General features: G+C 36.6%; 1 long non-coding RNA gene across 1 annotated transcript; it reads left to right on the forward strand.

Moving 5' to 3' along the window:
• Window positions 1–3,631: 3,631 nt before the first annotated feature.
• LOC122119414 lies at window positions 3,632–16,689 on the forward strand. Its single transcript, XR_006149563.1, has 3 exons — window positions 3,632–3,715; window positions 8,588–8,590; window positions 16,679–16,689. It is a non-coding gene; the product is annotated as an uncharacterized LOC122119414 (long non-coding RNA).
• The last annotated feature ends 55,400 nt before the right edge of the window (window positions 16,690–72,089 follow it).

Consider the following 72,089-nt stretch of genomic DNA (forward strand, 5'->3'; position numbering starts at 1 on the left):
GATGGGAGGGAAGCGATGGTAGGGGAAAAACAAAGGAGGAGGTAATGGTAACAATGCTTGATGGGAAATGTACTTATTACCTTGCTCATGTGACTGTAACCCCTCTCTCTGTACAGTATTTTTACAATAAAAATCATATTTTTAAAGAATAAAAAGGTAAAAGCAATTATAATTCAGTGTAAACAAATCCTGCATGTGCAATTTACATGGTACACAGGTTCAAATGTGTCCCACGATCACTTCCTACAACACTGTGTTTTTCTGCATTTTAATGTTGTATGGTCCACACCATTTATTGTATTCTTACAATAGCTTTTATGGTTCTTCCCATGGTTTGAAAACAGTTCTACCTAACCAGAAGGAAAAAAGTCAGATTCATTGTTACTCATCTAACAAGCCTTGTTAGCTGAGCACTTACTCACCAAGGGAAAAGAAGTAAGAATAATCTCAAGAATTATGTGTAGATACGGATCTACAGGTAGTTCAGTATTATAGACCTGGGCACTACAAGCTATTCCTTAGCATGTATTTATTTTCCATATACCACTTAAAGTCTCATATCTTGATCAGGCAAGTAAGATAGTGATATATTTATCCCACCCATGTCAGCTCAAATAAAGAACTCACAGTTATTTGAGAAAATATACATAAACTAGTAATTCACTTGAAAGCTCTTTCTCAGCTCCATTAAAATGCCTTTGTCAAATATCCATTCAATTTTTTCTTCAGTATCCACAGCTCCCTTCCCAGATTGATCCAGAGATCACAGGTCCTTACAGAACACTAAAATCAAGCCGACAGCAGCCACCCACCTTTTCCTCCATCGCTTAGCCAGTTAAATGACTATACATTTCCTTCTTGCACATCCCAGCATGTAATTAAATCAACATTTTAAACTGGCAGCTTTAACTTTTATAGGATAAAAGGCTGACGTAGCTTCAGATTTGTGGAAAGGAAAAATCAAATGTGCAAGAATAATGTTTACAAATTTCCAAAACAAGGCTTGTCAGCAGAATGAAGTTGCTAATTCAGGCCATTTTGGACGGAATGGTTTCTCTCTGTTTATAATAACTAGGATTTGTCTCCTGTTGAAATGTCACATGGATAAAGGAATAAATTCTAACAGCTGTGACAGGATTATCATTGCTAAGAAACTCCAATATGGGGGATTAATGTGTCAGAAACATCTACTTTACTGTCTTTCATTTGGAATAAACCAAACATTCTTCTCCATACATAGGAATGACTATCAACAAGACAAGGATAAAACACCCTGATGCTGATATTTTATCCTCTAAATTTGTTGTTAAATGAGAGATAGCTGGCATGAAAATAGAATTTTTTTTTTTTGGAGAAAGTTAGTAGCATATGTCATGATGACCACTGATCTTTCCTTGGCTGAGTGGGATTAATGACAAACATCAGCAGGAATGTATCAGCAATTGTAATTTTAACTGTAATACAGAATAATAGAAAATGGGAATGTTAGACCATCTGTAGAAATTTGTATGGAGGGAACAAATGAGAAAAATGATCCAAAACCTCCTAAGAAAATAATAGGAGATTACATTTGAAAATCTGTTTAACGTTATAGGAAGCACATATAACTAACCCTCATTATTTTATTCATTCATTCACTACTTCATTTAATAAGTATATGCTAAGCATTAGAATTAATATTGGCAATAACAAGGTAAATTCATCATAGATTGCTCTTTAAATAAAACATGATTTTCTGTGCAGTTTTCATTCAACTAATACCTGGTATTGAGTGTTACAGTGGAACTGGTTTTAATAAACAACTGGCATACTGGGCACTGTTGGCTTATACCTGTAATCCTAGCTACTTAGGAGGCTGAGATTTGAGCTTCACAGTTCAAAGCCAGCCCAGACAAGAAAGGCTGTGAGCCTCTTATTTCTAATTAATCACCCAAAAGCTGGAAGAGGAGCTATGGCTGATGGTAAAGCACTCCCTTTGAGCACTAGAGTTCAGTGACAGTGCCCAGGTCTTGTTCAAGTGCCAAGACTGACACAAAAACCAACAAAAAACCAGTGGCTTTGTCCTCTTTTAAAGTGCTGGGAGTCTGTCACTCAAGCTTGTAGTGTTAGCTACTCAGGAGACTGAAATCTGGAGGATGGATGTAGAAAGCTAGCTGTAAAGAAAAGTTTGTGACATCCCACCTCCAAAATAACTAGCAAAACACTGGGCTGCAGGTGTGGCTCAAATGGTAGTACCTTAGCCAAGCAGGAAGACCCAGATTTCAAACCCCAGTATCACCAAAAAAAAGTAATAAGAAGAGCTAAGCCAAATCTAGCAAGGTTTTGAGAACAAATTAAAGACTGACTCGGTTTGTAGAAAATATATTTGAGCCCCATTTTGGAAAACAAGTAAGAATTAGAAGGTGGACGAAGCAGAGATGATCTTTCAGGTCTCCGATGAGACCAGCCTTAACATCAGTTAAAATGATAATAATATTCTTAGAGCTGCACCTGTGAATGCATGATTAACCAGTCCAAGGGAATTGTCCTTGGGATTGGTAAATAAAATGAATGCCAAACAGGTTTTTTTGATTATTATTGTCATTATTACTAATGTTTAATTTAGAAGGCACACCTCTCTGAAGCCATCTAGCTGCATTGCAGCCCCTCAGTGAGTTTCTCATAGGAACTCAGTATAGAGAAACAGTGACTGAGTGGGCCCCATGTTCAGCTTTCCCTGCTGTCCCTAGCAGTGGGGCAGTCCTCTGTACTCAATACTTGCCTCCATCTGAGGTTATCACACTGTGATTGAGAAGTTCAAGGTGGGCATATGTGGTACTTGTCATTTCGTCTCAAACGCTGAATTTTTAGGTATATATATATATATATCTGTTCAGGTACACTTCTGAATAGGTAGATTGGTTAGAGAACATGTTCTGGTGTAGGTTCCAAGCTGATGAGTACATTTTTTCTTCTGGTTTATTTATTAGTTATTAGTATTAAGTTTTTATTGTAAAGATGATGTACAGAGGGGTTACAGTTACATCAGTAAGGTAATGAGTACATTTCTTGTCGAGCATTTGTTGTTCTCCTACTATCCCTTCCCTATCCCACCTCTCACTCCTCCTCCCCGCCCCCCAAAGTTGTAAAGTTCATTTCCAATACACTGTCTTTTGAGTATCATTGTTGCAATAGGCCATCCTGTGACATGTTTCAGCATTTTGTTACTCCTTTTCCCTCCCCAAATTAGGTAAATGTAAATGTATATACAAGCTGCAGGGTACCAAAATTCAATTCAGTAACAACAGGGGATATACCAGAGGGAGAAGAACATAAAAAGGAAACAAAAAAATCACCTAGTATGTTAAAAACAACAACAACACAGAAAGACCACTTGTGTCCATGTCTTGGGGTTCATTTCATTTAGCATTGTAAGGTCCACTCCTGGATGGCGAGCAGACCCCGCCCAGTACCTGCATTACCTAGGCAACTGACACGCCTGGAAGAGGTCACATCTGCATCTGCTGAGGTCACATCTGGATCTGATGTGGCCACACCTTTCTCCCACCTGGTCCCACCTCCCTTTACCTGGCCACACCTTTCCCCGCCCCTACCCTAGATAAGGCCTAGCCCAGGGCCAGGCACCCTCTTTGCCAGCCCTGTGGAGTGCCAGCCTGGCCTGGTGCCAGCCAGTCTACTGAATAAACCTGCCCCTTACCTGAATACAACGTGCGTGGTATGGTTTTTATTTGGCCACCTCTTCTTTAAAAACCTAACAAGCATCATCTTATATGGTCATATGTACATAGCTTTTGAGTTTTTCTGCTCATTTGATAAGATTATCCTAGACATATACTAATTATTGCAAATGAGGGAAACCATGGGGCCTATATGTCTTTGGGTCTGTCTTAATTCACTTAATATGATTTTTTCCAAATCTTTCCATTTCCTTATAAATAGGGTGGTGTCATTCTTTCTGATGGAAGCATAGAATTCATATCTATATCTATATCTATCTCACATTTTCTTGATCCATTCATCTACTGAGGGGCATCTGGGTTGGTTCCATATCTTAGCTATGGTGAATAATGCTGCGATAAACATAGTTGTGCTAGTAGGTTTAGTATAGCTTTGTTTGTGATTATTTGGGTACATGCTCAGAAGTAGGATTGCTAGGTCATAGGGGAGCTCTATGTGTAGTCTTTTGAGGAACCTCCATACTTCTTTCCAGAATGGTTGAACAAGTTTACACTCACACCAACAGTGCAGTAAGGTTCCCTTCTGGCCACATTCCTTCTAGCACCTGTTGTTATTAGATTTCGTGATTATAGCCATTTAACTGGGATGAAGTGGAATCTCAATGTTGTTTTGATTTGCATTTATGGCTAGAGAATTTGAGCATTTCTTCATGTGTCTATTGGCCATTCTTATTTCCTCTTCAGGGAAGTTTCTCTTTTAGTCTTTAGCTCACTTATTACTGGTGGTTGTTTCTTTGAGGTTTGTTTTTGGAGTTTGAATTCTGGGTCTTGTACTTGCTTGACTGGCTCCCTACCACTTACACTAAGCCTCCAGCCTAGCTGTTTGCTGATTATTTTGAAGATGGATTCTCACAGACTTTTTTTTTTTTTAACTTGAGCTGATCTTAAACCTCCTCCTTCAGATCTCAACTTCCTGAGTAGCTAGGATTGTGGGCATAAGCCATGGTACCAGGCTGGGAGAAGTTTTTTATTTTATTTATTTTTCCTCAAGATAAATAAATGCTTTCAAAGTAAGTGTAGAGATAAGAAATGCCTAGAAAGCTAAAAAATGAGTTAATTAAATGCAACAGAAGTCAGTAGTCAGTGGAGAATGCTTTAGAGATGGGAAGGAGACTGTAAGTCCTATTGCAAAGGACCCTAAATACTGTGCTGATGAGACTAGATTGTAATCTAGTAAATAGGAAGACTTTAGAGAAGTTTCCACATAAGAATTGATGTAGCCAGGGCACGTGCACACACACACACACACACACACACACACACACACACACACACACACACACACACACACACACACTTTGTCTTTCTCTATTGCTCTCTCATTCTCTTGCTCTAGCTCTGATTCTTGCTCTCAATTCAGGGTGTTTACATAGCCCTACATAATAAAGAAATAATAGGCTAAATAAATTAATGAAGCAAAGTTTCCTGTTCTTGAAAATTAAAGGTTTAGTAAGAGATGGATTTTCCAAGAAAGTAGTGGTTAACTTTGAGTTTATTTGCAGAGACATTGTCTAAATAAACATTCAGACTGTTATTTTTGTATTTTATTTATTTATTTATTTATTTATTTATTTTGGGTCCGGTCGTAGGGCCTGAACTCTGGACCTGGGCGCTGTCCCTCAGCTCTTCAGCTCAAGGTTAGCCCTCTACTACTTGAGCCACAGTGCCACTTCTGGCTTTTTTCTTTTTGCTTATGTGGTGCTGAGGAATCGAACCCAGGGTCTCAGGCATGCAAGGCAAGCGCTCTACCACTGAGCCATCTTCCCAGCCCCTATTTTTGTATTTTAAAGAAGAGTGTTGTTGATGTGATGAAGTAGAAATTATCAAAATGCCATTAGGGTTCTTGAACAAAAAGGGGTAACTTGTTCTGATGAGTTTGTAACAATTGTGAATAAGGGTGGGCTTCTGAATCCCCAAGCCCACAACATTTTGAGTCCTACACTCTTTTTTTGGGGGGGGGTCCGGTTGTGGGACCTGAACTCTGGGCCTGGGCGCTGTCCCTCAGCTCTTCAGCTCAAGGCTAGCACTGTACCACTGGAGCCACAGCGCCACTTCTGGATTTTTCTGCTTATGTGGTGCTAAGGAATTGAACCCAGGGCCTCATGCATGCAAGGCAAGCGCTCTACCACTGAGCCGCCTTCCCAGCCCCCTGCACTCTTGACCTTAAGGACAGTTTTACCTTTTGCCTCACTGTTGTTTGGTTATGTGAGTGAATGAATGTACCTTTTGTTTAAGCTAGTTTGAATGAATTATTCTGTCACTAGCAATCGAAAGTACCTGGTTGTTACTAGTATTTAAATTGTCCTTTACAGATGGGAAAGCTAGGCCCCACAAAGCTTAAGGAATGTGCCCTAGGCCATCAAGCTAGTAAAGCAGATGTATAGATTGAAATGAAGATCAATCTATTTCCAGAGTGCAAATCTTTATTGGTGCAAAGGCTTCTCAGTATTTTAATACTAAAGAAAAATCACTGAGATAACAAATGACTGTACCTAAATCACTACTACGTCACATAATAGACACTTTAGTCAACATACTTATGGAATACTTCTATCAATAATCCATATTTACTGTCTTTTTATTACCATGAAATAGATAAGTAGTAATATCTCATCATTCATATTGCAAACATTTCTTCTTGCTTATTCTTACGTTAAAATATCGTTTGTGTCTCCACACAGTATAGAGAAAAATGTCTTCTTGCCATTTTTGTCTTTTGTTCTTCCACGTTTTTGTCCTCCCATCACTTTTATCAGCAAAATTGTCCACAAATGAGGGAAACAATGAACATTTTATAAGTCTGGCTTGGACTGTAAAATATACAAATGCCTTTAATAGTGACAGAGTATCTTTGGAAATTCCTCCAGAGTAGAGTCTACTTCAGACTTTTGCATTTAATAGGCAAACATAACAATGTTGAAGAGCACAGTATTATAAATTCATGGACATTTGGGTACTGAGGATACTTTATAGTCCACACATCCATACTTCTCAATGTAATTTTTATGGCCATAGCTCAAATTACCCCAGATGGATAAAGGCAGCATTTTCATTATTAACTTTATTTGAGGGGTTTGTAACAACTGCTCCAGGAAAGCTCTTTATGATTTGAAGCTCACGTAAGAAGTTTCAGGCCAAATTACATGCTTTCTGCTTTAGGGTAGGAATTTGTCACCTCTTGATGTAAATCTCCCAAAGTTGATTAGCCTTAGAAGTATTCATTTTGCACAACATCCTAAAAAACTCTTGCTTTAAAATTGAAAAATTGCAAGTGATTATTTTACAGCCTGTTTAATTGCACTTGGAGATTTTCTGCCCCTAAAAAGTCTCATGGATAGCCATATTAATACTCTCCCCAAACACACTTTTGAACTGAATTTTATTATGGGTAGCACCTGACCTTTCAACATAATTGCATGTGGTCCAAATTAATTGTTCTGTTCTATTGTGCATTGAATAATAGGTAGTCTAAGATGAGACTAATTATGGAGATACTTGATAGTGAGAAGATTCATGGAGAAAGCTCTTTGGGGTGCCTGGAATTTAGAAAATAAGGTATAAAATGACACTTAATTAACTAATAAACTAACTGACAAGGCTGACTCCACAGGAGACTTCCAGTCAACACAATTGAGAAAATTAGAAGTCTTTCTCTTAACCAAAATATAATAAGATATACATGCCACATTAAGTATTGCCATAAATCAGCATGCTAGTAAGGGAGTCATTAAATATGTGTCTGCTTAGAAAAAATATAAAATTAGTACTTAACTATTTCCATTGCTTATTTAATTCACACTCTACTCATTTAGTTTAACACTGTCGATATCCTTTCAGAATATTTCTATGGATGTCCTTGTGGTTGTTGTTTAAAACATATCAGGGTACATATTTTTAACCCAAGTTTGATGCTAGTTTGCAGTGTAATTAAGTGATCTAGTAATATAAGTAATGTTCAACCCTATTCATAGCTATAAAAATACTTAATGCTAAATAAAATATAACCAAAGGAGGTGCAGGGAATGGTATTGAATCTGAGACAAGTTGCCAGAAAGACCCAAGGGAAGAGGCCAGTCTTGCTCATTTATAACAATTTCTCCTAGAAAGCAAATAACTAGGGTCCCCTGAGCACTATGTTAACCCCATAAGCAGCACCTCCAATGACTTGAACTAGGCTGTACTCTTAAACATCTCCACATTGGAATGGGTAAAATCATAGCAATAGCTAATTAAAGGTCCTCAGATTATGATCTCCTTGTTTTAAGAGACATGTTCGATCTTCTTGGCACTTGATCATTAGAAGGACCTCTTATGGGAATGAGAAGAAGAGAACATGTAGTGCTGTGAGGTGCAGGTTGGGAAAAGGGGAAGATGGAAGAGCAATGACTCATCACCCATCTCTCTTTCATGGCTCTTATTCTGACTGAGAAATCTTGAATGTTCCCCTTTGCCTGCCTAAACTTTTGACAGTGTTCTTCTTAACTCTAAGCTCTAATTTCCTTTTTCTTTCTTTAAAAAATACTCATTGTTATTGTAAAAGTGATGTACAAAGGGGTTACAGTTATGTAAGTCAGGTAATGAGTCCATTTCTTTTTGAACAATGTCACCCTCTCTCTTTATTCCAATTTTTCCATCCTAACCCCCTAAAGTTTTTTTTTTTTTTAATTTAATTTTATTTTATTTGAGAACATACTGTACAGAGGGGTTACAATTACATGGGCAGGAAAATGCATACTTTTCTTACCAAGCATTGCAGCCTCCTCCTTTGTTTACCCTTCACCTCCCTTCCCAGCCTCCCCCCTCCCCCCCCCCAATCATACCCCCCCCCCCCCGCCCCCGACATTGTAAAGCTGGTTTTGACATGACATTTTGTACTTCTCATTGTTGCAACAGGTCCACCTGAATCCTTAAACGACTTGTTTGTCCCCGTCTCCTCCACATGTTATACTGACATCAAATATAGTGAAAGCGGGGCTAACCCCCTAAAGTTTTATAGCTCATTTTCAACATGTCTAGTAAGTATCCCTGCTGAATTTGTTCATCCTTATTCCCACCATTTCTTTGTTCCCCTTTACACTCCCCAAAACGGATAAACTTACAAACAAGACAAAAGGTACAGAAGGCAAAAACAGTAATGAAGGAGGGGAAAAAAACCCAAAACAATAACAAAAACTCTCTGTTTCCATTTCTTGGAGTTCATTTCAATGAATATCATATTATCTGATCATATACACACAGTTATTGAGCTTTTGTGATCCTGTCTTAAGAATATCCTCCTTTGGCTCACTGTGTGAATGTTTAGAGTCCTATTAAATTGATTATGTCCAAGTGCAATATTTTGTCCTTTACCAGCTGTTGTGTTTACTTGTAGATTTATAGGCACATTCTAGTTACCACAAATGAGGGAAATCATGCAACTGTGTTTCTTTGAGTCTGGCTTACTTTACTTAATATAATTTTTTCCAGGTCTTTCCATTTTCTTATGAATGATACAATCTTGGTTTTTTTTCTGCTGGAACAGTAGAAATCCATTGTGTATATATGCCACATTTTCTTGATCCATTTGTCCATTGAAGGGCATCTGGGTTGATTCCCTGTCTTGGAAGACAATGCTTCAGTGAACATGGTTGTGCTGGTAGCTTTAGTGTGGCCTGGTTTGTGTTCTATTGGATAAATGCCCAGGAGTGGGATTGATGGGTCATAGGGAAGCTCTGTGTTTAGTGGTTTGAGGAACCTCCATACTGCTTTCCAGAGTGGTTTAACAAGTTTACAGTCACCAACAGTGTAGTAGAGTTCCTTTTTGGCCAGATCATGGACAGCATTTGTTACTGTTAATCTTTATTGATAATGGCCACTGGGGTGAAGTGGAATCTCAATGTTGCTTTGACTTGAATTTCTTCTATGGCCAGAGATGTTGAACATTTCTTCATGTGTCTATTGTCCATTCTTACTTCTTCTTCTGAAAAGTCTCTCTTTAAGTGTTTAGCCCATTTATGAGTTGGGTAGCTGTTTCCCAGATAGGGACCCATCAAAGAAAGAGATCTGTAGACCCATCTCTTTGATGAACATCCATGTAAAACTTCTCAATAAAATTCTGGCAGTAGGAATTCAACAACTAATCCCTCCAAATCATACACTATGATTAAATGGGATTAATTCTAGGGATACAAATCTGGTTCAATATACATGAGTCAATTGATGTAATTTAACACATCAACAGAAGCAAGGACAAGAACCACATGATGATCCCAATACAGAAAAAGCATTTGACAAGATTCAACACCCCCTTATGATAAAAGCTCTGGAGAAGATAGGAATCCATGAAACATTCCTCAATATAATAAAGACTGCATATGACAAACCTATAGCCAGAATTATATTTAATGGTGAAAAGTTAAAACTATTTACTCTAAAATCAAGAATGAGACAATGATGTTCACTTTCTCTATTCCTCTTCAATATAGTACTGAAATTCCTAGCAAGAGCCATAAGGCAAGAAATAAATGTAAAGGGTATCTAAATAGAGAAAGAAGAAGCAAAACTATCTCTTTGCAGATGACATGATCCTGTATTTAAAGATCCCCATAGATTCCTCCCTCAAGTTACTTGCATTTTTCTGAAACTGACAAAGTAGCAGGGTATAAAATTAACCCACAAAAATCAATAGCTTTTACCAGAACAACTATGTTCATTGTGTTTGATAGATTCTTGTTAACTGTTTTTTTCATTTTTAAATCATTTTGGCCTTGAGCTCTGATGCTCCTGTCCCTACCTCCTGAGTAGCTGGGATTATGGACATATCCTCTTTAATGTAAATCATTTCTCTACCTCTTTGGAATGTGTTTAAATCTTTAATAGAAACCCTTTCAGGTTTGACAACTCAGAAATATCTTTTTCAAGGTCATAGATGCCATCTCTTCAAAACAAAGTCATTAAGGAAAATTGTATCCTTATCTCCTAGGTCTCTGGGATCCTGGCTTTCTTGGTTCTCTTGATCCAAGCTGTCTTCCTCGGGCATGTCAGTATGGTTTGTTGACTGTTTTTAGATGGCACATCATAATTGTTCTTCATACAGTGGTATATCATGACAAACAGGAGATACTGGCACTGAGGGGTTAGAAAAACTGTTGAGTCATGAGAGCAATAGACCACCTCTGTAGAGAGCCAACAGTGGCCAAAGGGTGTCAGAGAAGCAAAAAGGCTTCCAGAAATGCAGAAAATAATCACCCTTTAGGGTTTGTTGAATTAGTGTGTGTGTGTGCGCGCTTATGCATGTGTGTACCAGTGCTGGGACTTGAACTTGGGGCCTGGAGGCTCGCCCTGAGTTATTGTGTCAAATATTAGCACTCTGCTACTTGAACCACACTTCTTCCCCCATCTTTTTGATGGTTAATTATAGATTAGACTATCATGGATCTTCCCTGGCTGCCTTCAAACTGTGACCCTCAGATCTATGAGTAGCTAGGATTACAAGAGTGATCTGCTGGTGCCTGACTTGAAGGAGGTTTTCAGAGTGATCCTGAACCTGTTTCTGTGGAGCCAAATTCCAGAGTGAGACAATTTATTATAAGATTTTTATATTTGCCGGGAGCTGGTGGCTCACACCTATAATCCTAGCTACTCAGGAGGCTGAGATCTGAGGATCATCGTTCAAAGCCAGTCCGGGCAGGAAAGACCCTGAGACTCTTGTCTCCAATAAACCACCAGAAAACCAGAAATGGTGCTGTAGCTCAAGTGGTAGAGCGCTTGCCTTGAGCTGAAGAGTTGAGGGACAGTGCCCAAGCCCAGAGTTCAAGCCCCATTATTGACAGAAAAAATAAAAGAAAAAGATTTTTATATTTTCAAATACAAAAACAATACCATTCTTTATGTTAAAGGGGTCAGAAATAATGTTTGCTTTAATTCATAGTTAAAAATGACTCCAATGTTAATTTAATCCATTTTAATATGTAAGTAACTTTTAATGATGAATTTTGGGGGCATATTTTGGGATTAACAGTCAAAAATTAGCTTAATTTCAACAATTAACTAATGACTAGATGGCAATTTAAAAGGCATTCAAAGAATCTAGAATATGTCAGTGTATGACATATTAATTTTTCCCTTTATAACAATTTCTTATGAGTAGGCTAATTAATTCTTTTCACATAATAAACAAATTATATGTATGTTATGATATTTTAGGAAATGGACTCAATTCACATAATTGTTCCTAATTGTCTCACTTTGTCTGTTTTTGGAACTATGTAATTTCTTCTTATTAGGGCAAAGAATAAAATATTAGAAAAGGAAAATAAGAAATTCAAAGTATCAACAGAGCCTGAGAATTTTGTTAATCATTATATGTACAGTTATAACTACATATAACTATATATATGTAATTGTTTTTAGTAATTGCTCTGCTAAAATAATCATGCAATACCTAAGAGAACAAAAGGATGGGAATTGCTTCTTTATTTCTGCACAGAAAACCTTTTGTGATTCACAAAGACAGAAATGTCCACATCAACTATCATTGTATTGAGAAACAATAATGTCACATATATTGAATATGGAGATTGAACTTTTTGGCTTTTGGAGAGTTACTAAAATGTACATCTTTAAACTTTAATTCTGATGTTGAAGTTGTGTGAATGTATCTTCCTAGGACATTTGATTGAACTGGATTGCTGTGAAATGCATGCATTTACTCAAAGGTCAATTGCGATATAGGTAATCCGTTTTAGTGTAAGCTTTCTTGCACGTTTGGAAATGATTCCTTCTACAGCTAAGTGAAAAAATCTTATGGAATACAAAAATTAAAGAAAAAAATCAAGCACTACAGTCTTCGTATTGTTTTTTCCGAAGTCTCCCCAGTAGAGGCCATCATCTTTTTTTTTTTTCCCCAGCAAAGACGGTGAATTGCTGAGCCTAGAATGCATTAAGCAATCACAGAGAAAAGCTCAGAGGGGTCTGGCTGTCTTGAAGAGAGCAGGAGAGAAAGAAAAAGCTGAATTACCAGTGGAGAGGGGATGCGTGTGCTGAAACAGTTTTAAGAGAAAAACTAGAAAAGCAGGGTAGAAAAGAATACAATGCTTTATTTTTTCCCCCAGGGGGAGGGGATTCTGAGGCTTGAACTCAGGGCCTGGGCACTGAATTCAAAAACATAAAATATCTTGGTACTGGCACAAGAACAGACCTGAGGACCAATGGAATAGAAGTGAAGACCCAGAAATGAACCCACAGACTTACAGACACCTAATCTTTGATAAGGGAGCTAAAGAAGAAAGACAGCCTTTTCAGTAAATGGTGCCGGCAAAACTCGTTAACTACTTGTAGAAAACTAAAGTTAGATCTGTATAAATAAAACTGCACCAGAATCAACTCCAAATGGATCAAAGACCTCGAGGTCAAAGCAGACACCCTGAAATAATTACAGGAAGGAATAGAAGAAACTCTAGGGCTCCTTGGCACAGGCCAAAATTTTCTTAATAGAGACCCAGAAACACAACAAATCAAAGAAAGGTTGGACAAATGGGATTGCACGAAACTGCAGAGCTTCTGCATGGCAAAGAACATAGCTAGCAAGATCAATAGAAATCCTATGGACTGGAAGAAGATCTTCATTAGCCATACAATGGACAAGGGTCTCATATCTAAAATATACTTAGAACTGAAAAAATTAAATCCTCAAAGAAACAAATGCCTGATAAATAAGTGGGCTAAAGACTTAGAGAGAGTCTTCTCTGAAGATGAAATAAGAATGGCCGATAGACACATGAAGAAATGCTTAACTTCTCCAGCCATAAAAGAAATGCAAATAAGACAACATTGAGATTCCACCTCACCCCAGTTAGAATGGCTAGAATCAAGATATCTAATAACAACAAATGCTGGAGGGGAGGTGGACAAAAGGGAACCCTATTGCATTGTTGGTAGGAGTGTAAACTTGTTCAACCACTTTGGAAAGCAGTATGGAGGTTCCTCAAAAGACTCCACATAGAGCTCCCCTATGACCCAGCAATTCCACTTTGGGGCATTTATCCAAATGATCACAAACAAGGTCATACCAAAGCTACCATCACAACCATGTTTATCACAGCATTATTCACCATAGCTAAGATATGGAACCAACCCCAATGTCCCTCAGTAGATGAATGGATGAAGAAAATGTGGAATACACACACACACACACACACACACACACACACACACACACAATGAATTCTATGCCTCCATCATAAAGAATGACATTGTCCCATTTGTTAGGAAATGGAAAGACTTGTAAATTATATTAAGTGAAGTAAGCCAAGCCCAAAGAAACATAGGTCCCATAGTTTCCTTTGTTTTCAATGTCTAGTACATATCTATGACAAACAGAGGTCAAAGGTATGTACATATGACCATGAATTGTACTCCAAGACAGGAACACAAGGTTTTTTTTCTTTCTTGCTATTGTTTTTAATGTATGTATATTGCAGTATATGATTCTTTTGTTTCTTTTGTAAGTTCTTCCCCCACAGTATAACCCCTGTTTTTACTGTATTTACTTCCAGTGTTCCACATCTTGTATATACAGTTTTATAATTTGGGGAGTGTCAGGAGTATAGCAGAATGATTAAATGGGGATGCAGGTTGACCTATTGTGATGATGAGATATACAGGACACTATGTTGAAAATGAACTTTACAATGTCAGAGTGGGAAGGGAGGAGTTGGGGAGGTGGGGAGAGAAGTGATGGTGGGGGAAATCAAAGGAGGGGGTAACAATGATTGATAGGAAATGTACTCATTACCCTACTCATGTAACTGTTACCACTTTGTGCAGTATCTTTACAATAAAAAAATAAAAAATAAATAGCAATGCTTTAAGTTTCAGCAGAACATAAAGGCATAAAAGACTTATCTAACAAAAACTTCTAGCCAAGATTTTAAGGAGAATGGTGAAATAAAGATAAAAAGATGTAAGTTTTATATTTTCTTTTTCTTTTTGACAGTGCTGGGGTTTGAACTCAGGGCCTTAGCCTGCTAGGCAAGTATTCTTCAGCCACTTGAGCCACACTCATAGTCCTTTTTGCATTTGTTATTTTATTTTTAAATTTTGTTTTCTTGTAAAGATGCTTTACAGAAGGTTTGCAGTTATATCAATAAGGTAATGAGTATATATTTTTGTTGAGCATTGTTAGCCCCTCCTTTGTTGTTCTCCTACTATCCCTTCCCTCCTCACCAACTTTACTCCTCCTCTCCCCCAAGTTGTAAAGTTAATTTCCAACATAGTGTCTTGTGAGTATCATTGTTGCAGTGGGTCATCCTGTGTCCTTGTTTCAGCATTTTTCCCTTCCTCAGATTATAAAATGTATATACAAGATGCAGGGCGCCAAAATCAAATACAGTGACAACAGTGAATATATTGTAGGGAGAAGAACATAAAAAAGAAACAAAAAAATCACATAGTACATTAACAACAACAACAACAACAACAAAGAAAGACCTCTTGTGTCCATATCTTGGGGAGGTTCATTTTGCTTAGCATCATCTTATATGTTCATATGTACATAGTTTTCTAAAAATCTTTTCTGCTCATTTGATAAGATTATCCGAGACATATACTAATTATTTCAAGTAAGGGAAACCATGGAACCTATATTTCTTTGGGTCTGGCCTAGTTCACTTAATATGATTTTTTTTTCCAAGTCTTTCCATTTCCTAAGAAATGAGTGATGCCATTCTTTCTGATGGAAGCACAGAATTCCATCATATATATGTATATGTATATATATATATATATACACACATATATATATATACATATATATTATACCACATTTTCTTGATCCATTCATCTACTGAGGGGCATCTGGGTTGGTTCCATATCCTAGCTATGGTAAATAATGCTGCAATAAACATAGTTGTGTCTGGTAGCTTTAGTATGGTCTTGTTTTTGATCATTTGGGTAAATGCCCAAAAGTGGGATTGCTGGGTCATAGGGGAGCTATTTGTGAAGTCTTTTGAGGAACCTCCATACTGCTTTCCAGAGTGGTTGAACAAGTTTACATTCCCACCAACAATGGAGTAGGGTTCCCTTTTGGCCACCTCCCCTCCAGCATCTTTGTTATTAGATTTCTTGATTCTAGCCATTCTAACTGGGGTGATGTGGAATCTCAATGTTATTTTGATTTGCATTTCTTTTGTGGCTAGATAATTTGAGCATTTCTTCATGTGTCTATTGACCAATCTTATTTCCTTTTTAGAGAAGCCTCTCTAAGTCTTTAGCCCATTTATTACTGGGGTGGTTGGTTCTTTGAGGATTTGTTGTTGGGGGATTTAATTTTTTGAGTTCTAAGTATATTTTAGATATGAGGCCCTTGTCGGTTATGTGGCTACCCAATATCTTCTTCCAATCTGTGAGTTTGTTATTGAACTTGCTAGCTATGTCCTTTGCCATGCAGAAGCTCTGCAGTTTCATGCAATCCCATTTGTCCAACCTTTCTTTGATTTGTTGCGTTTCCTGGTCAATCATTTGTTATTTTTTAAATGGAGTCTTTCTTTTGACAACAATCCTACTTTTGGTTCCCATAACCAAAAGTCCACTCAGCTTTTTATTGTTTGAAATGACTTCTCCTGAACTTTTTGACTATGGTAGCCTCAAATCCTGAACCTCCGGATCTCAGCCACTGAGCAGTTAGAACTATAAGCATGAATCACCACGATCATGTGCTGTACACGTGGTGTATATTACCACTTAAATATTCTTTCACTTTATAGCTAAATTATTTTTGTAACATTAGGAATTGAATTCTGGGATTCAATCTTGCTAGGTAGGTACTTTACCTCTTGAACATGCCTCTACGTCTGTTTTTACATTGGTTATTTTCAAAGTACGGTCTCATCTCATTCCTGGGACAGCTTCCGCTATGATCATTTTCTTTTTTGTCGGTTGTTCGGCTTGAACTCTGGTCCTAGGTGCTGTCCTTGAGCTCTTCAACTCAAGGCTAAACTTCTGCCACTTGAGCTACAATACCACTTCTGGTTTTTTTGTGGTTAATTGGAGATAAGCCCTGGGCTGGCTTTCAACTGTGATCCTTAGATCTCAGCTTCCTGAGTAGTTACGATTACAGGTGTAAGCCACCAGCGCTCGGCTTGGGTATGATAATCTTACTTGTGTTTCCCCTTATCACTGGGGATAACAGGTGCACGTGCCCAAACATTGTTCTACTACCATGCTGGAATTACAAATGCATGTGACTACACCCAGTTCTTGGTTGAGATGGTGTTATGAAAACTTTTTGTCCAGACTGGCCTGAACTGTGATATTCTGATGTCTATCTCCCAAGTAGCTACAATTATAGGCTTAAGCTGCTGTGCTTGGCTTTAGTGTGGAGATTGTACTGTTTTAAATGGCCCAGTACTGAAGTGCTAACTAGTGCCAACTTGTGATACAGGAAGGCCGAGAGGTGCCTTGCAGAGGAACTCTCTTATTGCTGCTGGTTGTGAATTTACTGTGAATAAATCAATAATGTATATTAAATAAAGTGTCTTTAAACAGACATACAAATAAAATTGGTTTATGCATTGATCAGTTGTTGAAAATATTGTGACAAGAAGCACATAGAAACCAAACTTGAATTTCCCCTAGGAGCCATGATTTGGTATTTGCTAATTCAGTGTTTATGGTGACTGTTCAGCACAAATTTACCTCAAATAACAAAACCCATGTACAATCTGTATACACAAGTTTTGGCAAGTTTTCACATTAATCTAATTCACACCCATCTGTGCATTCATTTCCTCTCAGGTTTTCCTATTGAGATACAATATAGTAGCTTGCATTTGATTACTCAACAGGTGAATATTGAAAGGTGAATGCAGAATGAAGACTTTTCTTTTTTAATTTTTCTTTAAAAATGTATTGTAAAAGTGATGAACACGTTTCAGTTACATAAGTAAGGTAATGAGTACATTTCTTTTTTTTGTAGTTTATTTATTTATATCACCATGGTGTCTTTCTTTTTATACAATTTTTATTGTAAAAATACTGTACAGAGGGGTTACAGTTACATGGGTAAGGTAATCAGTGCATTTCCTATGGAGCATTGTTACTTCCTCCTATGTTTTTCCCCTACCATCCCTTCCTACTTCACCTCCCCAACTCCCAAAGAAACATAGGTCCCATGGTTTCCCTTATTTGCAATAACTAGTCTATGTCTAGGACAAGCAGAAAAGACCAAAAGCTATGTACATATGACCATACAAGATGATATTAAGTTAAATGAATCCCAAGATAGGAACACAAGTGGTTTATTTTGTTCTTGCTATTTTTAACATATTTATAATGTACTATGTAATTTTTTTGTTTCTTTGGTATGTTCTTCCCCACAATATAACCCATTTTCACTGTATTTGATTCTGATACCCTGCATCTTGTATATACATTTTTCTAATTTGGGGAGGGGAAGGGAAATAACAAAATGCTGAAATAAGGATACAGGTTGACCCATTGTAACAATGAGATGTACAAAATACTATGTTGAATACATTTCTTTTTAAACATTGTTACCCCTCCCTCATTTTCTCCTACTTATCACTCCCCATTTGTTGACCTCCAAGTTATTAAATTACTTCCAACATAGTGTCTAGTGAGTATCCTTGTTGCATTAGTTTATCCTTTGTCTTGCTGTTTGTGATTCCCTTTCCCTTCCATGGATCAGTTAAGCTATATACAGGACAAAGGGTACAGAAAACTAAAACAGAAAGAAAAGAAAGAGAAATAGGTGTATACATGACATAATAAAAACCTCTTGTTTCCAACTCTTGGAGTCCATTTTGATATGCTTCATTAAATATGGTCCTATGCACTTAGTGATTGGGCTATTGTAATCTCTTGCTAAGTATATTACAGACATATTCTAGTTATTACAAATGAGGGAAACCATAAAACCTATATTTCCTTGGACCAGGCTTGCTTCACTTAATGTAATTTCTTAATTTTTCCAGGTCTCTCCATTTCCTTATGAATGGGGCAATATCATTCTTTCTGATGGAAGCATAGGACTCCATTGTGTATATATAGCATATCATCTTGATCCATTCCTCTACTGAGGGGCATCTGGGTTGGTACTATATTTTTGCTATGGTAAATAACACTGCAATGAATGTGGTTGTGCTGATAGCTTTAGTATGGCTGTCTTTGGTCATTTGGGTAGGTGCTTGGGAGTGGGATTGCTGGGAGCTTTATGTTTAGTTTTTTGAGGAGCCTAGAATGGAGACTTTTCATCTGCAAATGCTGCAGAAGATTGTCCTTTTAAAAAATTGGAACTGAAGGGTTGAGAAGGTGGCTCAGTGGTAGAGTGCTTGCCTTGCATGCATGGGGCCTCAAGTTCAATTCCTCAGCACACAAGCAGAAAAAGCCAGAAGTGGTACTGTGGTCTAAGTGGTAGAGCACTAGCCTTGAGCTGAAGAGCTGAGGGACAGTGCCCAGGCTCACAGTTCAGACCCCATGACTGGCAAAAAAAAAGTGGAACTGAAGAAATAGCCAAAGCAATGTTGAAATGACAACAACACTTATTTGTTTTTTAGTATTTTCAATTTTTCATGAAGTGTTACTTCTTTTACATTCTAGGCGATGTGCCAGTGATTAACTGTAGAGCTCAACATCCTATTTTTAAATGACCAGTCTTTTTAAAAAATTAATTTAATTTTATTTTAAGGGTGATGTATAGAGGGGTTATAGTTATATAAGTAGAGTAATAAGTACATTTTTTTGTTGAATAGTAGCCTCTCCTTGTTTTCTCCCACTTTCCCTCCCCTCAAGTTGTACAGTTCATTTCTAACAGTGTCTTGTGAGTATTGCTGTTGTGTTGGTTCACCCTTTGTCCTTTGTCCTGCATTTTGTTATTCCCCTTCCCTTCCCCCAATCACATAAACATATATACAAGACACAGGGTACCAAAATAAAAACCAGTGACGACCGAGGATAAAGCAAAGGACAAAAAGAAAGAAAAAAGAAATAACTTCACACAGCACATTAAAAAACAAAAACAAAAACCAAACTCAAAGAAAACCCTCTTGTTTCCATATGTTGGGGTTCATTTCGATTAGCATCATTTTATATGGTCATATGAAAATAGCTATTGAGCTATTGTGATCCTCTGCCAGGACTATCTTAGACATATTCTAATTATTACAAATGGGAGAAACATGGAACCTATGTTTTTCTGGGTCTGGCTTACTTCACTCAATATGACTTTTTCCAAGTCTTTCCATTTCTTTACAAATGGGACACTGTCATTCTTTCTGATAGAAGCATAGAGTTCCATTGTCTATTAAAACCACATTTTCTTGATCCATTCATCTGCTGAAGGGCATTTGGGTTGATTCCATGTCTTAGCTATGTCAATAATGCTTCAGTGAAAATAGTTGTATTGGCAGCTTCAGTGTGGCCTTGTTTTTATTTTTTCTTTTCTTTTTTTGCCAGTTCTAGGACTGGAACTCAGGGCCTGGGCACTGTCCCTGAGCTTCATTTGCTATAGGCTAGCACTCTAACACTTGAGCCAACAGTGAGTGTGGCCTTGTTAACAACATATTTCTTTTTTTTCTGATTATAAGTGAATCTATACTGCTTAGAAGTTAGTTCTCATTTATATTGTAACTATCCAATAGAGTTGACTAAGTTGAACAACACATTTCTATGCTTAGATTTTTGTATGTGTATTGACTTGGAGGCTGGCAATCTCCAGACAGGTAATTCTAGTGCAAGATGCACTGAATGGCTTCAGAACTTCATGGAAAGCTTAATAATTAAACAGGGAAATTGATAACACTGAATAATAATGTAGAAAATGCCATCTCAGCTGATAACCAAAGAAGCTAGAATAAAGGTTCTATTCTTGGATATGAATTTTCCGATACCTCTTTTTTTGGAGATCAACTGCTTAAGTCTCAGTACAGTACAGGTACAGTCAGGGTTTTCATGTAAGTGACATGAAAATACTCATGATGAAGAAGAAAAAAACAGCTGGTCTGCAAGCCACACATTAGAACAAATATCTACATGCTGCATTTCATTCTGAATTTGATGTGCTTTCAAAAGAAGTTTAGCAACTTCTTTTGCATGGTCTAGGCAAATGAACATGCAGAACAATTTGCAGAGCCACAGATAAACGTGAGTAGAACATACTTGGAGCTGCAAATCCCTCACCCAGTGCATCTATGCATCTAACATACTGATCTTGAGCTGATGAAGAAGCTGTGAAAGAACTGTGCAGCCCAACAAAATAGGTCCATCAAGATGTTTCTGCCACAAGCCTTGTTCTTAATGCAGAGCACTTTTGCCAAGCTCTAAACAAGCAAGCTTGATGAGATTACTGTTGCACACACCCAGCAACCATGTAGAACAAGCAGGTACAGAGACCACTTGAGTCAATTTCAGAATCAGCTAGGAGTAGATATTAGCTTTGATGATCCCCATGCCCATGTACTTCTGTTTCCTGCACCTGTCCACACTTCATAAGTCCCCTTCTACCCCTCTGTCCATTTGTGTAAGCTCTTTCCAATTCAGTTATCATGGTTCTTGAGGTCTCTGCTATCCTCTCAAAGAAACTTTCACAGGATGAGCAGAAATGTTCTAAGCTCACTTTTCATCATTTCAAGGCCAAATTACTGAATCTTTTTGTAGATAAAGTGGAATATACAGTATTTATGTTCTTTATAAATCTAGTCAATAAATAGTTCATTCCTAATATGCACCAAATACTGAATTAAGTAATGGATGAGCAGTTGACACAATGTGGAAATATCCTACTCTTTATTGCAAGTTTTGTTCTGGAAGGGAAACAAACAGGGGCTGGGAAGGTGGCTCAGTGGTGGAGCGCTTGTCTTGCATGCATGAGGCCCTGGATTCGATTCCTCAGCACCACTTAAGCAGAAAAAGCTGAAAGTAGTGCTGTGGCTCAAGTGGTAGAGCGCTAGCCTTGAGCTGAAGAGCCGAGGGACAGTTCCCAGGCCCAGAGTTCAGGCCCCATGACTGACAAAACAAAACAAAACAGGATGGTGATTTGATTACAAATAAAGGAGATGCTTTTTTCTAAACTCCGGGGTCAGAATTGTACTCTCTGAAAGAGGATGCTCAAGCACGAGTGACAGGATGAACAAAAACGCAGAATTGAGAACCTTTGGGGAAAAAAGGCTCTAAGTGAGGTAAGGAGTACATAAAACATCAATATCTTCTTCAGTTTAGAATATACTTATTGTCCTATCTTTCTTTATAATATCATTTTAACATTTTAGAATATTTACTCTATTATAGTCTACATCAAAATTACTGTATTCAGCTGGGTGCTGGTGGCTCATGAGATCTGAGGATCACAGTTCAAAGCCAGCCCGGCTTACTTTACTTATTATAATTTTTTTCTAAGTCTTCCCATTTCCTAACAAATGGGGCGATGTCATTCTTTCTGATGGAGACATAGAATTCCATTGTGTATATATACCACATTTTCTTCATCCATTCATCTACTGAGGGGCATCTGGGTTGATTCCGTATCCTAGCTATGGTAAATAATGCTGCAATAAACATAGTTGTGCTGGTAGCTTTAGTATAGTCTTATTTGTGATCATTTGGGTAAATGCCCAAAAGTGGGATTGCTGGGCCATAAGGAAGATCCATGTGGAGTCTTTAGAGGAACCTCCATACTGCTTTCCAGAGTGGTTGAACAAGTTTACATTCCCACCAACAATGAAGTAGGGTAACCTTTTGGCCACATCCCCTCCAGCATCTGTTGTTATTAGAGTTCTTGATTCTAGCCATTCTAACTGGGGTGATGTGGAATCTCAATGTTGTTTTGATTTGCATTTCTTTTGTGGCTAGATAATTTGAGCATTTCTTCATGTGTCTATTGGCCATTCTTATTTCCTCTTCAGAGAAGTTTCTCTTTAACTCTTTAGCCCACTTATTTATCAGGCAGTTGTTTCTTTGAGCGTAGGTCCCATGGTTTCCTTTATTTGCAATAACTAGTATATGTCTGGGACAAGTAGAAAACATCAAAAGCTATGTACATATGACTAGATAGGATGAAGCTAAGAGAAATGAACCCCAAGATAAGGACACAAATAGTTTTTTCTTTCTTACTATTGTTTACAACGTATTTATAAGGTACCGTGTGATTTTTTTGTTGCCTTGTATCTTCCTCCCCCACCATATAACCTGTTTCCACTGTATTTGATGTCGGTATAAGTTGGGGAGGGGAAGGTAATAAACAAAATGTTTAAATAGGGATACAGGTGCATCCATTATAACAATGAGATGTACAAGACACTATGTTGAAAACGAACTTTACAGTTTAGGTGGGGGGTGGGAGCTGAGGGAGTAAGATTGGGGGAGGGGGAGTGGGATTGTAGTTGTAGAGGTGGAATGGAAGGGATGATAGGGGAAAAACAAAGGAGGCAACAATGTTTGATAAGAAATGTACTCATTACCTTGCTCGTGTAACTGTAACCCTTCTGTACAGTATTTTCACAATAAAAAACTCATTAAAAAAAAGCCAGCCTGGGCAGGAAAGTCCATGAGACTCTAATCTCCAATAAACCACTAGAAAACCGGAAGTGGCTCAGTGACTCAAGCGGTAGAGCACTTGCCTTGAGCTGAAGAGTTGAGGGACAGCGCCCAAGCCCAGAGTTCAAGCCCCAGGACTGACCCCCCCCAAAAAATTACTGTATTCTTAACTAGAAAAAGGTAAAAGCCTGATGTTTAAATAGATGAATTATGTATGGTGACAAAATAGTTTTCTGATTTTGTGTGATTGTATACATGTATGATCATATTATCAGGGTTGGAGGTGACTTCATGGAAGTAGTAATAGCAGCCATGTATGGCACTGTGTGCACAACTACATTAACACACTATATTAACTCATTTCATCCCCTGCAATTTAATAATCATCCCCATGTTCTGACGGATTCCAAGATAAATTATGTAATTTGTCAAGGTCACAGAGTATTAAATGTCAGTCCTCAATGAATTCCAGGGAGTTCCTCTGGATCAAACAGCAAACATTTCCTATGCATGCAACTACATATGAAATTTCAGCCATTCTGCCACAGAAGAAAAATGTCTCCATCATTACAGAAAGACAATCAATCTAGTGAGTGAAATTCCCTCACTTGTGTTATTTCTTCTTTTATATTTTTCTTTCACATTGAATGTATGATATCTTAATATTGAGCCAATAGATATCGATAGCCAGGTATTGTGGTAAACACTTCCCATGACTAAGTCTTAACAACCACTCTTTGACAGAGTTGCTATTGGTGTTTCCTGGCCTTGAATTTTGGCTTTGCCACTTAATAACTGTATTACCTTGTGTAAGGAGTTTAATGTCTGTATGTCTCTGTTTCTCCATTTGTCAAATTCAGTCTTAACCCAGAGCTTAGGACTTTGACCATAGTACTATAAGTGCATACTAGCTCCTGTTAATCTAAGATGGTATGACTTACATAAAAATATTGTTTTTAAGTAGTGTAGATTTAATATTTTATGACATGGTATTCTGTAGAGCATCATACTTTCCATGGGCTTTTTTTTTTTTGGGGGTCCGAACGTGGGGCCTGAATTCTGGGCCTGGGCGCTGTCCCTCAGCTCTTCAGCTCAAGGCTAGTGCTCTACCACTTGAGCCACAGCGCCACTTCCAGCTTTTTTCTTTTTGCTTATGTGGTGCTGAGGAATCGAACCCAGGGCCTCATGCATGCATGGTAAGCACTCTACCACTGAGCCACCTTCCCAGCCCTGACTTTCCATGTGCTTTTTAAACAGAAACATTAGAGATACTGATCCATATCTCTTGTGGAAATGGATTCCTCAAATGTAGGACTTGGGTCACTGAGAAGCAGTGAACCTTTACACTGAGTTATTTACAATTTTAAAAACTTGTAATTACTATCACAGGTGTACTGGGTATAAGCTGAACCACAAAAAATAATATATTTTCATCTTTTAGCATTTTAAATTGAAAAACAGATATGTTCATTTGTCCATAATACCAATCTCAAACCTATAGCAAAACGATTGAAATGTAAAATGCTAAATCCAATTATATAATTCAGAATTTTCCCATTTGTTTACTTGATCTATATCTGTGCAATTTGAGTAACCATACCATGGTATTTTAATGGTTGATTTGGTTTTACCAATGGCTATGTCAATGAACTGCAGAATATTGACTCTTTATTATAAATGGTGCCAGAAACCAAGTTGACCCTGAATATAAATAGACAATTTCTCTTTTGGCTCTAGAGTAAAAATCAAATATTTCTCATATATGCAGATGCTGGCTTACCATATTATGTTTAATTTGCATATACATCTATAGACCACTAGGTAAAATTATTTTTTGTTCTAACTAGTATATGTTTTATTGCTTCATTTAGTGTGTTCAGTTAACCATACCTAAAGAATGGAAATAGCATTTATTGAATTCTAGTTATGTAATTGGTAGTATGTGAATTGATTCTAGTTTTTCTAACTACAACAACATTTAATTTTTACAGCCATTTTCTCAGAAGTTTTTTTAATAGAGGAGGAAACTGAGTCTCAGGAAAATGACTTAACTTCAACAGATTGTACATGTATTAAATTTGAGGAGTCATGTTAGGGCCCAGCATCTTTCATTATTTTTAATTCTAAAGTATCTACTGAAAAGATATTTTTCAAGAATTATATTATTGATTAGATGGATTATTATTTTCAATTTTGACCTCTGGAGAAGCTATTCCATAAGGATTATCACCATTTTTAAAAAAGTGTGTTTGTGGGTTTTTTTTGTTTGAGATCCTTTGTGCATCTAGTTAGCTATAAATCCAGTAATCCTGTGGAATTTTCTGCAGAGATATGTACAGGCAATGATGATTTAGAAATTATGTGACAACTGATAGTAACCAAGAGCATAGGATTTCATCTTTTGTTCTGAAGTTAGCCATTTTTTAGTTCTACTGTGCACATTTTCTTTGGGTTTTCTGGATTACTCCTTGATTTTGACTTAATGTCTACTGGCAAGTGATTTCAAATCATATTTCCTTTCAGATCTCTGTAGCAAGTTCTGTATATGTGCTTCTAGCTGACTAGTAAGTGTGTAGCCACCTGAATACAGAAATGCCTACAAACAAAACATACCAACTACTGAGCACAACTGTTCCCAGACTACTTTTGCCTATCATGGTGGACGACCTAGTCATCTTCTGTACACTCAGGATTCCTGGGCCTTGCCTTTAACACCTTACTATCCAAATTGAGTTATCTCCTTTCTAGTTCCTATATCTTATCACATCTTTTTTTTTTTTTCATCTGCACAGGAATATAATTCTTGCAAATCACCATCCATGTTTTTCTTGTGTTCATTAGCCTTCAAGCTCATACATGTGTCTTTTAAGATTTGCCTTTCACTTCCAGTCCAACAAGAAAGTTCTTTTGAAAATTAAAAATGATCATAACTCCTTTGAATGGCTCATCATTACCTTCAGAGTAATGTCCAGACTATTGAACATGGTTTGCTGGTCTCTTCATAGTTGAATGCTTGCTTTTCTCATTCATCTTTTGCCCTTTTTAAAATTGCTATACTCCTCTGATCCATCCACAATACCATTCTTTTTCAAAGATACTTTATTCATGTTAACTCTTAGACTTTTGCATATGTGTGAAAATAATCTATGCTTCTTTCCTCCTTTCTGGTTAAGGTTCTAGTACAACTTTTACATTTTAGCTTCTGTGTCAGTTTCTCTTCAGACCTAGCCAAAATCATCTTGTCTTGATAAGCTGTTAGTTTGTGTGCTTTTATATCACCCAAATTTCCTCTGTTGGCATTCTTAGGACATTACATTACAGTCAAAATTATTCTTGTTTTATGTTCACATTGGTTATAAGCTTCTTCAAGGCTGGGACTTGCTTGGTATATAGCTCTCTGTGTTTTGTGTCTGTCTTTCTCTCTGTTTTTTTTTTTTTGTTGTTGTTGTTCCATCTTCCCTAATTTCTGCTCTCCCTCCTATGAATATATACAAATAATTTGCCTTCTTCGTTCAGTTACTTTCCTCTGTTATAACACTGCCTGTATTCAAAGCATGAGATTTTACAAAGGACCTTCACATTCAGTGTGATTTATCTGCATTACAGGTAATTCTTTCATTTGTTTTCTATATAAACTTAAGGCATGTCATTTGCTTCTGGAAATTTAGGGCCAATGGTTTTATTAATTTAAATTTTATTGTAAAGGTGATGTATAGAGGGATTATATATGTAAAGTAAGTCCCTCTAGATTCTGTTCTCCCATTGTCTCATATTCCAGGTTACTTTAGAAGTGGCATGAAATCATTCATATGCTTTCAGCATATGTAAAAAAATTAAAATAAAACACAAAAGAAAGAAAAATATATGATATTGAGTTTACAGGAAATAGGCTTATGTGATCTTTAAAAAAAAGCCTGAAATAAAAATATCAGATTTCAAACACTGAAGACTAGTCTTACGTTGTAAGGCGTGGTTAATAAGTAGTGTTGAGTAAGCACATAGACAAGATGGTTTTGCAGACACAGAGAATGTTTTAAAGTATGAACACTTTTTTTAAAGTGAGATTTTTCTGGAAAAACATCTGTTTCTCTTTTGTGGTGCAGAGAACAGTATTTTTATTCACTATTAACCTTTAATATATCAAGAGAAATCTCAAATATGCCTTTTCCAATTATACTAGCAATTGATGAAAGAGAATTACTATTTTCTAGCACATTATAATAAATAGAGTCCTGGGATAATTGACCCCTAAATTTTTCTCCTAAATCAAACAACCCAATCCTCCAAATACAAAATTAATCATTTCATTGATATTAGCCTTCAATTCTTACTCCATTAAATCTCTAAGTTCATACTGGAGATGGCATAGGAAGCAAATTAAAATGGGATTCTTATAAGATAAGAAAGATAAAATTGTGTTTTCTGAAGAAGCAATTTAATCTTAATAAATTATTTTAATATTCTTTCTTCAATGAGGCATCACATTGACCATAAAATGAAATGCATAAAGGGCACTGGTTGAGGAAACTGAGTTACAAAGAGATCACTGCACCCTTGAACAGTTATACCTGCAATAATTTGCTTCATAAATTTTTATGTTGCATTTTACATTTTTTAAGAAAGCAAGTATTCCCAACAGGGTCATAACTAGAATTGTGGCTGTGTGAGAGCAACTAAAGGGAAATTATGTTTGATCTCTGGAGTATTTAGCTAAATAGTTTTAAATAGGACTTTGTTGCTTTGTTGAAGATAGATTAGCATCCACAGAAAAGATGTTCCTTGAATGTAAGTCCCTGTTCTCAGGTGATCTACACATGCAAATGCAACATCACAAGGAGTCAAGTGTCAATTAAAAAGAGCTGGAGTTGGTTGCCAGTGGCTCACGCCTGTAATCCTAGCTACTTAGGAGGCTGAGATCTGAGGATCGCAATTCAAAGCCAGTCTAGGAAGGTAAGTCTGTGAGTCTCTCATCTCCAATTAACCACCAGAAAACCAGAAGTGGCGTTGTGGCTCAAGTGGTAGAGCACTAGCCTTGAGCTGAAGAGCTGAGGGACAGCGACTGAGACCAGAGTTCAAACCCCATGATGGAAAAGAAAAAAAAAGCTGGAAAATGGGTTGATTTATCCATATTTATAGAGTATTGAAACAATGAGTCCCAATGTTGAAATGTCAAACATTACTATGTACTATATGCTAACCTTGTGTTCTAAAATTGTTTTAGAACACATGTTCTGGGCAAAATCACTTTCTCTACTATAGACACGAGAATATTTTCTGGAAGATATGATAATAGAACTGAGTTATTTGTCAAGATCCAAGACATGTCATTTGTGACTTGATGATGATGCAGGCAGTCTCAATTGCCTCTTGATTTTTTTTTTGTTGTTGTTGTAGTTGTTGATCGTGGGGCCTGAACCCAGGATCTGGGTACTGTCCCTGAGCATTTTCACTCAAGGCTAAAGCTCTACCACTTTGAGCGACAGCATCAACTTCTTGTTTTCTGGTAGTTAATTGGAGATAAATGTTTCAAGGACTTTCCTGCTTCATCTGGCTTTGAACTCTACTCTTGATCCTCAGCCTCCTGAGTAGCTAGGATTATAGGCGTGCTTTTGGATTGTTGTTGTACAGCACATAACAGTTATTCATTTAGTGGCAGTTTTGTTTCTCTAGTTGCTTTCTGCACATGTTGTATGATGTGGCCTTGGCTATAAGGGAGTGGCATGATTAAATAGTCTGTTTAGGAGTCCATGGTCTTCCATAGCCAGAAAATCTGTTGACAATAAAAGTAGGCTGATTAAACAAACAGAAACTTGGTGTGTAGGTCTTTCTTCTGCCCAGCCTATTACTGAAGGAAAAACATCTTGAAATGGTATCTTGGTCTATGTCAGTTTGTAGAAACTTATACTATTTTTTCCTTTTAGGAGTCAGTCTACTCTTTCTTAGTGATAAAAATAGTAATTTAAAGAGTACTTGTCATAGGTCATAGAACTATAGTGTAACTAGAACTTTGCTGACCTCACCTGAGTATGACTTTCTGTGATCTGACATAGGCTAAAGTGTGAATGAGCTCTGTGGACTTGGTGGACTTTGAAGAAGTAAGAGCTTGAAGCTCACCTTCTTCTGTCTTGGGTTCACTGTAAGTCATTGTCTCAACCAAGGTTATTAACAAGGAGGAAGACATTAATCAGGAGATCATAGGATGCATGGATAGGATCTCTTGGAACAGCTCAAGGACCTTGTGCTCCTGGAATAGGGAAATTTTAACCCAATATGAGGTTGATTGGGATAATTTCTTTGATAATAAGCCATCTTGAAATCTCACTGATTTTTAGCAATTTTTAACCTAAAAAGTATTTTTTGCTCCTATATCTCCACAATTACTGCTGCAGGGCAGTCCTTTTTAGATTCTAGCTTAGACTATTTCAATAATTGTCAGCCTGATATATGCTATTCTATTGTAGACTTTGCTACTAGATAATCACATGCTTTTCTTTATGTTTATGTAGATGTGACCATATGGCTTTTTTAGTAGCCTAACAATTCTTGCAGCATGAAGTCCAAAATCCATAACATAGTACACAATTCCTTCAATGAGCTGAACTTCATCTGCTTCTACCACTAGACTAGATTCTTGTAAGAAGGACCAATTTATCCATTTAAAAATTTCCCAGGACCTAGTATGGTATTTTGTATATAGTAGTAAATACTCAAGTACATTTTAAATTGCATTGAATTAATTTGTGTGGAAACAATACTTGGAAAGTTGAAGTTCAAGTTCATTGTGTAATAATTGTCTTTGATGGCATTTGTGGCCTGTGAGGTAATTTTTGTTACCCTGGAGAAATTCTCCTCATGTTTCCTTTCACTCTGTTGGTGAAGATTATACCCGCTGCTACTTTATTCCTGAAACTGGATAACCTTCTGCCTTGTTTTTGTGTAGAGTGACCCTTTTGACAGACCCTGTGGCTCTGACCCTTTAAATAGTAGAAGTTTCCTGGTGATTTTACTCGGCAGTGGATCATGATATTTAGAAAACCCTTCATTGGGCACCTTTGATTCTCCAGGGATGCCCATAATAAATATTTGCATTATTAAAAGAGTTATGAGCACAGTATAAAAATGAGTACACAAGGAAGTTACCATTTGGCTTTTGATTATATCTGCCCAAATGAAAAATGAATGAATGTGCAATTAATAATAAATGTCCTTGTGCTCTTGTTTTAATTTTACCTCATCAGAGAATGTTAGAATTAAAGTGCAGCCAACTTTTGCTTTGCTGCTCTATTAAAGACAAAATGTGGCCCTTGTTAAGTTGCTTCATGCAACTTCATAAGACCTAGAATTCTAATACCTGTTTTAGTACTTATCAGCTCTGAATTTCATGCACAGTGTTCTCTATTACTTTTATTGTCCTTATTTATAAATGAAAATCATCATGTGTATGTTACATATTTCCTGATGCCATGAAATTAAATATTCACATGATAAATATTTATTAAATATGCATACTGTTGTGCTAGCTAGTGTTTTTTTCACTGTAGATATGAAGCAATATTTTCCTTTAACAAAATTGAAATAATTTGTCAGAAAACACTAGCTCTTCTAAATCCCACTATAATTTTTTTCTATTTGAGAAGATAAAAAAATTCTTGGGAATAAAAAAATCTTACTCTATTGTCTAGCCTTCAGAGAAAGGAGAATGAGTATTATGATAGGTATAGGAGTGGAATTTCACAATCTCCCTTTGGATTTTCTTTCATCTCTTGATTGGCATGACTGTAACTTTATTTTTCATCAGTAATACATTTTCTACACCTATCTGGATTTCCACATATCAACAACTTGACCATTGGCTCTCTTTAACACAACAGAACTTCCAGTTCTTCCATTCAAAGCCATTCTTTACTAAAAGATTATGCTAAAGTCAGTATCTCATTGACACACAAAACTCTTTCCTTCTAAGACTTTCAACATGCTCCCACAGAAATGATCCAGATTCCAGAGAAGTCATTACTAGTTTAGTTAAGTATAAAAACTCATGAGTACTATCTAATGTGGTTCCCTGGGAAAGATTGGAAGTCTTTCTTGCTTAAAGTTGATGGCTGCCAACAAGCAACAGAAGAGTTTATTTTCCAAATCAGGAGAAACTACTATGAGAAGGTTCATTAAGAGAGCCTAATTCAGCTGCCTGCATCCCTGCCACTATGATTTTAGTCTCCAGAAGGCTTTGAAATGTTTGAGAGGTTTTGAAAGTGAAATCCTTGTCTCAACTGTGTTATCTCTGAGTCTTTAACATTTAGTGATACCTGGACCACAAAGGATACTTTGATGATTGAGCACTTTGAATTCTGTTGTTATTTTGAATTTAGGTTCACATGCTATACCTTTGCACTGTATTCCTAACAGGACCTTCGGAAAGATGAACTGAGGATTGACAGGTGCTAGGCTCTCCACTCATGACCCTCCATACAGCTCAAGCCCATTATGTCCCCACATTATAACACATGTATATGTGCAAAGAATGGCATATCTACCTCTCCTAATATAGATTTGCTTGGAAGATATACAAATAACATTGTTCAGCTTTTAAAATATTTGTTATAGGTCAATATACCTTAGATTATTGAAATGAGGTTTGATTTTACATCAGTGTGGAGATCATAAACAGGAATGAGGTATTTACATACTCTGGATAGAATGGGTAGAGTCTATCTCATAGGAAAAAAACCAAATAAATCACTGTGATAATAATGAATATAAAGACAAAGGCATCCTCTGTGTGTGTGTGTGTGTGTGTGTGTGTGTGTGTGTGTGTGTGTGTGTGTGTAATTCTTAATTTAATTGGGAGCTAATAAAAGGGTGTGAATATTAAAGAAATTAATGCAACATGCTGGAAAAGGTTTGGATTTACTCTTTCCTCCTCCCAGGCCCCTTAAATATTAGGAGAAACAAACCCAAGAAACTTTTATATAGTAACATTGATCATCTTATTACATTTGTAAATAGTCTGTAATCTGAGGTGTATGTGTGTGTGTGCGTGTGCCTGTGCGTGTGTGTGTATGTGTGTGTGTGTGTGTGTGTGTGTGTATTAGGTCTTGAACTCAGGAACTTGTGCTTGCCTGGCTTGCTCATTTGACTTATATGCTTGACTAATTCACTAACACACAAATCATACCTCCAGCCATTTTCTGGCTATTATATAGATGGAGTCTTTGGAGTTTTCTTCCTAGGCTAGTCTTAAACTCTGACCCTCTAGATTTCAGCCTCCCAATTAGCTAGATTACAGGCATGAGATACCAGGGCTTGGCTTATCTGAGGTTTTAATAGCTCTGCTAGAGAATAGTGTTAATGTCAAGGCACACAAAGAATCAAAGATCAGATAGGTGAAAACAATACCTTGTCTTATCGAAATACAAAGTATAGTACCTAGAAAAGTAAAGCTACTGTCAGAAGGGTAGTAACAATATAATTTGAGAAGGAATACACCTAAGACTTTCTATATATGAAATCTCTTACTTCTTAGGAATAATTTGACCGTTTCTCAGATGAAAATTGAAGTACTACAATCATTTTCTCAAAAGGGTCACAAGACCACAGTCCTCTAGCAAACAGTCACAACATCAGAGTTAGGTGGGTAAGGTCTGAAAGGAAAGAATTAATCATCTTTAAATTAGTCATCTTTAAAGGTTGGTGGAATGGGAGAGAAAGGAAAGAGTGAAGAATGTGGAGGAAAAAAGACAGAGCTGAGGGAGAATGATGGGAAAGAAAAGAAAATAGAAGGAGAAAGAGAAACTTTCTCTTTTGAGAAAGAACAGAAGGAATTTGAGAAAGCATGGAAGAGAAAAGAGAGAAAGAGTGAGAAAGAGGAAGAAAAGAACAGAAATATTGAAGAAGGAAAGGACAAAGGAAAAAAAGCTAGTCATAAAGCACAGGACTTTTTGTAGAGAAAATCACCAGGAAAATAATGCTATCTTGCCTCTAATTAGTGTGAAATTTCTTTTGACAAAATGAACATCCCCTCTCCCCTCTTTTAAAAGGCACTATCATTTGAAATTGGAACTGTTTACAAGGCAGACTAAGTTACATGTGAACAACGCTATCAATGTTCCAACACACAGTCTTGCACTGTATTGTGTATCCACTTAAGAAAAACTGGCTCCAATTAGGGATCTCCTGTCGAGCATCTTATTTATCAGCTCCCAGAACAGCTGTGAGCCATTCAGAATGCCACCAGTTTTTCCTCATTACACTCTCCTTAGAATTACAGATGTGTTTGCTCATCCCTAGGGAGCCAAGATCGAGTAAACACATCCTCTATGTTTCAGGGGCTTCTCTGAAGAAAGCCTGTGAACATGGATGCCATGGTCAGTTGAAGTTGGCTTAAGGGATTTAAAGCTGTAAATACCCCCTGTAATTTCTTGGGAAAGGCGAGCTTGATAATGAAAGGGATTTAGGATGTGGGGATGAAAGGAGGGAGCAGGTTAAAATGACACATTTTTGTTTTCAATCAGCTTTACCAAACAAGTTGTAGTGAGAATTTGTGACTGCTGGAAGTATGCACTTCATTGTAGCAAGTTTATTCAGTTAACAGATAAGGAAGCTGCGGAAGCAAGTGAAATGGAGGGAGGAGAGCAACGTATTTAAGCTAATATTCATATTTTTACTTTGATAGGACAAACAATTGCTTCTTAAAATCTTGTACAATGAATTGTTCCCACACTTCATGAATGACTTAGTAGGGACCCTGGGCACCAGTGGCTCACACCTACTGTGATTTTGGCTAATTAGGAGGCTCAGATACGAGGATTGCAGTTCAAAGCTAGGCAGTGAAGGAAAGACCATGAGATGTTTATCTCCAATTAACTTCCAAAAAGCCAGAAGTATTTACTTGTAGATTTATAAGCACATTCTCGTCACTACAAATGAGGGAAATCATGAAACCTATGTTTCTTTGGCTCACTTCGCTTAGTATAATTTTTTCTCAAGTCTTTCCATTTCCTTATGAATGGTACAATATTCTTCTTTCTGGTGGATTAGTAGAATTCCATTATGTATATATGCCACATTTTCTTAATCCATTCATCTACTTAGGGGTATCTGGATTGATTCCATATCTTGGCTACAGTAAACCATGCTGCAACGAACATGGTTCTTCTGGTGGCTTTAGTGTGGCCTTGTTTGTGTTCTCTTGGATAAGTGTCCAGGAGTGGGATTGTTGGATCATAAGGAATCTCTACGTTTAGTCTTTTGAGGAACCTCCATACTGCTTCCCGGAGTGGTTGAACAAATTTACATTCCTACCAACAGTGTAATAGAGTTCCTTTTTTGGCCACATCCCCGCCAGCATATGTTACTATTAATTTTTTGGATAATGGCCATTCTAACTGGGGTGATGTGGAATCTCAATGTTGTTTTGGTTTGCATTTATTTTATGGCCAGGGATGTTGAACATTTCTTCATGTATCTATTGGCCAATCTTACTTCTTCTTCTAAGAATGAGAAGTCTCGCTTTAAGTCTTTTGCCCATTTATTGATTGGGTTGTTGAGGTTTTGAGGGTTTATTTTTGAGGGATTTATTTTTGTGAGCTCTAAGTATATTTTAAGTATATGAAATCTTTATCTGATGCATAACTAGTAAAGATCTTCTCCCCTTCTATGGGCTTTCTATTTATCTTGCTAGCTATGTCCTTTGTCATGTAGAAGTTCTTCAGTCTAATACAATCCCACTTATCCAGTCTTTCTTTGTTTTGTTGTGATTCTGGACCTTTACTTAGGAAATTTCAACCTGTGCTTGGAAGGCCCAGTGTTACCCCTATCTCTTCCTGTAATATTTTCACAGTACCCGACCTTACATTGAGGTCTTTGATTTATTTATAATTGATCTAGTGCAGGGTGATATATGAGTATCGAGATTCACTTTTCTGCACATAGATAGCAAATCAAGAAAAGGAAACAACAGATACTTTTTAGTTGCTGTTTTTGTTTTCTTTTTGTCTTATTTATTAGTTTGCTTGTATTTGGGAGGGTAGGAGGACTAGAAAAGGTGGAACAGAGGGTGAACAAATACAACATAAACTAGACACCATGTGGAAAATGAACTGTATATCTGATGGATGGGGACAAGAGGGAGAAACTGGGCGTGAGGGAAGGGTAGGTATGATTAAAAAAGAATTTTACTCATTACCTGATTCATCTAACTGTAACCCCTCTGTATATCACTCCAATAATTATAAAAATAAAAATTTTAAAAGCCTGAAGTAGAGCTATGACTCAAGTAGTAGAACACTAGCTTTGAGCATGAAAGTATAAGGACAGTGCCCTGGTCCTGAGATCAAGACACAGGACCACAGCCCTCTGCCCTTCCCTTCCAAAAGAATGACTTAGTAGGCACTGAGTAATGCATTTAATGATTTACTCTCAGAAATAATTTAAGTATTAATGAGCCAAGTCATAGTTTTATTTATTATTGCTAAAGAACAGAAGGCTCTTGTCAGACATGGGGTATTTGGAGAAAAGAAACATACCATCAGAGTCATAGAATTACTTATAAGATCTATTGAGAAGCCCAATGTGGCAGTTGTGGAGTGCTGGTCTTTGGTTTATTCACTTCTCAGTGTAACTGGCTCTGGGTAGATTTCACACTGTTTGGTCTTTGTCATGTATAGAAGCCTAGGCTTCTATACATTTGAGGTTCTAACAGAGATTAACAGAGTTAACCCAGACCATCCTGACTACTCAGAAGAATGACCAGTAGGTCTAAAGGATCTTATTCTAAATAGCAAAAGCTAACAAATGTGAAAAGCCAAAAAATGAAGTGGCTTAGGAGGTGTATTGGAATCACATATCATCAGTATCTATCACTTTCTAGACATTGTACAAAATCCTGGAGGGCAAACTATCTTCCCTCCCTAGTTTGTATTGGGAATCAGTATTACCAGCAATAAAACAAGGTTATAAACATGGTCATAGATTGCTTAATGATGTGGATATGTTATGTACCACATAGGATTATGTAATTTGACCTAATGCCATAGGACAAATTTACACAAACCTAGATGTTTAGGTTCTTCAACATGACCTGATATATTCAAGAAATAGGACAAATGATAATTTGGACAAGGCTAATGAAGGTGTAACAATATGGTGCAGTATTTTACAGTAAACCTTTTTTTAATAGGTAGAAGGAGTACACTGTAAATAACAACAAAAGTGTAATATAATAACTATACAAACAAAGTACATAATCATTTATCATCATGGAGTATTATCTTGTATATATAATTTCACAATATACTTTATTTGAATGCCAGCACATGTTTGCACACCAGCTTCATAAGTGAGAAATGTGTTGTGACAGCTATAGTATTACTATGCCATGGATTTTTTTCAGTTCCATTAAGATCTTATGGAACTACTCCTGTATATATGGTCAGTCATTGACTGAAACATTGTTATGCAAAAAAATAACTGCATCACAAAAATAGAAGAAACTAGAATACTGAAGTAGGGCATTTAACCCTAGTCTGGGAATATGCATCAAAGTGACAAGAAGCAGAGCCTTGATGTTTGGCTGTTGAAGTGCAGGTGAAGGGTAAAGGTAAGGGGTGCAGAATAAGGGTTGGATGAGGTCCCTTACAGAGTGAATAACACGTAGAGAAGCCTGGAGGTTAAGATTGTCTGCTGGAAATAAAAATATTTCAGGGCCAGGACTGAATAGAACATATTTGCTATCATCATAGCTTCAATGACCTTCCCTTGAGTTTCACTCGGGGACCTCCATGCTTTGTTTCTAAAGGTCTGGAAGACTTGCTTAAAATTTCCTTGAGGTTTATGAAAGCAGTGCCAGTAAGATGATTAGAGACCTGTAGACAAGTGAATGCAGCCTATTGTGTGAGGAGATTTGTTACATCACTTTAGATAAGTACCCTGGGGCAGGCATAACCATGTTTGAATGTCCTTGCTCATTCAGTGGCAATTGTAGAGGGAAATGTGGCGCAGAGCAGTGCAAATGTCAGATGTGTGCTCCCTGATGTATGTTAACTATCAATAAGCACTGATGTACTGGCAGTTAAATTGCCTTGAGTACTTCACAGAATTATTTTAAGGATAAAGAAATAGCATTAAGGCATAAGGCATTAAATTAAACTCATCAATTGTAAGGTGGTCATATAGCTATAAATTATTTGCATTTGATGAGTATCATTATATCACTAACATGATGGGCCACACACATTGTATTAACATATTTCTAGATCAGAAAAGAAATAATGGAAATATCTCATAGAGGCCATCTGGATTTAGGAATATCAGCCTTTCACCATTACTGCACCCTTTTGGAGATTTGCTAACTAATGTAATTGGCATCTTTCAATGTCTAGTTATCTATTCTATATTTTTCAACATCCTTATTTATTTGAAAAGGATACTATTGAAGAGCAGCTACTTAATTTTGGACATTTGATGCCAACACAGATTTACCTGGAACACAGACAAAAACTCACTAATTTTTAAAATACAGTATTTGTATATACTCAATCAAATTGTATTTTTACGTGAACTCCTAGCTTTGGAGTTAAAAATGCCTCTAATGGAAAGTAAAAATGATGATAAAAATAACAATAAAAAGTATTTGTAATACTTTGATGTACTTAATACTTGATATTCATTTAGTGCTTCAAAATTTAAACAAGGACTGTATACCTAAACACAATGAAGGCCATATCTAGCAAACCCATAGCCAATATTAGACTAACTAGGAAAACACTGAAGTAATTTACTTTGATGTCAGGAGCAAGACAAGGATGTCTCCAGTTCTCATGTAATATAGTACTAGCATTTCTAGTTTTTTAAATGCAAAATATTTATTTTTCCAGTGCTTTAATAAATCTTTTTTTTGTGATGTACTAGCATTTCTAGCCAGAGCAAAAAAGCAAGAGAAAGAAACACAAAAGATTCAAATGGAATAAAGTCAACCTATCCCTATTTTCAGATGGCATTATTCTGTACTCATAAGATCCTAAAGATTGTACAAAAATTCACGTCTTATAAACAGTTTTCCCAATGTAGCAGTATATAAAATTAACAAACTAAATCAGTAGCTTTCCTATATATCAGTAATGAAGAGACTGTGAAAAAAATCAGGAAAACAAATTCATTAACAATAGCCTCAAAAAAACCCACTTGAGTATAGCTTAGCCAAGGAGGTGAAAGATTTGTGTAATGAAAACTATAAAATTTAGAAGAAGCTAGAAGTATTTATGTTGAAGTAAATACTTTAGGTGGTATTGTTTTGACTGAAATACGGTAGAGTCAAGGGAAAACTCAAATAGTATAATTTCTTAGAAAAGCAAAGTCAAAGTTCAACGAATATTTGAAAGAGGTGGAATGGGGCCAAGGGGAGAAGGGTAGACAAATGAAGAGAAGGGGGGAGAATGCAGTTAAAAATTCAGTGCATATCCTATAAAGTTAAGAAAAGTGAGGGAGGGGAGTAGATTGGGAGGGATGGGTGAGAATGTTGAAAGAGGCAACATTGATCAAGACATATTATAATCATAAACTGCTGTGTTAGATGGCAGCTCCTTTGTACAGCTACTTAAATACAATGAAAAATAAATGATTGGGAAAAACAAAAGCAAACAAAAAAGAAACTGAAGACACTGAAAGACCCAGAGACCCCTCCCAATGTTTTAGATCGCCATAATTAATATGAAAATGGCCATACTACCCACAGCAATCTACAGATTCAGTTTAATGTGCACCCAAGTCCCAAAGTTATCCTTTGCCTGAATAGAAAACAAATCAGTCCCAAAAGTCATATGAAAACATTAAAGATCCTGAATAGCAAAAACAATCAAGAAAACCCAGAAACACTTGAGGTATTACACTGCTGGACTTCAAGTTATGCTATAGATCCACAGTAAATAAAACATCATGGAACAGTCACAGAAGCAGACATAAAGACCCATGGATAGGAGATACAGAAGCAAAATCACATAGCGATAACTGTCTAATCTTTGATAAAAGGGCCCAAAACATACACTAGAGAAAAGACATCCTCTTTTCGGTGGTGGGAAAACTGGTTATCTACAAAATATTAAAATGAGTCCTGTAACTCTAACGCTGTACAAAAATCAACTCTAACTGGATCAAAGATCGTAATGTAAGAACCAAAACTCTGAACCTCCTACAGGAAAGAAAAATCTAGATAACATCAATGTAGGTAATCGTTTTCTAAATAGGAATCCAGTTGATTACCCAGGAAATGAAAGAAAGAATAGATAAATAAAACTGAATCAAAATAAAAACTTTCAGTATTTCAAAAGAAACAATGACTAGAATGAAGAGAATTACAGACTGGGAGAAAATCTTGTACAAGAATATACAGAGGGGCTGGGAAGGTGGCTCAGTGGTAGAGTGCTTGCCTTGTATGCCTGAGGCCCTGGGTTCGATTCCTCAGCACCACATAAGCAAAAAAGAAAAAAGCCGAGTGGTGCTGTGGCTCAAGTGGTAGAGCGCTAGTCTTGAGCTGAAGAGCTGAGGGACAGCACCCAGGCCCAGAGTTCAGGCCCCAGGACTGGACTTCCCCCTCCCCCCCCAAAAAAAAGAATATACAGAGCTCAAAAATTAAATAGTAGAAGAATAAGTAAAACAACAACACATTCTGGCAAGGATATGATGGGGTGAGGGGAAGTAAGTCATATATTGTTTGTAGGAATGTAAACTAGTGAAGCTACTATAGAAATCAGTATGGAGGTTCTGCTAAACACTAAAATTCGATCTATCTTATGACCTACTTGTAGGCACTGAATGAGTGTCTAACAACATACATGAAAGATGCCCTCAAACCCATGCTTAAAATGCAGTTCTGTTCCTAACAACCAAACTGTGGTATCAGATGAGGTAACCAGGGGCTCGTTAGTGTGTGTGTAATATTCTCAGCCATAAAGAAAAGTGACATTATGTCATTTGTAGGAAAATAGATGAAATTGGATAGCATCATTCATGTTAAGGTAGCTAGCTACCCAAGTAAACATTGCGTGTTCTCGCTCTCTTTCTCCCTCCTGCCCCCTGTGTGTGTGAGTGTGTGTGTGTGTGTGTGTGTGTGTGTGTGTGTGTGTGTGGTCCTGAGGATTGAATTCAAGGCCTGGGCACTGTCTCTGGACTTCTTTTTACTCAAGGCTAGCACTCTACCACTTGAGCCACAGTGCCACTTCTGGCTGTTTCTGGGTAGTTTGTTGGAGATAAGAGTCTCATGGACTTTCCTGCCCAAGCTGGCTTCAAACCATAATCCTCAGATCCCAGCCTCTTGAGTAGCTAGGATTACAGGTGCGAGACACCAGCACCTGGCTATGATGATGATAATGATGGTAACAGTAGGGGTAACGGGAGGACTGACTAGGGTGGGAACTAGACCAGGCAGAGGTGGGAAGAGGGGATACCGAGGATGGAGGGGGTCAAAGGGCACACACACATATATGAAATACAGCATCTATTGAGTACATACACATATACATGATACATAGATTGAATAAAGCCTAATGAAACCCACCAAACTCTATTTGTAAAGACAGTCTTTCTTCATTCTTGATCAAAATCATTTAAATCACATTGAAGCAAATTCCTTCAGTAGCACTCTGTGCTGAGGAAGTGCTTGTCAAGGCCTCTTTCTATCACCAGAATGTCAAGTACCTGTTGCCTTCTTGGATAGGGATGAGTCCTAAAATAAGACCAGCAGTACATTTTATTTTTGATAGATATATAAACATTTGCATTTCATTTGACATGACACTTCAACGTACACAATGCATTATAATAATTTCTGAGTAATTCACATATTCATCACTTAAAACATCTATCATTTCTTTGTAGTGAGATCATCCAAAATACTCCCTTCTAGTTTTGTTGAATAGAAGCTATATTCCTATTAGCTTTAGCCACCCCATTGTACAATAAAACACCAAAATGTGTTCTTTCTTCCTAACTGTAACATTGCACCTCCTAACAAACTCTCCTTTGCCCTCCCCAGCCTCTGGCAACCATTATTTTATACTCACCTTCTACTTTTACTCTTTTTAGGCTGTGCAGATGAGTGAGATCGTACTGTGATTGGCTTATTTCATTTAATATAATATCCTACCGGCTTACTCATGTTGTTACACATACACCATTTTTCATTCTTTCTATAGATGAGGAGTATACCACTGTGCGCATGTAACACGCTTTATTTGTTCATTTGTGGTTGACTCCCTATTGCAGGTATTGTAAATTGACTTGAAATAAATATGAAAGAGCAGATATCTTTTGAATACACAATATCATTCATTACCTTTGGATACATATCCATTAGTAGGAGTGCTGGATCATATATTAGTTCTATTTTTTAAGTTTCTCAAGGAACTTTCATATTGGAAAACCTTTGTTCTTGGAATGTAATTTTTGCATGCATAACAAAAATGTATGCTTAGAGACTCTTCCAGAAGTGGAGGAGACCACACAATATTTCAAAGGCAGCATAGCTTTGGTTCCTAGAGGACATGACTTAAAGAAAATGTTGATTTACATATTCAAAAACCAATATTCAAGAAGGAGTCTCAGACTCTGGGTAAAAGCAAAGCATGTGAGGTTTCTACGAATCCCAGCTGTGGAAAGTTCATTGATTTTTTTTTTGAAATTTTGGGAGGTTTCATCTCTCTTTCTCCCTTATAAAATTTCCCCTAAAGGTTTATTATGTACATGTATATATGAGAAAGAGGAGTGAAAGCTAGTGGATTGGTGATACCGTTGCCTTGGATTTTGACTGGCACCTGCCAAAGACTCTCTTGAGCAAATTGAAGTTTAAAAATTTTAAACAGTAAGCCGGGCACAAAGAAACATAGGTCCCATAGTTTTCCTTATTTGCAATAACTAGTATATGTCTGAGACAAGCAGAAAAGGTCAGATAAGATGATGTTAAGCAAAATGAATCCCAAGATAAATACACAAGTTGTTTTTTCTTTCTTGTTATTGTTTCTAACATATTTATAAGGTGATTTTTTTGTTGCTTTGTATGTCCTTCCCCCACGGTATAACCCATTTTCACTGTATTTGATATTGGTATAATTTGGGGAGGGGAAGGGAAAAAACAAATTGTTTAAATAGGGATACAGGTTGACCTATTGCAACAATGAGATGTATAAGACGCTCTGTCGAAAAACGAATTTTATAATTTAGGTGCCGGGCGCGCGTGGGCCGGGCGCGGGTTGGGGGGGATGTAGTTGTGGAGATGGGAGGGAAGGCATGGTAGGGGAAAAACAGAGGAGGCAACAATGCTTGATAAGAAACGTACTCACTACCTTGCTCATGTAACTGTAACCCCTCTGTACAGTATTTTCACAATAAAAAACATTAAAAATTTTTAAACAACTATTTCTCTGTCCAGGCAGGTGACCTACTCACTAACTAGTATAGATACAGTGACTGTTTCTACTTAATATTTATTAAAACACTTCAAATAAGCAGGGAAAAGCTTCCTAGAGGCAATTAATGTTCACAGAAAAAATATTTATTTCAAAAGTGTTAGGCACAGTTCCCAAATTAGAATCTATTTTATTTGTAAGATTTTAATGCTTCAAATATATGCTTGCCAAAGGTGCTTTTGAATCTTCTCTCTTAAATTTGACTTGGCAAATTTTGAGGTGCTAGAGAGCAATCTACTTTGCACATAATGAATTTCATACTTAGCCATCTTGAAGAGAGTAAGTAAAATCTCACACCAGAGTTAACCAAAGGCTAAAAAATGGTCACCTCTTGAACATGAAACTGTCAGTAAGATAATGGGAAAAAGACCAACTTCTATTTGATTGAAAATACCTTTGCCCCTTATACTGATACATGATGTGTTCATTGAGTTTGATGTATAGCAGCCAACCTTAAGACCTCAGAGGCTATAGCACAAATGCATATTTTATTGTTCAAGAATCTGCATGTTTCCTCATGCTTGCTGGCCTTGGCTCTCGGTTAAGTGAGGGTCAGGGTCAGAGCTATTCTATCTGTTTGTTCACCCTCCTTGGATTTGGGCCGCCAGAGGCATATTTTCCTCAGGACAGATGGCAAAAGTGCATGAGGCCGAACTATGCACACAGATCATTGAAAGCCTCTGCTCCTGTCTTGTCCCCCACTGATCCCTTTCACAAAGCAGGTCAACTGACCAAGTTTGACATCAGTGGAAATATGCTTTCCCACTTTGCTCCACCATACAGGGTCATAGCAACTTTAAATCACTTGCCTAATAATTGAATACACACTTATCCTTAGATTATACTGTTATCATTTAATTCAGTACGGTTTCTACTTTAAAAAGGAATCATCTGTTCACGTGCCTCCCAAACAACAATATTCTTTTTTTCTAATTTTGATGCTTTTTTTCTTTTTTCTTTCTTAATAAGTTTTTTTATTGTGAAAATACCATACAGAGGGGTATGAGCAAGGTAATGAGTACATTTCTTATCAAGCATTGTTGCCTCCTCCTACCATTGTTGCCTACCATCCCTGCCCTCCCATCTCACGACTATACTCTCCTCCCCCACAAAGTTGTAAAGTTCACTTTTCAACATAGCATTTTGTACATCTCATTGTTGCAATGGGTCCACCTGTATCCCTATTTAAACAATTTATTGGGTAAAAAAAACCAAACAACTCTATTCTTAAGGAAGATATTCTATTATATTCTTTATGTCCACTTTAAGCATAGCATTTATAGATGGCATATATAAACTTGTTTCTAATGAAAGAATAGTGGAAGAAATAAAGTTAATACAAGAATCCTAGCAACATACTGAAAACCTGGTCAAATGGTGGAGAATACACACATGACATGTCTTACCCTACAAAATATAACATGGAAGTTCTTGAGATTGGAGGCATAGCCAGATGACAGGGTGCCTGCCAATGAGTAAAGGTGTCAGATACCAAGTTCGAGTATATAATAAAATCTCTAAACAGGAAGCATTGTAAATCCTCATGTTTGTATTACACAGTTATAATGACTTCAATGAGTGCATTTTAATCTGTTGTCACTGATAATGAAAATAACCATGGACCCTTAAATTATTTTAGCCCACTTGATGCTGAGTCTTTTCTCAGTGGTTTTCATATGCAATGACTTCACAAGAGAAACTATTGTTAAGAAACAAAGGAAGCATTTGTTAAAAAAACAACAACAAAATACTAGTGCCAATTATATAACATTGAGGTCCTGCATTTTAATTGTAATAAATAGTTCTTTTTAAAAGTGCAACAACAAGGAAGCAGCCTTTCCTAATTCCAAAGGTCCTCATTACAACCTTTTCCTAAAGACTTCATATGTGTTCTTGTGTTATATAATTCCTCATGGCTTTTAAGATTTGAACTACTTATCTAAAACCTAAACTCATATGCAGGAGGAGAATAGAAACATTTTTTCTATTTATTTAAATGTTTAACAATATTTGAAATAGATACATATCTTATCACAACTTAAGATTCAAGTATGCACATGAATACCAAATGCACAAATACTTGTGTTTTTCTATTGGTACTATCACAGGTAGAAGTTTGCTGATATACCACTACAGAAATTGGATAGTAAGCCTTCACTGTCTCTTAACACACATTTGTCCTCATACATGTCAAAATCTGGAAGATGGAAGGTGTGAGTAATAGTCTCTGCTATGTCAAACTTAAATCCCCAAAGACCATTCAGCCTTCTGAGGATCAGATAGTTGTAGAAATCCACAGACAGTCTATTTATAGATCATATGATCTTTGAATGTCTTCAAAGATCATAAAGTTAAATTCTCTGAGCCATGCTTTTTAAAAAATCCTTAGTATGATCCAAAAGGGCTGTGACAAGGATTTAGAAAGATACTTCAAGCACTTGGCTTGAAGCCAAGTGTCAGATAAACTGTAAGCCACAAAATGGCCACATAATATTAAAAGAGAATTTAAAGATCCATTAAATTGCATTCATATATTTAGCACTAAAACTAGGTTGAAGTAGGACACAAAACCTTCTTTGATCACATTTACTGCTAAAGCCCCCAACATATCCATGATTGAGGACTTACATGACACACCCTTATAAATAAATCATGAAAACCTGAATGACAAATTGATGTTGTATGGCAGAAAAATCCTGCACTATGGAGTAAAAAATAATTTATTGAGTGTATACCTCAGACAAATAACTTTTCTAAGCTTTATTTTTTGACTGGTAATGATAATACTTTACTGAAAAATACTGGGTTCTAAGCAGTGTATTAACCTGTCAACATGTTTGTACTTTAACTCATTTATTTATGATTCAGCTACAAGATACCAGCTGTGGAGGAAAATACTAAATATAGCAGAACAAATGTTATATCCCCTATCCCAACTTGCTGTCACTGAGCTTATTTGCTCAAAGCTAGCACTCTACAACTTGAGTCATAGCTCCATTTCCAGATTTTTTGGTGGCTAATTGGAGATAAGAGTCTAATGGATTAATTTGCCTGGGCTGGCTTTGAACCATGATCCTCAGATTCTCCTGAGTAGCTAGGATTACCCCACCCAGCTAACTTTCATAGTTTTAAGTTAGATATTAACAGGAAAAAGGTGAAAAGGCTTTGGGGAGGTATAAAAATAAAGATATGTAACTAGGATTAAAAGAGATGGCTTGTCTCCTGAAAACATCCTCCTATAGCTATCTACAGATGATCATATAAAATGATGTCTGTTGAAATGAACTCCAAGAAATGGAAAGAAGAGAGTTTTTTATTGTACTTTTTTCTAGTAAATCACTATTTCCATCTCTATCTCTATCTCTATATCTAGATATATATAGTAAAGATACTGTACAGAGCGGTTACCGTTACAGGAGTAAGGTAATGAGTACATTTCCTATTGAGCATTGTTAACTCCTCTTTTGTTTTTCCCCTACTCTCTTTTCCCTTCCCATCTACCCAATTCCTCCCTCCCTCCGCTCCACAAGTTGTAAAGTTCTGTAAAGTTCGTTGTCAACATAGTGTCTTGTACATCTCATGGTGACAATGGGTCAGCCTGTATCCTTGTTTCAGCATTTTGTTATTTGCCTTCCCCACCCCAGATTAAAGATGCAGAGCACTGGAATTAACTACAGTGAAAACAGGGGTTATATCATGGGGAAGAACATACAAAAGAAACAAAAAAAGCACATAACATATTAAAAACAACAGTGACAAAGATAAAACCTTTTATTTTAACTTTTGTGATTTGTTTTGTTTTCCCCCTTTAGTCACTGTTTTTGATTTCTGTACTTTTTGTCTTATATGTACATGTATCTGTTTTGGGGAGGGTAGGAGGAAGCACAGAAATAGTGGGACAAACGGTGAACTAATTCAGCAGTGATACTCATTACATACTATGTTGAAGAGAACAATACAACTTGAGGGGAGGCCAGGAGGGAAAAAGTTGGGCAAAAATGAGGGAAGAGTTGACAGTGTTCAAAAAGAAATGTACTCATTACTTGACCTATGCCACTTTAACCCCTCTTTACATCACATTTACAATAAAAATAAATTTAATAAAAACTATCTTCTCTAGTGAGGTTTGTTTAAATTTGAGACTTGATAGAGGATATACAGCCAAGTAAAGAATGTTCTACAACTTTGGCAGTGGGGTTGGGGTTGGGAAGGGATGGATGGGAAGGGGGAGGCAACAATGCTTGTTAAGAAATGTACTCGTTACGTTGCCCATGTAATTGTAATCCCTCTGTATGGTATTTTCACAATTTTTTAAAAAAAGAATGTTCTCTATAGAAGACTGCATGTTTGAAGGCTATCAGAAATACTAATACTCCAGAGAATGCACATTAAAATATGAGTCCTATTTCACCACCAGAAAGCCATTGTAATACTTAACAATTCTGTAAAAAGCAGTTGAATTCTTGAAGGCATTGGTAGAACTGATGGGCTATTTCTAAGCAACCTTGAATATTTTATTAACTATTCTGAAACTTTGTTTTCTCTTTTTGGAGATTGTCTAATGCCACAGGTAACATCCCTAACTTGACTAATTCTATGCATGAGGCTCTTCTGGTCGAAAATACTCCCAGAATTTTTTTTAGCTTAGCTGTCAGCTCTTTAAAAAAATCCAAATTCTTCTTGATCCATTCATCTACTGAGGGGCATCTGGGATGGTTCCATATTGTAGCTATGGTAAATAATGCTGCAATAAACATAGTGTGCTGGTAGCTTTAGTATGGCCTTGTTTATGATCGTTTGGGTGAATGCCCAAAAGTGGGATTGCTGGGTCATACGGGAGCTCTATGTGGAGTCTTTTGAGGAACCTCCATACTGCTTTCCAGAATGGTTGAACAAGTTTACACTCACACCAACAATGCAGTAGGGTTCCCTTTTGGCCAAATTCCCTCCAGCATCTGTTGTTATTAAAGTTCTTGATTATAGCAATTCTGACTGGGATGAGGTAGAAACTCAGTGCTGTTTTTATTTGCATTTCTTTTGTGGCTAGAGAAATTGAGAATTTCTTCATGTGTCTATTTGCAATTCTTTTTTTTTTTTTTTGCAAAAAATATTATTTTTATTTTTTATTGAGATTTGCTTTTATTTTATTGTGAAAATACCGTACAGAGGAGTCACAATTACATAGACAAAATAATGAGTGCATTTCTTATCAAGCATTGTTGCCTCCTCCTTTGTTTCCCCTTCCTATCCATTCCTTCTCCCTTCCCACTCCCCTAAATCCCCCCTCCCCCCTCAAAGTTGTAAAGTTCGTTTTCGACATAACGACTTGTACATCTCATTGTTGCAATGGGTCCACCTGTATCCCTATTTAAACAATTTGTTTTTTCCCTTCCCCTCCACAAAATATACCAACATCAAATACAGTGAAAGCAGGAGTTATATTGTGGAGGAGGGACATGTCTTCTTTAGAGAAGTTTCTCTTCAAGTCGTTAGCCTACTTATGAATTGGGCTGTTGTTTCTTTGAGGATTTAAATGTGGTATGTACACACACACACACACACACACACACACACACACACACACACACACACACACACAATGGAATTCTATGCCTCCAGTAGAGAATGACACCTTCCCATTTGTTAGGAAATGGAAAGATGTGGAAAAATTATATTAAGTGAAGTAAGCCAGACACAAAGAAATATAGGTCCCATGGTTTCCCTTATTTGCCATAACTAGTATACGTCTAGGATAATCTTACCAGAGAAGGTCAAAAGCTGTGTACATATGACCATATAAGATCATGCTAAGCAATATGAACCCAAGATAGGGACACAAGAAGTTTTATCTTTGTCGCTGTTGTTTTTTAATATACTATGTGATTGTTTTTTCTTTTGTATGTTCTTCCCCCATGTTATACCCCCTGTTGTCACTGTATTTGATTCTGGTGCTTTGCATCTTGTATATACATTTTTCTAATTTGGGGAAGGGAAGGGAAATAACAATATGTTGAAACAAGGATACAGGTTGACCCATTGTAACAATGAGATGTACAAGACACTATGTTAAAAATGAACTTTACAGCTTTGGGGGTGGGGAGGCGTTGGGAAGGTGGGGAGGAAAGGGATAGTAGGAGAAAAACTAAGGAAGGGGTAACAATGCTTGATAGGAAATGTACTCATTACCTTACACATGTAATTATAACCCCTCTGTACAGTATCTTTACAATAAAAATTAATAAAAATCAAAATCTTTTATGAAGGCACCTTACAATCTGTCAACTGTTAAAATTTTTAAAAATTTTAAACTCATTTTTGGATCATTTCCAGATGAATAAATCATGTGAGATGTGGTTTAAGAGTCAGAAGCATTCATAATCCATTAAGTTATGTCTTTATAACACGATGACTGAACCCCAAAGATATTTCTTTTTTTATTCATTGTCAATAAAACAAAATGGCTAATGTCCTGTAATATATGAACAAAAAAGGACCTATTGAAATCAAAACAAAGTACTATATTATATGTTTTTCACAAAAAATTAAATACACACACGCACATTTTAAAGTATACGTTTTCATTGTCCACAGGGATAGTCCTTCAATGGGAGCATAACAGTTACTTAACGTACACACTTTCATTGTCCACAGAGATAGTCCTTCAATGGGAGCATAACAGTTACTTAACGTCCATAGTTCAAGATAAACGTTTCCTGAAGGTATCTTCCATATGAGCTGGACCCTCATATTGAAAACCACTGATGCAAGTTATTATGGTGAGTGACCATGCCCGTGAAAATGGGTATCAGCATGAACAAAGCAAAAGATGTGGGTTCAGAACTTAACCTTGTCTCTTGCTATCTATGTTATGTAGGTAAGGTACCAGTTTCCCTGTTTGAGAATTGTAAATAATAGCACTGTCTTTCTTGATAGTTTTGAACACGAAATAACCAGCCTGATAACCTCTTTGTTGTCAGTTATTCCACACTTGGTGCTAGTGCTTTTAAAAGAAATCATATAATTTGGCAGTTTTATGTTATCTTCTAGGGGCCATTCAGAAATCTTTCCTCTGTCTCTGGTCAGTTAGCTCCCGCATGCCTCAAAACATATATTCTATACTTTAATTGCTCCCTTCTGATTTTTCCTGTGGAGTGTTCAGCCAATGTTTTGCCTATGTCTTAGTGAGAGGTAGAAGCTTTACTATGGTCTGCTGCCATGCTATGTACATTTCTATTTCTTAAGCCCCACTCTGCATTCAGAGACAAGTCCCCAGCTCTCTTGACAGAGGTTAATTCTTCTCATGATTTAAAACTCATCCTTGTATTTCACATGAGAGCTTGCTTGGTTTATGATTTATCCTCCTTACTTACCCTCCTTTCAGAGCCTATCAAACCAAACTTCCCCTTTGTCTTTTTTTTTCTAATCTGTTTCTTACCTATCTCCTCCAATGAAAAAATAGTCTCAACTTCAGTGCCTAGTTTTCTTTAAAATTTTCTGCAATATGTCTTCTCTTGGGCCTGCTGCACTATAAGCAGGACGGAAAGCCATCTTTCACTGACCAACGTCTGGTGACTCCACTCAGTTCTCTTCAGTAACATTGAATGCTATTGAAGCCCATTTTAAGAACTAATACTTCTCACTACCTTTGCATCTCTCATAATTTGTTTTCATTCGGACCTCTTGGATTTTTTGTTCCAGGTAATTTATTAAATATTAAATATATTTCTTCATTTTAAATGTTGCTATCTTTCTACAATCTGTCATTAGTTATCTAATTTTTCTTTGCATCTTCCTTTTAAAGTTTTACCCATTGGCCTTACTGTTGCTACAAGCTAAATACAAATACATTCTCTCTCAAACTTGATTTCCCAAATTTCAGAATCATTGATCTACTTAACATTCACAACCAGATACTCAACAGCCATCTATTGGTTGATGTGTTCAAACTTTTACCTCTATTTCTATTCTTCTGAAATGTACTTCTTTGCGTTTGGGTCTATATCTTGACTTTGACACTTTCTTAGATTTGTTTTGTTTTTAAAATTACAGAAAAGTTTTAAATTCAGTTCTGCCAATTAGGAAATGAGAATAATGGTAGTCAGCAGAACACAATACTATAGTGATAAAAATGTCTCCTATTTATTGCATATTTCTTATGGTCTGTATTCCAAGCATAGTCCTGCTGTTATAAAAGATTTTTTTAGGGAAGGAAAGTAGAGTGTATAAGTGGTACTGCTATTTCTACTAGGATCCAGGGATTTGAAGCTCAGTTCCTTTTAAATTCCATTCTTACTGAAGCATAGAGCCTCAGTGTCAATGCCTGCTACCACTTTCCTGAGAGAGAGTAAAGCTTTTCTTCCAAAGTTTATATTCCCAGAACCCTAGGCGTTTTTGGTCCCTCTGTACCCCAAGTCTAATCCTTCAACCTATAGAAGAATGTATGGTGCATGCCAAATCCTCAAGTCAAGACACCTGGATCCTTAATTTTCATGACTAACATTTTAGTACCCCAAATTCTGAAGCATCTATGAAAGCTACCATTTAATTCTTCAGCCATAACCCATCATCACCTGATGGACTCAAGGATGAGAAATGTGTTTCTGAATTGTGTTAAGCATAGCCAACTTGTCTTAAATAAGATAGAACAGGGGACTGTCATGAACTTAGGAAGAAGTTATTTATTGTTGACACTCAATAGGATTAGTATTTGCCTTTCAATTTTAGTTCTTAGACCAGTGAGTTGTAAGTGATCTCACAGGATTTGCTTGGATTTCTGAGTAGATTGTGAACCTGTCTCTTGTAACGGGTGGCTTCAGTAGCATCAGGCTCATTGGGCTCACAATTTGGTGGTGCTGAACCTCTTTGTACATTTATTTTGCTCATATGTTGTTTGATTTTGCATTATATGCCTAGTTTAGTTACTGAAAAACCTTTCCAGAAAAAATAACTTTAAACAAACACAAATAACATGTCAACAATTATTTGAATGATTGACACGTGTTCTCTGTGGATGTAAAGTTCTAACATTAAAATCAGAGTATTTGAGGATTGAAGGATACAGGCTTCTCAGAAATAAGAAGGAACCAAATTACTTAATTATATTTCCATTTGTGTAATAAAATTTTTTACGTATTCCAATTTCTTTTCTTAGTGCATCTGGCTTCCTCAAGCATTTTTAGGCCAAACAATTATTCAGTAGAGTTCCTAGTTAAGATTACAGGATCTTGCCAGGAGTAAATGAATGAAGTACTTACATTGTTTATATGTTGGAGGAGACTGTATCTTTACCATTCTTTGAGAAAATCTTTGAATATAAAGAATATTTAATGCCAAACTTGTATGGGCAATATGGAATAAAAACAGATACATGCAATGTTCTAAGAGCATATACACTGCAAACAAATCAAGGATGTTTGATTTTATTAACCTCATAGCCTGGTTGTTTCCTAAACAACAAGTTTTTGGCTTGTATAAATAGATGGTACTATTGATGGCATAGTTTTTCAGTTATAAATGAACTTCAAAGTATTTGTTAAATGCAGACATTAGTGTTGATAGAGGAATAACTTGAGTTTTCACAACTACTGTTGGTGATATAAAAACAATCTAATGAGCAATAAAAATAATTAAACGGTGATATGGTAACGAGTATTGTTTATATTATTCTTTAACAATTTCTAACTTAATGCCTAATGATATTATGCTAGGCTTTAGAAAATAGAAGTAGTATAGTGAAAAATAAGATATAACTGGCAGAAATGGAGAAAACAGGAAAAATCATATGGATGTAAAATGAAAATACACTTTTTTATTGTGAAAATACTGTACAGAGGGGTTACAAATACATGGGAAAGGTAATGAGTACATTTCTTATCAAGCATAGTTGCCTCCTCCTTTGTTTCCTCTTCCCATCCCTTCCCATCTTCTTCCCCAACCCACCTGTATCCCTATTTAAACAATTTGTTTTTTCCCTTCCCCTCCACAAAGTATACCAACATCAAATACAGTGAAAACAGGGGTTAATACATTTTATAACACATTGTTTCAACCCAAACTTTTTTTTTTTTTTTTAGTGTTGGTATTGGGGCTTAAAACTTATAGCCTGGCTGCTGTCCTGTAGCTTTTTTGCTCAAGTCTAACACTCTACCCCACAGCTCCACTTCTTATGTTTTTTTATTTTTTATTTTTATTTTTTTGTTAATTGGAGGTAACAGTCTCATGGACTTTTTTGCCTGGGCTGATTTGAATCATGATACTCAGACCTTAGCCCATTGCATAGGTAGGATTATAGGTGTGAGCTACCAGCACCAAATTATTTCATTTTAATAATTTAAGATTGTCTCATTGTGAGTATATTTCTTGAAATGTGTTATATTTTGTGTTTGCTATTGGCTTTGCTCATAGATTTACAAAAAAGGAAGCCCAACTAGTATCAACTATGTTTTCATATTTACTTTCAAGACATAACTACTAGCATGTCCATTTTGCTGACATCTGATAAATTTTAGCATATCAAATATTATTATTGTTCCTAAGTGGTTGTACAAAGAGGTTACAATGTCATCTGTCACCTAATGAGTGCAGTGCATCATGGTCAATGCACCAATTCCATTAGTCTTCCCCATTTCCATCCCTACCCTCAATTTATGGAGTTCATTTTTTTATGTAATGTACGGTGAATATAATGGCTTCATTTGCTCTCCCTTCCTTCCTCCTTTCATATGTCTTCTCCTTTAAACAGTTTGTTTTATTCAAGAAGAAACTATCCTCAGAAAGATGACAGGAAAAGCCCAAGTCCAAATAGCTAGTAGCAAAGTTAGCATTTGAACAAAACCATTATTCAGAGCAAATATTCTCGTTGACAATATCACTATTTGTGATATATTGATAACCTTGAAAACAAAATATGGCAAATCTATAGCTTTTCTTCCCTGATTTAATTTCTATCATCTTTGTTTCTTTATCTTATTATTTCTACTTCTCCTAGTCTTCTGTCTTGTCCCTCCCACCCCACAATACAATTAGAGATCCATCTTTTTGGAATAGAGACAAATGTTCCAAAGTACAATGGGATTTCTTTTCCTATGAGACCACTGGCCTAGTTTTTTCTTCTGCCACAGAACTCTGTTTCTAAAATTCTGATGTATGTATAAAGAAAGGAATTCTCTTGTGTTTAAGAATTTCTGTTCTGGCTTTTCTTAGTACAGATTTTATGAGTGTTCTAATATATAGAACCTCTCCTCGTTTTTTACAGTTTGGTAGTTGTAAAATTACAGGATAAAAGAAGAAGACAAGTAGGGACAATAATATCTTTATTACTAATACAAGCTCATACTGTAGGATATAGCTCATGTCTCTAAGAAGAATGTCTTTCAACAATGAAAACTAAAATTAAGTAAACATTGCCCAGATCCATGTAACTCTGGTCTTGGGCACACCAATCTACACAAGGATAGAATTCAGTATATGGTTTCTAGAATTAAGTTCTTCATAAAAGGAAGACAAAGAAAAAATAAAAGTATATCCTTCCAAACATGAAATCAAATGTGCCCTCCCCTGCCAAAAAGATCAATGGAAGGAAAGAGGAGAGAAGCCACTGGAGCTCCTAACACATGGAAGAAGTTTTCTGGAGTTGAGAAAAATCATCTTCCAATTAATACTTACATATTGTTAAACATAAATTGAATAAGATTGAATTATGAGGTGGGACAAATGAAATATATGCATTGCAGCAACAAGATTGCAGAGTGAAGGCAAGTGCTAGTACAAAAGATACTTTGAAAGTGGAAAATGAGTTTTTTTTTTTAAAAACAAGCATCCTTTCCCTTTATATAGATGAAAGTGGTCAGATTTTATTGTATTTTCTAGTCATAGTCTTTTATGTTTTCTGAAATTGTATAATCTGGAGCAAACATCTCAGGTCAGGATGCGTTGGAAAAATATTTAAAAGTTGATAGTGATATGACTTACCTTAAACTCAAGAGAGCACACATTTTAAGAGCAAAAGCACATTATCAAAAAGTGTCTGTTTCTTTTGTCAATTGCTTATGATCCCTAAAAGAGCTGTAGAAAATTGAAGAATAAGAGAACAGACCTCCTCTTTTGTTGTAGGAGAAAGCTGAAAAAAAAAAGGTAAGAGGAGAATAATAGCTGAAAGTTGAGATTTGGCAGACAGTATGATATGATCTGATTTTCAATCAATCTCCAAACTGAGAATTTAAACACCTCCACCTCACATCAAATAGAAATGACCCATCGGTCATGCGGTCAGTGTTCCTGAGCTCAGGATGCTTTGCTATAAAAGAGTTTTTGCTTTATTTTACTCTCCCCCTCTATCACACCATCAAATTCCTTCACCTGCTTTTAGTTCCAGCCAAAAGAGCTAGATGAGACTTTGCCATGCAGTAGAAAGCATATTAGGGTAAGACAGATTTTTTTCAAATATGAATATTGCAGTTTTTAGTCAATCAGTTATAGGAGATACGTCTGAGCACATAATTCACATGTAATTTAATGACAATACTATCTCAGAGCTTTGCTGTGAAGTATTTATAACCTAGATATTCTGTGAAGGCAGACACATGCTTCTGGTCATGCAGTGTGTCTTAGATACTATTCATTATGTAGAATAAAATCTCAATAAACTTAAATGAATTATTTTGAATTGAACAACAAGGATTAGATGTAAAAATCTGTACTGAGTCTGGTTGAATACAATATCCTTATTTCCCATATCTTTACTTCAGTAGCCTAAATTGAAGATACTTATTGTAGAAAATTTCATGAGATGTTTAAAGGAGCAGAGAAGTCTATTTTGCTTTTCTATACTGTTTATTTATAAATCTGACAATACTGAGATTCCATTAGAGTTATCATCTTCCTAATTTGAAGAAGTTTTGCATAGGTCCACACTGCCTAATGAATGTATTAATCTAATTCACTCACCAAACACTTTTTCCTCAATGGTTTGTGATAATAACTCCTCCCATTTCTGAAGTTCACTTTAATCAAAAGTATTTTACTTTAAAAATTGTACTATCAATGCTTCATTGTTTTTGCTTCTAGTCAATAACCCAGGGAAGTATATTAGGGTGGATGAAGCTTCCTATTTCAGAGTCATTTAGCTGAAAATTAGTGTAACTACATCTTTGGCCACAAAGAAATTGTTTTTTCACTTTGGGCCTCATTATCCTAAGCTCATAGATCAAGAAACAAATGTGACTATTTTTTGGTTTTAGATTTTAGCCATGAAATGGTATGGCAGGATAAAGTTTTTTAAAACTGAGTAACTGATATTCCAGTTTAATATTCCTATCATTGGCCAAGTATACTTAGATTTAGTAGTCAATATGACTGTTGTAACAATTGTGAATCTATGTGGATTTCAGATCTCAACTGCATTGACTAACACATTCTCAATGGTTGCTAACATCCATTATAATTCTTTTTTCATCTAGTTTTTTTTCTTGTCTATTAATCATAGTCTTTTCTATTTTAATTTTATTGTTAAAGTTACATAAGTAAGGTAGTGAGTACATTTTTTGTTGAACTTGTTAGCTCCTCCCTTATTTTCTCCCTCTTTCCTTCCCTAGTATTTTTCCTATAATAATTTTAGCAATTATGTTTTATCTGATATCCAGATTATGTATTATTACAAACTTGTGCATGTTGCAGGTCTGATTCTTTCTCCAAAAACTTCACAATATAGCTGAACACTAATAAGCAGGAGAAAAATAGAGATCCCTATATACTTGAAACTAACTAGAGAGCCTGAGATGTGTTTCCCCACTGGTAGGGAGGCTGGAAACCAAGATTGATCTAACCTTTCTACCTATCTGTACTTTGTTTTCTCAATCAAATAAATGGAGAGGATGTTAGATCCATGTCAGAGAGTTCCCCTCTTAAACGCCTCTGAATACCCTGTTATAGAGGTTACTTATATTTCAATTCAATCCTTTCTCTACATCACACAGGAAACAAAATGTAAAGAACTCAAACGCAAGATGAGAATAGTCTGTCGACAGGAAAAGCTCTTAGAAACCATGAGGCCAAATCTATCATGTAAAACCCTTTGGTCCTTTAGGCAGGACACAGTTTTGAAGTTCAAGGGTAGAGTCCTTGTGTTAAAAGGTGAATATTTTCAGAGTTAACAGCAGCATTCTTTCATGTGATTTTTAAATGTCTCTGCAAAGCTTCTAAGTCTCAGAAAAGAAAACAAAGGGATATTTTTTCTCTTCTTCATTTCTCCTTTTGTTTTTCTTCATTAATAAGGAGGTGGAGCCATTGCCACAGGTGAGGTGAAGACTGTACCCTCTTTGTGTCCCAGAACAGGACAAACTTTATTTCCTGGGAGCATTTGCTCCCAAATGGGGACAAGCAGCCATTCTAGGGAATAGACTAAACCAGGCAGCTGAGAACTGAGATGTCTCTGCCACTCCTTCTGAACAGAGAAGCTAGACAGATGGCTAGGTCAAGGTGGGAGTTAGAGAAGGGTTAAAATCTGCCCTTTTGATGAATCCTACTGCTCTGAAAGTTGTGGTGAGGGACATGTAAGAGATGCCATTACGATTTCTTGCCCCAAGAGTGCAATTGAAGCAAAAGGATCTGCGAACAGAAGTCAAACTTCAGACGCAGATTTTAAAAAGAAAAATCTAAGGACAGAGCAAAGACAACTATTTGATATTCTCTTTCTCTCTGACAAAATTACTCCTAAGGTAATGATTACTTGATTCTCTGGCCAAATGGGAAATAGAAAGCTAACAGAAAAAAGAAACTTTTACAGATGAAGGAATGAAGAAGGGTTTGGGGGCTGAAGAAAAGAAATAAAATTCAGTTCAAAACCTTGCTGTGCAGCTAATTAAAATATATACTAATACCAAAGAAATTTGTTTCATATTCTTGTGTGTAGGAAGTATAAAGATCTGTTTTTGTACACATACATACACTAATTTCTGGACATTCACATGCAAAATCCTTTCTTTGACTATATCTGAAGAATGAGACTAGGTAACTCAAGGGGAAAAACTTTTTGTGTGTGTGCCTGTCCTGGGGCTTGAATTCTGGGTTTGGGTGCTGTCCCTAGCCTTTTTGTGCTCAAGGCTAGCATTCTATCACTTGAACTACAGAAGCACTTCTGGCTTTTTTGGTAGTTTTAGTGGAGTGAGTGTCTCACAGACTTTCCTGCCTGGGCTGGCAAAAGTAGCTTCCTGAGTAGCTAGAATTACAGTGTGAGCCACTGGTGTATGGTTAAACTCCCCCCCCCCCCCCACCATTGTGTGCTTAAAAAATACCTTTATCATTTGCTATTTGAATTTCTTCAGTGTTGAAATGTCAAAATTTCAGTACAGCAAAAGTCTCTAAATGTGACTCGTGATACTGGGGTATATTTTATAAGGAAGTTCTCTTTAGATCAACATGGGGGATCATACCATCATCTTCTCTGAAGTGTGAACTCAAAGGGGACAAGGGTTTTCTCTGAAAAATGTGAATTCTGATTATCTGTCACTGAGCATGACCTGCACAGGTCACATTTGTGTTGTTGTGGATGAATAAATGGCACAAAGAAGGAACAAACTGAAGGATGTAGGTGAGCATGCCTGGTGTGGGTTGCTTATATCCAGTGGGTTGCTCACATCCCTCTGGAGGTTAGGCTGTGTTATCTGGGGACTCTACTTGGGCAGAAAGTAAAGACAAACACTATCCTCAAGTAGAAGAAGCTCATCTTTCTTTCCACTAATAGCTCTTTGATTGGCATGTCTAGCAGCTGAAGGTGGAAAGAAGAGCTGGGAGATTTTTGTGATTAACTAGGGTTATACTCTAGGGAGTAAAGCAGACAACATTAGCTCATATCAATCTTATTAATAAAGCAGATATGTCAATAATAGTATCAAAATAGATCTCAAATAGATCAAAATAGATATATAATATGATGTCTTTAGTACTATGAGAAAAGATTATTAACTATAAAGTGGCGAAATCAAAATAAATCCTCCAGGAAAATCTGGAGTTAACTTGTATTAAGAACTATACATACTAATTCTAGTATGTATAGTTTGGATAATTCATGTGTGTTTGTGTGTGTGTGTGTGTGTGTGTGTGTGTGTGTGTGTTTTGTTTTATATTGCTATAAATGAGGAATTTAAGGACAGAGTCGTTAAGCACATTACCATATAAGAATTCAGAATTAATTCTTTTATATGCATCTCTTAACTGAGATGAAGATTACAAAGTAGATTCTTAAAAGGAAAGGAAGAATAAAGAATCGATTGTTTGGGTAAATGCCCCAAAGTGGGATTGCTGGGTCATAGGGGAGCTCAATGTGGAGTCTTTTGAGGAACCTCCATACTGCTTTCCAAAGTGGTTGAACAAGTTTACACTCCCACCAACAATGCAGTAGGGTTCCCTTTTGGCCACATCCCCTCCAGCATCTGTTGTTATTAGAGTTCTTGATTATAGCCATTCTAACTGGGGTGAGGTGGAATCTCAATATTGTTTTGATTCGCATTTCTTTTATTGCTAGAGAGGTTGAGCATTTCTTCATGTGTTTATTGGTCATTCTTATTTCCTCTTCGGAGAAGTTTCTCTTTAAGTCTTTAGCCCACTTATTTATCAGACAGTTGTTTCTTTGTGGATTTGTTGTTGGGGGATTTAATTTTTTGAGTTCCAAGTATATTTTAGATATGCGAACCTTGTCCATTGTGTATTTTCACTATTTCTAAGTCCCAGCTTGGGGCAGGGCTTTTAAAAAGATTCTGGAACTCCTCATCATTTTAATAGTATTTACATTGTGATAACTTGCATTTTATCTTGCTGTCCCTGTGTGTGCGTGTGTATATGTGTGTATGATTTCTGAGTTGGGTCTCTGGGAAGCAATATAAGACAGAAAAAGAATGCAAAATAGCAAACCGAGGAATCATAAGAGATAAGAAACAGCTGGTCCATTGTGCCCTTCTTTGTTCTGGTCTTTACCAGGAGCAGCTCTGACAAGCACAGGGTCTTGACTCTGAGGTTCATCTGAGCCTATAGACACTCAGAGGTGGAACTGTCAGTTAACTATACGGCTTGTGCCCAGGCAAAGGGTTCTTTCTTGAAGGAAGATTACAGTATTATGCCTCCCATTTTCATTTCCATGTAGCGTTTGAACCTCCTCCATCAAATTGTAAAACTCTGTGGAGGTTTCTCTCATCTTTATAAAACAAGATTAAATGACAAATGGATACACTCAGATTCTGAAAGTAATTATAAAATAAATCCAATAGTTCATCAGGAAGTGTATTTTTATGATCTCAACATTCTGAATTTGTTATATGGAATTTTAGCTCTCTGAACTTTAGATTGCAAATATTAACTTTTGGTTTATTCTTTTTAAAAATTAGCAGCCATTCATAGTATAAAGGAGCTCAATTGTCATAATTTCATAGGTGTATAGTATAATTTGAAAAAAGTTGTAAGTTCTGCTGTACTTCCTTAATCCACAGGTTTCATATGCCAACACACACACACACATATATATATATATATATATATATATCTTCAGTTATATATATATGACTGAAAATATATATGTGTGTATGTATTCCCTCCAAGTCTACCAGTAATTTTTTCAAGGGCAGTAGTCTTCTTTTTATTATTGCTATAATTACCATCACCATCACCATCACCATCATCACATCATCATCATCTTAGATCTAAGTGCTCAACTTTTCTTCATGTATATGAATATATATGATCCTTATTTTATCTCAGTAAAATATTGTTATCACTTAACAGTTATTATCAAGCTCTCCTATCTCCTCTCTCTGCATGACTCTTGCCCATCAAGCAGGGTCCTCCTGACAGTCTACGACCTGAATAGGGTTGACTAGAGCTTCAGAAATTTGCCTTCAGTACCAGAAATGGATTGCCCAGGGCACTAACTGAATGTGCATATCAATACCTACAGAGTGTTTATTGCATAGGATTGCTTTCTCCACACCTCCTCCAGGAGCAGTCTCCGCCTATTTATCTTATTTCTTTCACTGTAAGTCAGTGAAAAGCCTGTGGCTATAATCTTTAAGTAGTTAGAAGAAATAAATGATTCAAATGAAGCACTTGTTTTATGTTTGTTTTCCTCTCTTTGATAATTAGGGTTGAATCATGCTTTAGATTCATTCTCAAATGGGAAATATCCATAAAACTTGAAGATATGAACAGCCAAGTAGCAGGGCAATAGTAGGCAAGACTTTGCTGAGTTCACTTTACTTTCTTCTACCCTTTTGTACCTACCCAAGTTCAGCTTTAAGCTAGAGTTTGTGGTTATCTGTTGAGTCATGAGTGTGAGATGACTAAACTCTTGAATGCTGTTGGTTAATAAAAACATGCTAAATCTATTTTTCTTTTAAAAGGATGTCTGTTGTTGAATGGTGATTAAACAATACGAATGTACTTAATACTACTAAGTTGTGCTTTCAGGAATAGTTAAAATGGCAAATGTATTTTATAAGAATTCTTTAAAAATGTAGCCAAGCCACCTCTATGTGATTCCCTACTTTTAGTCTTCTGATCTTATAAGGCATCTCTAATAATGCTCCATTGGGGAATTTAAGAATGAAAATCTGTTCATCTGTCCCCCCTCCTCCACTCAGACTCTCTCTTGTTTTTGTTAGATGATGTTCAAATCACTTAGGAGAATAGTCAAGTCTTTTTTATATTTGGCCCCCAATTGCAGCTAGTCCTATCCAGCACGGAGGATGGTCTGAGGTACCTAAGACAAAAATGGGATTTTATGCCTCAGTGCCTTTATTTAATACCAGAGACCCTTTATGTGTCTTCTCTAGAGTCCACTGATATTTCTCTTTTTTTTAATTGTGAAAATACTGTACAGAGGGGTTACAATCACATGAGCAAAGTAATGAGTACATTTCTTATCAAGCATTGTTGCCTCCTCCTTTGTTTCCCCTTCCCATCCCTGCCCTCCCAGTACCCCCTCCCCTGTCAAAGTTGTAAAGTTCGTCTTTCAACATAGTGTCTTGTACATCTCATTGTTGCAATGGGTCCACCTTTCCTTCTCCAAATTATACCAACATCAAATACAGTGAAAACAAGGGTTATACCGTGGGGGACGGACATACAAAGCAATAAAGAAATATCTTATAAATATGTTAAAAATAGCAAGAAAGAAAAACCATTTGAGTCCTTATCTTGGGGTTCATTTTGCCTAACATCAACTTCTAAACTAACTCAAAGGTTGTCATTTTTTTCCTTACCTAACACTCTGGCTGAATTGGTTAAATTTTGATTCTCATTTCTATTTCTATATTTACCTGAATAAACTTCCCTAAGAGTAATTATGACTATTTTTGAATATGCTTCATTGGAATTTATAATTTGAGAAAAAGAGAAGGAAGGTTAATGTAGGATTGATATTTGAATTATATCTACCAGTATTGATGATAAAAGGAAAATTAAAGATCGCAAACATAAGTGTTCATGAATATTAGGCAGACCTAATGAAAATCACTAGCACTTCATATAGATATTATGGACTAGGTATAAACAAGTGGAAGTTTTATACTACAAACACATATATAATATCATACCAAAATTAATAGTTGATTTGTATCATTAAGAGTACTTCCTATATTAGCTTCTTTGCAGATATTGCCTTTGAGACTTGTGATAGAGTAAAATATCCTTGCCTTAGGCAGACAGGAAACTGACACATGAGTGCAAGCTGTGTCAAAGTTCAGTTAGTGAGAGGCCAAGCTGGAGTACAATCTTCAGCTACTTAATCTCAGTGTACAGCATGGTTACAAGATTTTATGATTTGAATAGGTTCTCCCAAAGCCTCGTGAGTTGGGGGCCTAGTTCCATCTCTCTTGGGAGGTTCTGGAAACTTTACAAGTGGGCACCTAGCTGGAGGAAGTAGATCAGTGTGGGGCAGGTTCTTAGTGCTATCTTGCATTCCTCCCACCCATCCTAGGTTTCTGTCTTCTTGAGGTGAGTAATACCTGCTACATGCTCTTGTGTGATCTCCTGCCATTCCACAGAACCAAGAACTACGGACCAAACTCTCTGAAACTGTGAGCCAAAATAAATTTCTCCCTCTAATTCATTCCTTTGGTTATTTTGTCACTGTGAGAAAAGTAATAAATACTGCAGAAACTTAGTGAATCTTCAAAGATGGCTGGGATAATAACCTCTACTATAGTTTGAACTCTCCTCTCTAGTTCAACCTAAGCAGAGATTAGGTTGATCTGATTTCTTATTTTTCCCCCTGTATGGGATTGAACTCAGGTCCTTGTTCTTGCTAGGCAAGTGCTCTACCATTTGAACCACTTCCTTTTGATTTTAGTTTACTTTTTTCAGACAGGGTCTTGTGCTTTTGTCCAGGGCTATCTTGGACCTCAATCTTCCTGCCTCTTTGTTTTCAAAAGTAACTGAGATTACATGTTTGAAATAATGCACTCAGCTCTGATGTTCTATATCTGATTGAACTATAGTTCTGTATGGTTCTGTGTTTCGAACAACCATTTGGAGACTATGATTCATTGGAGGAAGTGAAGTAGGTATCCTGTACTAACCTACTATATTCAACTATTGGTTTTCCTACCCAATTGTGAGCAACTTAATGCAGAATTTCTTGAGCTTTAAATCCTGGATCTTCCATTGCCAAATTTAGTAGGAACCAAATGAATGAAAACCAATACAGTTTTTTAGTCTTTTAAACAGAGTTAAGAGTTAAAAGAAGAGTTTAGAAATCCCTTATCAGTAAGATTTCTATATATGTTGGTTTAGACGGAAATATAGTAGTTAAGTAAACTGAAACTTTCCTTTTTTGGTGAGGACACTGATATTTATTGATTGTAAGTTAGTGATCCCTTAGAAGTCATGCTCTATTTTACCTACCATTGTATTTTTTTTATTTGCACTTTAGCCTTTTTAGAACCAAATGCCTTTGATTCACAGTATTAGATATTGATAAGGAGAGGAAATCTTGGTGTTCAAGTAGCCTTCATGCTTATTCACTAAAGAAACACATTGATCTAGATCTCTGCTTATTCTGGGTACTAGCCACCAAGCAATGTAACTGGGAAAGAGTCTTTTCTAGTTGTGCTCAGGATGATGGCAGCAAGATAGTGTATTGAGCCTATTTCTCAGGTTTCCAGCTGAGGGTCAGAACAATGAGTATTGCCTAAAAAGGTTCCCTGAGCCTTTTGGCTACTGTATTTCAAACCAAAATATTGAAATGGGGCATGTGGCCAGTATTTACAGCCTGTTTAGCCAGGGAACATTCACAGTGCTTATTACAAGAAGGATTTTCATGATTACTACCATTACAATAAAAAAAGGAATTCATTTGAGGAATAAACCCTTGGGCTCGGTAAACAAAAACATAAGCACATCCAGAAGCATAGATTACCCATGCCAAACTTGCTTTCATCATCAGGCGAAAGCCCAAAGAAATCCTGATTTCCAGCCAAGTTGGATTTCATGGAAGAAATACTCAGGCCTCTTCTGCTTTAACTTCATTCTTTCTTTTGTAACTGCTTTTTAACCCTTCTGTATATCATCTTCACAATAAAATAAAATTTAACAAAAAATAAATCTTTATAGCCGGGTGCTGGTGGCTCATACCTGTAATCATAGCTACTCAGGAGTCTTGAGGTCTGAGGATCAGTGTTCAAAGCCAACCTGAGCAGGAAAGTCTTTGAAACTCTAATCTCCAATTCACCACCAGAAAACTGGAAGTGGTGCTGTTGCTTGAAGTGGTAGAGTGCTTGCCTTGAGCACAAACACTCAGGAACAATGCATGCCCAAGCTATGAGTTCAAGCCATATGACATATATATATATATATATATATATATATATATATATACATATACATATACACAGAGAGAGAGAGAGACAGAAACAGAGACAGAGAGACAGACAGAGAGGCAGAGACAGAGAGACAGAGAGGGAGAAAAACAGAGACAGAGACAGGGAGAGAGACAGAGACAGATACAGAGAGAGAGAGGGAGAGAGAAAGTATTAGTAGACTTAATATTCCGAATATGTGGTATTATAGTATGTCTAATATATGCTATTATGGTATTACATAGTTCCTAGAGTTTGGAAGATGGAAATGTGGGGTCAAATGAAATATGCTGACTCAGTCAAGCTGTCAGTATCTTTTCACATTGAGAGGGCCTTGAGTTCTTTAGAAGACAGAGGACAATTTCCCTTGGTATCATGATTCTGAATTGAAATTAGCTGAAACATTCAAAAACTATTGAGTTCTCTTCCCTAATCGACTTTTCCTTTATTGTAACATGGTGTTCTTTATATGAAGACAGCTGGAATTTTGAGATCATATGCAACATGTACATTAATGGGAAAGTCTGCCTAAGATGAAATTTTCCAAGTAGTGTTGTAGTGGAACTGGCTCTGAAGAGCTGTTCAAGTTTTCAGAAATTTTGACAGCCAATTGCTGATTATGATATTTTTAGCATGAAATTGTTCATCACAATAAACAGAACCTTTTAATTCTTGAAAAAAATTTTTAAAGAGTGTAGTATGAGATGCTTATATATTCATTTTTTTCCAAGTCTGTGTTAATCAAAATCTATCAGAAGAAGCTGTAGGTAAAGGAAACATGATTTGGAAAACATTTTATTAAGATTATGAGGCATTTAAGAGCCAAATAAAATAGCAATGTAAAGGACTGATAGAAAACATTTTTAGAAAGTGAAATGTGTTCTGTCTAATAGAGAAATATATGACAGTCTTATATTTGAGTTGAAAGAGAAAGGAAGGAGGAAAAGAGAGAGAGAAGAGAGAGGGAGGGAGAGAAAGAGAGAAACATGGATTCCTTGTTCTTCTAAAGATATATAAGTACACTAAAGATATACATATATTCTAAAGATACATATTCTAAAGATATATATTTATATATATCTACATATAATATTTATACCGCATGGAGCCATTAGTGTGGAAGAGCTTAGCTACATGACTAGCAATTAGGAAGAGGCAAGGAAGAAGCCACTTTCCTGAGGTCTTCGACCTCTTTCACTCCCATGACTTCTGGCTGCCCACTTCACTGTGCAATGAAGATAGCTATAGCAATTCTCTTCTAACCATGGTGTGGCACAAAATAAATCACAGGCTTTCAAGAGAGAATCTCAAAGTGAATCTGGGCTGCTGTATGCCACAAAGAGGACCAACATTTCTCTTTGGCTTTAAAGGCTGTCCCATTGTGAGAATGAACTTTGGGTTTTTATCTCTCCCTTTGAAATAGAATACATCAAAGTGAGACATCTGAAGGCAAAGACACAATGATCCCCAATCCAAAGCCAAGTTCAAAAACACAGAGATGAGTTGTGTTATTATGAAATTGTATTTGCTGGCTGAGATGGGGACAAAGAAAGATTAAGTTGCAAACATAAAACAGGCCTTGAAATTCCTATTAGTCTCAGGCCTCAGGGCACATACTTTTGCAGCAGGACACATTTTTCAGAAGTACAGGAGCAAGAACACATGTAACACACGAGGTTTCCCTTTGCTCTCAGTCTGAAATGTGCAGTTATTAAAGTGGAATGTATTAATGATTGGATGATGGATGAGGAAAGACAGTTTGGAAAAGTTGTTATGGAGAAACGTTTCCTTTGGGGGCCCAAGTTCATGCTATGAGGGCTGCATCAAGTGTTCTCTATTGTAATTGCAGCAGTGGCTTTCACATGCCAACTTTCTAAAGTACATTTTCAAGTAAGGTACACCTACCTAATTGTAGCTTGCTTTAAACCTTAAATTCCAGTTATATTGCCCATGAATCAATCACATTAAAGAATAAATGCTTCCTACCTCAGCTGGATTTTGCTATAGAGAAAAATATTTCAAATTTTCCATTAAAAAATCTCTTGTCATCTATTACTCCATAAGGTTTTTTTTCAATCTAGTAATACTGGAGCAGTTTATTTATTCATTCCACATTCAACACATATTTATTGAGTATCTATCATGGGGCAGATAAATATTTGATTCTTAGACAATGACATCTTCTGTTGTTTTAATTTAGCTTTCCTACACTCAAATGCTGAAAAAAGAATTGGGGTGAAAGTAGATTTGAATAGGGCATGAAATAGGACTAGGGAAGTGGGTGGTGATGTACAAAGGGAAGAAAGCTAATCAAAGGTGTTTTTATGTGTTGCCCATCAGCCTGGAGTTACTATTACTGTTTGCACCAGCTACTAACTCTCTGGGTCTCATCTTCCTTGTTGGTCATCAAGTTTATGTTTTGAAGGACCATTTTGGATATTAAAACATACAAAGCAAATCTGATATATAACTGCCAATTATCATTGTTACTATGGCTACATAATTACTAAGTAATATTTACATGGGGGTCCTTGAGATACTCTTTGTCTTGAAGGTAAGATTATAGCAAATCAAGTGAAGAAAAATATAAAAACAACTTTGCTTTGTAATTTCATTCAGAGGCTAAGATCTGGAAGATCGTAGTTCAAAGCCTGTCAGGGCATAAAAGTCCATGCGACTTTACTTGGAATTAACCAGCAAAAAGCCAAGCTGGAGGCATGTCCTATGTGATAGAGTGCCATGAACAAAAGCCCAGAGAGCTGGAAGTCCTGAGTTCAAGCCCTGTTCAAGCAAAAAATGAAAGGAATAAAAGAAGAAAGAAAAAAGAAAGGAAGGAGTGAAGGAAGACATTTTTCTTGAATCTGCCGCTCAAAGCTTTGAGTAGCTCCATTTTTTTTTACTGTTCTTTTCTTTTTTCTTTTATTTATGTATTTATTTTATTGTAAAGGTACTGTACAGAGGGGTTACAGTTACATGAGTAAGGTAATGAGTACATTTCCTATTGAGCATTGTTACCCCTTTGTTTTTTCCCTGCCATCCCTTTCCTCCCCACCTTCCCAACTCCTCCCTCCCCTACCCCAGAAGTTGTAAAGTTCATTTTCAACATAGTGTCTTGTACATCTCATTGTTACAATGGGTCAACCTGTATCCTTGTTTCAGCATTTTGTGATTTCCCTTCCCCTCCCCAAATTAAAAAAATGTATATACAAGATGCAGGGCACCAGAATCAACTACAGTGACAACAAGGGTTATATCATAGGGGGAAGAACATATAAAAGAAACAAAAAAAATCACATAGTACATTAAAAACAACAGCAACAAAGAAAAAGACCTTTTGTGTCCCTATCTTGGGATTCATTTTGCTTAGTATCATTTTATATGATAATATGTATATTAGCTCCAATTTTTCTGGTATTAATTGCTTTCATGTGGACATTCTAAATATTTTACCTCTTTTTCTCATGTCACGGTGAGAATGAAAAGATATGTGCAGATAGGAGTCTATCTAAGTATGAATGAGAGTTGCTGAGAAAGCTCCCTTCTGGCATCATTGAAGAGATTAATATGGGATTTGAGAAAGTGTGACTATACCAGGAACAGCATAGAAAGCCATTTTCCCCTTTCTGTCCTGTCTAAATGCAAATTTGAACTTTCATGACAGTTTGTTTGCATCTTAATGCCTGTGCTGGGTCACCCTGGAGATGGCTTTAGATTTCCTAAATTAGGCTGGGTAGGTGACTTAAGGAAGAGGTCATTTCATTACATAAGCTCTATTTCAGAGGCACAATGCACAGAGCTCAAAATACATAGGACCTTCCTTGTATGCTAGGGATGATTGTCAGGCTAAAGGCTGGGGAGGGGGAGTGTCAAGGGCCAGCAGCTGGTCAGAAATATGCCTCCCTAAAGATAAAAAAATATATAATGGAAGAAAAAAGGGTAAGAGTACACCGTGGTCTAATTAGCATTTGCTTCTTGTAGCCCTGGAAATGCCAGTCACCAGTTGGTAGCAAAATAAAGATGTAATGTTAGTGATAATGAATTAAATTGTGGCCATTTGCATTGGAATGCCATGATAATGATCTGAAATTACCATTGTATATATTCCCCTTGACAGTTCAAAATTGGACTCTAAGCTAATAGTATTTTGGATGAACTTTAAACCAATGAAATTGCTTTGAGTGAGTACACTCCTTTTGGCAAGCCATGTGGATTTTAGAAAGTTAATTTACCTCTGCTTTGTTCAAGCTGTTTGGTAATTGATGAACATACCATAAAAGTTTTAATGAATAACCCAGGGACCATTTAACTTATTTACTAGGTAAAAGTGAAATGTATTTGATTACTTTCTCTAATCTGTGTCTCCAAATGAAGCCAACTCAGAATAAATACATCTTTTTGTGGGAGGTGGTCATAGGGGCTGCAATCTCTGCTGCATAAAACCTCTCAGGCAAATATTTTCAGAAAGTCTAGATGAAGGAGCTGCATTTTCTCCCATTAGCTTCAATTTATAGTTCTTTTGCAAGCATTTACATTGCTTAGGGAGAACTTATGTCTATGTGCAGAAGCACTTGAGGCTCTGTTGCAGGGGGGTTATATAGCAACCCACAGAATCAGCACATATCTTCACAGCATCTGTTGTGTGAATAAACGTGCAACGCGTCATTATTGTGAAGCAGTTAAAAATAAGATCCACTTTTTTTCCTTTCTAGCCTTCCATAAGTGATAATTATACCATCACATCCTTTCATAAGTAGACTCTTACTATGAGATAAGTGCCCACATGCATCTTAGTTCCCCATTTGATTGTATTCCTTGGCATGCCTCTATAGAGTGCTTTTAACAGTTCAGCCACATGCAAACAAAGAAGGTCTGCTGAAGCTAGTGTCAGAGTCAAAAGAATGTGTTCTATCTCATTCATACACCCCCAGCAGCAACTCCCGCAGATGTGGGTTAGCCTTCTCACTGACTAGCTGTGCTTTCTGGGAGCAGTATTTCAGCCCTTCATGCCTCAGTTCCCTCATCTGGAATTACGAACTGACATTAAGTTTGTTGTGAGGAATAAGTGAAATAATACATGAACCATGTAATTCAATACGCGTTGAGTGCTTTTAACCCAGAAGGCCTCATGAGTACTGATACTGAGCCTCACCTCCAAGAGTGATGCTTGTTCTCTTTGAGAGCTACTAGCTGGAAAGATAAAAGCTGCTTTGTTTGCTTCCATACTTACACTGAATGGTTACTTCTGTATAAGTCCCTGGAGGGCCCAATCATGTTTTATTCTCCCATATTATCTACTTATGCCTTGAAACTAACGCAATCAGTGTCAAAGGACAATCAAATTGAGCTGTGATTTCTTTTTTAGAGCTTTAACTTCTAGGAACCACACTGCACAACATCACTGAATTGCTTTCTAGGAACTGAAGTCAGATCACCCCAGTATAATCTCAGCTCTGTCCTTTGGCAGATTTTAAACTCTTTAAGCATCTATTTTCTCATCTATAAAATGGGCATAACAGTATTTCATATCCCTATATATCCTTAGAGAGAAAGGGAGACACAAATGAAGAAATCAAGAGAGTTTATTTGGGCCAATCTGAGTTACAAGTGATGAGATATATATTTCAGGCAAACTGAATTAAGGCTTTGTACCTTTCCAACAAAGTGGGGACAGGAAGTATTTTACCAATTATGATGAATTTGGATTGGTATAGACTGGTAGCAAGCTGGCTTGTGAGAGAAAGATTGGATAATTTAAATAATATATTTAAAGTTCTCAGAAAGGAGGGGAGAAGGAAAAGAATAAAGAAATTCTTGGCAAAGTAAGGCTTAATGATGCTTATGGCTATTTGTGAGACTGAACATTCTGTTCTTATGCAAACAGTAGCTCTCATGTAGTCTGCTAGATTTATCAAGTCACACAGTGGCAAATTATATATGGAGGCAGATATGACTAAAGCCAGGTATCTCATATCCTCTTGAGCTGGTAGTTTGCGGTACCTCTATCTGCTTTTATATATTTGATTTTAATTCTCTACATATTATGATATTATTTAAACTATTTCTATTCCTTAAATACTCAAAAGTTCTTAGTGTAGTATTATGCACAAAGAAAGTGTCCAAATATTTCCAACTATTAATATTGCTACACTTTTTATCTCTCTTCTCCCACCATCAGAGAAAAATAAGACTCTTAACATAGCCCTGTCTTTTAAAGCTGTCATTGTGACAGAACATAATGGCTTTGCATCTTGGTGAGTGCAAAGCTAAAGCAAAAAGAAGTAAGAGAGTTGAGAGATTTATTATCTGCAGCAGGTAAGGAGAGCAGTGGAGTTATTTCAAAAGCAATGTCCTTTCCGAACAAAGGAAGCATGGGGATTTTACTTGGGGAGCTGATAGAGACTATACATATTCATATAGGAAAGTGCTTTAGGGGCGGGCACATTTTTGAGCTTGCTCAGTTTAAGGCCATAATTCAAGAAAGCAAGATGGTGGTCATAGTCAGGCATACTTAGTTCAGGGTTATAGAATACATGTTAGAAAGGTTAAAATGTCAGACTTTGGGCATGCTCGGTTTGCATCATAATATTTTAGCTGAAACAGAAGGAAGGGAAGGATACTTCAGAGATGCTAATATAGACATTTTACCCTGCTTATTTAGCATCTGAGGTCATGTCACATTAGAGGTATGTCTCCAGTTCAAAATCTCCTTCCAGGGTGTGGAGGAAGATGGCAGAGAAGATCACAAACTTTTAGCCTTAATTCCTTTAGTATTGTATTATTTCTTTATACTTATATAATTTTTAAGTGTTTTATTTTTTAATTATAATTTTTTCATTTTTCCTTGTTTCTTCATCTCTTTCCTCCTTTCCTTCTATCTGTCTCCTCTCTGAAATTAGTGCTTGGTTAAATCCCTTCTCTCCTTTTCCCTCTCCACATTCTTCTAATCATTTTAATTTCTTCTAATCATATTAATTTCTGATCTGATGACTCACTCTTTAACATTCTTAGACTATTAATCCATAGTTGTTTGTTGTTGAACTAGATTGTATCTGTACTCATTATGACAGTGTCAATCAATCTGTGCAACTACAGGGTTCTGGTTGATGCTTGCCTTAAAATAGTGTTCAAGTGCAAAACTGATTTTGCTTTCATACCAAATGGCCAGAACAAGCTGGAGAAACAAAGAAAAATGGCAAGTCCTGGTATCTCAACTCCCATTTATGATAATCAGGTGACAGAGTAGTTAATGAATAATCCAGAGGAGAGTTCCCAAAAAGCTTTACAAACACTACTGGTAAACATGGTAAAGGAAAAGATTGAAAACCTGCAAAGGACTCTGTATGAGCGTGATAGGAAGAGAAAGGAGGCAAACCAAAGGTCAATACAGGAATATCATGAGCGTGAGGAAGCTACTCAAAGATTGATACAGGAATTGTGGGAGCTGGCCCAGAACAGACAAAGAAAAAGTCAGGAATGGCGTGAGCAGGCTGAGAACACTCAAAGAGAACTACAGGAATTACGTGAACGTGAGG

Source organism: Dipodomys spectabilis, unplaced genomic scaffold (assembly GCF_019054845.1).
Source record: "Dipodomys spectabilis isolate Male_0828 unplaced genomic scaffold, ASM1905484v1 ptg000167l, whole genome shotgun sequence".
Classification (NCBI taxonomy): Eukaryota; Metazoa; Chordata; class Mammalia; order Rodentia; family Heteromyidae; genus Dipodomys; species Dipodomys spectabilis.